This window comes from Corylus avellana, chromosome 6 (genome assembly GCF_965113065.1).
Source record: "Corylus avellana chromosome 6, dhCorAvel1.hap1.2, whole genome shotgun sequence".
Classification (NCBI taxonomy): domain Eukaryota; kingdom Viridiplantae; phylum Streptophyta; class Magnoliopsida; order Fagales; family Betulaceae; genus Corylus; species Corylus avellana.
Window position 1 is genome coordinate 6,137,205 of NC_142495.1, and position 70,313 is coordinate 6,207,517.

Below are 70,313 nucleotides of genomic sequence, written 5' to 3' on the forward strand. Positions count from 1 at the left end.
CCATTATTTCTTATTCAAACACTAATAAAATACCCCAAACAACCCCCCTTCTTCACCTATTTTCCAAATAATTCTGTATAGTTAATAGTAGGGGACTCTCCCTACCCAAAATCCATCATCTTTATTACCCATGCAAACTTGTATATCGACTCCATTTACAATAAAGTATAATACAATTGTGCCGGTCAGAGGTTAGAAATTATATTTTTATAAAATAAAATAAAAATATAATTTCTAACATTACTGCGAGCGGGAGCTAATTAGTTGAATCGATAACCCAATGTTGGCCATCCAGTTTGATTTTGAGGCCGTGAATTCGAGCAAACAAATTGACTGCCCTCCGAACTCCCCTGTAATCTGCTGAGGAAAAATAATCGTGACCAAAAATTACCCCACCGGGTCTTAAAACCCGGTACGCCCGGTTTATATCAGACCACGCCGACAAAAAGTCATGACCCGCATCGACTTCGATCAAATCACCGTACACGCCCCACTCGCAAAACTTGTCGAGAGCCGACCCGCTCGAAAACGGAACGGGTAAAATCGACTCGCTCGCGTTTTTGGAAACCAAGTTCTGCATGAACTGGTACATCAACAAGACCTCGCCGTTTATCATCTGAATGTCCTTGAACCGGTCCCTGAACCCGGGCCAGCCGCGGAAATCGTCGATGCAAAGGATCTGGGTGTCGAGGCCGAGTTCGCGAGTCAACCCGGCCATGTGAATCGCCGACGCGCCTAGAAACGTGCCCACCTCAATGATGGTGCGGGGATTGACTTTTTGGATTAGGTGGTCGAAAACGGCGCCGGTTGAGCCCCACCCATTGATCCTCTGGCGGCGTAGGAGGGAGCTAACGTGCGCTGGGGGGAACCCCTCGAAGGGAGAGGTCCCGTTGTAGACTCGGTGGAGAATAGTTTGGCGGACGAGTTCGGATGGGAGCGGGTCGGCGCAGTGAGACGTGACTCGAAAGTTATCGAGTTGGGAGGGCAGGTTGGTGAGTTCGTCAATGGTGGGGGTTGTGGTGGAGGGGAGAGAGGTGGCGGAAGGTGAGGATAGGTAACCCGAGGTGTAGGTTAGCAAGAGGAGGGTAAAGTACGCAGTGGGTTTTGCTAGTTTCACGGCCACGGAAACGAGTCTTTTTTGGTGGTTGTGTTGCTCTTGTTTCATGTTTGGGTGTTTGGGCTTCTACACAATTCTTGGGTTTTCAAAAAGAGAACAAGTACGTTTACTTTATATATACGGAGACGATGATGTCTGGGTTCTTGGTTTCTGTGTAAAAATCTTCAGAGAGGGTAGAGACTAGAGAGGAATCAACTATGGCTTTGACATGTATCGATGGACGCAGTGAATAAAAGGCATCAGTAGAGGTTCGAAAAGAGGAGGAAGAAGATGAAGAAGATACGGTTGAATCCGGTTGCGTATATAGGACATAAATTTACTCCAAATCAGTATGGATGAAATATTCTTCAACCTATTTAAAATAGTGCTAAGTGTTGATAAACATTTAAAACATTAGTCTATTTAAAACATTAGTTTAAGTTAGTAAACTACTATTAATGACCTTAAGAATTTAGTATGCGTTTTAAATGTTTATAGACATTTGGCAATATTTTAAATGGGTTGGAGAATATTTTCTCCAATCTGCTTTGAAGAAAATTTCTGTCCGCGTATTTATTAGTCTGATGGGAAAGTGAAAATGACTGAAAGAACAAATTTGTCATGGGATTTAGGGCCTGTTTGGAATGCGTTTGAGTGGCCTAAAAATATTTTTAACACTAAAAAAATTAATTTGAAGAAAAAAGTATTCATTTGGTAAAAAAATTAAAAGCGCTTTTAATTATCTAAAAGCATAAAAATTGTCAAAATGCACTTTTGGTAAAAGCTTAAAAATAAAGCTTTTACCCAAAAGTTCTTTTGGTAAAAACTCTATTTCTCAAACGCAATCTCAAACATGCTCTTAAGCTTATTGAAGTAGACATACCGATAAGCATGCTCACGACCAAGGCCAAGGCCAAGGCCTGGCCCAGGGTCACCTACGGCCCACGGCTGGCCTCGGGGCTAGTGTTTCAAAAAAAAATTTAAAAGATACAAGGGTATATGTATATAAACCTTTTCACATCATCCTAACATTCTGAGATGCTAAATTGAAAATTTTCTAACTTGAAAAATAATTACAAAAGTAATGAAAATTTCTAAAATATTTAAAAAAAGACTTGATATTCCTCAACTCTTTTTTAAATTCACAATAGGATATGTCTTAGGCGCGCTTGTGTAGTCATGTCCTTTCGTTGTATATAAAATATCAATTATTGAATTATTTACAACTTAAAATCAAATTTTCATTAGAAGCACATTAATTATCTTGATATTCAAAAGAAAACCTTAGTCATATGCCTTAATCATTTAGGTTTACTTGTTCTCCTTCGATTTTATTTATTTATTTACTATTATTGATTCACTACTCAACCGTCAATCACTAGCCTCATTGACTTTTTATTATTAAATATTTATTTACTATTTTTGATCTGCTACTCGACCTCTTTTTTTTGGTTAAGTTGGTACTCAAAAGCTTCACTGCTTTATATTTCTTTGGAAAATGATTCTCATTCTTTTGATTTGGAAAATGACTTCTAAAGGTTCGTCATCTTTAGTGCTTTTGGCGTTCCTCTTCTTGTTAGACTCTTCATAATTACCTTGGGAGAATTCTTTAATATTTCTTTTCTTTTTTCTCCCTCAAGCTTTGTTAATGAGCCTTGGAAAGGTTGTTTCAATGCGACAAAAGCGAAAACTGGTTCTGTACTTATACAAGTACTTTATATTTTGAATGCTTATTAATATTTTTTTGTTTATGAAAAAGAAAATCCGAGCCCTTGTAAATTCTGCAACCCTTTTCCATAATCATTAGTTATTTTTTATTTTTTATTTTTAGAGTAAAACATACATCACATAAACACAAAATAGAAAGGTAAATTCAATCTAACTACCACTGAACCACATTCTACCAATTATGTTCTGTGCACATGTGCAAATGTTTGAAAAACCAAAGGCCCAAGGAATATGATTTGGTATGAAAAAAAGTATATATATATATAAAAGGCAAGCGAGAAAGACCGATTGTAATTATTCTACTTAGATATTACCATAGTAACACATGACTGCTAAGAACCACACAAAAGGCCTAAACAATAGAAACCTCATGCACTCCTTCAAATATGACTGAATTATAATCTAACCTAACTCCGTCAAGGCATTACTAAGATCCAAGACAAATAATATTAATAGAATGATTATATTTTCAGAAGTCGAACTCTCACCCTAATAGTATGGGGATGTTCTTAATGTCACTCAAACACTACCACCGATGGCAAACCTCGTGCAAGTTTAGTTTCACCGATTTGGTGACTAAGCAAAACCAACTGCAAATGCAACTTTCCCCCATCTGCCTTCAATGCCAATTGCCGGACACAATTCATCCCTAACCACCAACTTAAAATCTGGGTCCACGCCACCTCAGGAGATTTGAAGACAGATACTCTACACGCCCCACTAACAAATAAAACAAAAGAAGTGGCATATATAGGATCGCAAACTGAAACGCTCTGCAAATAATTGTTAAAGTCAAAACTTAATTATTTTGCACAGATAATGATAATATAATGGTCAAAACCAAACAAAACTTGGATGAAATCTCAAGTCTGGAAGACCCTGCAGGAACTTGTATGTTATTTAAAATTGACAGATGCGGAAGTAGAGACCACATGCTTCCACCTCTCTTCCCCTTCCGACTAAGATTGTCTTGTCTGACCACATGTTTCATCTGCTGCTGCTGATGCCAGAATTCGTTGCATGCAATTTGCAAAGACTCTTACAATGCAACTTCACCTACCTAACCTATTAAAAACTACAAGGGGAAGCTTTTGCTACTTCCTTCACTCAATCTACTAAAGATCATCAGAGCGTACCACCCTACTCTAACAGACACCTACTATCAACAGCCACATGTATACATGCGGAATGGCAAATAAAAACCATGTTACTTTGCTTCCTCTGACCCCTTCAAGTAAGAAGATTCTCCATCACCACTGCCATGCCCAGCAGCTGAGCTTCCCTGGCCATCAGCACCTGCTGCCCCAACTTCAGAGCCGTCTTGCTTGCTTCCTCCACGTACATCATTAACAGAAGGTGGACCACCACTGCTGCCACCTCCAAGACCAGTCTCAGTATGCATGGGATGCAAGCCATTGTTGGCCCCTCCAGCTCTCAGTGCCATTTGCCCTTGAATGGCCTGTTGGTGCTGTTGGTGCTGCTGGTGCAGCTGTTGCTGTTGCTGTTGATCCTGTATCTGATGTGGGTTATTAAATTGTAATGGCAGCTTTGGGGGGAAAATACCTGGTTGCTGAGCCATTGCTGCTGCCTGTGGGTGTTGCATGTAATATCCTCCTTGTTGCAGTGCAGGGTGCGGGGCCATCTGCAAGTGTTTGATACACATATGAGCAAGATGTGTGCAATATGATGAATTAGGAAAAGAAGAATCATGCCTACAGTCACCTGGGGAGGCATTGTTGGTGCTTGTGGTTGAGCATCAGCAATTGCAGCTAGATACATCAAATTCTTTTGAAGCTGAGCTTGGTACCTAAACCATCAAATGATATGGAATATCACATGTATGCTGCACTCCAACACACACAGCACAGAAAAAAGTTGCCATATACCGACAATAGTTTTTCAAATATATGAATACAAAGTCATGACCAATCAAGCTATAATCCAGAATTGGGAAAATGACCTGGACCCCCGTGAGTTTAGACCCATTGACAAATCTATCCAAGTTTATAATTTTGACAAACAGTTGTCAAATTAAAAAACTCAGGGATCGATTTGGTGATGGGTCTAAAGTCAGAGGGGTGTGGGTCAATTTCCCTCCAAAATTTAACCAAGATTGACAGGTAAAAAATATTTGTTATCTCAGGGGTTTTTTATATTTTTTTTGGGGGTTTGGCTCTTAATCTTCAGATCCTTAGTCTCAATCCAAAAAGACATCCATTTCATTCGACAATAAGCTAAAAAGTATACCATGATTACCAATCATATCAAATCATACTAGACATCAAAGTAGGGAGCATTAGAGCCACAAGTTGTACCGACCCAAAGAAAGTACTAGTCACATCTATTCTATCACTCTAAAAGGACTAATCAAGTTACAATTAACGCTCCTTAAAATCACTTATAAAACCCAGTCTAACGTAGTGAGGAACCGACAAGGGACTTAGTACATAAGAGCACCTTTATAATCTACCCAATAAATATGGGCAATCCATCTTTCAAATGTGATACGAACTTTATGGGGTGTCACAATCTTCCTCTACTCAAATCCTTAGATGTTCCTATTAGGATTCATGTCATGCAATGACTCAGTGCCACATGGTATTAGATTGCCCTGATATCATTTGTAACGACTTGACGAAAGTGGTAGCCACATTTGCGCTATCACTCTAAAAGAACTAGTCAAATTGCAATTAGAGCTCTCTAGAACTATTTATAAAACTCAGTCTCACATAATAAGGAATTGATGTGGAACTTAGCACTCACGAACACCCTTATAATCCACCCACTCAATGTGGGCAATCCATCTTCTTAATGTGAGACTAATTTTCTGGAATGTCACACAAGCACTAAAAAAAAAAAAAAAAAAACTTCACCTGTAAAAGGTTTTGGTAGAATAGCACATACAAATAAATCAACTTAAGACTGAAAAAAAGATCAGATTCAATGATTGCAGCTTCCATTTGCCCTTTTATGAATAGACCTCTACTTCGCTACCAAATCAACCCAAACCTATTTGTATTTCATAAATAAAATCACAATTTCAAGTGAAAAACAAATAACTTTCAATAAATTTTATGATGTGAAAAGAAAAATAATAATGTCCAAAAACATAAAACTTTTCAAGGACTGCCTAGACCAATTTTGGAGGGTGCTGGAAGTACTTTTGAAGTGAACTCTTGAATTGAGCTTTAAACTGAATAAGATCGGCAGGTTAATTTAATTTGATTTAGTGGTGAGGTGGAGGTTGTGCAGATGGCACGGGATCAGCACATGGTAGCTAAGGTGAAACCAGTTTTTATAACTGAACTGAATGGAGAACAATGATGACCACTAAGGGCTCAAGTTCCAAAACACCTTTATGTTTTGTGTTGGGACATCATTAATGTTATCGACATCCTTTACTTTCTGTACTTTTCAATAAAATACCTATTAAGAACATTTTTTTTAATAAGTAATAAACCAATCTTATTAAAATACCTATTAAGAACATAAGATGCCAAAAACTGAAATAATTCAGTTACTGTTGCGTGCTTAGTCCACCATCAGTATAACGAGTACAGCAGTCCCTTTCATATCAATGGGAGAAGAGATTTTCTAAAAAGCATAATCTTGCTATGTGAACGAGATTCTATCTCTAGTCCCATTTACTGCAGAAGAATGACCAATCCAACAACTATATAAAAGAGAAACAACCTTTCATCCCTCGGATAAGTATCTCAGCTAATGTTTTCAACAAAACAATGCAAGGTTACTCAAAACGAAAGGATAAGTGAAGCAGTAAAAAGGATAGGTTAACCATTTTGGAAGACCCAGAATCAATTATTTGTACTATTAATAAATATTTCTAACAATCCAAAACTGCCATTTAATCTCAAAAGCACAAACAATTAAAACCCTGGTGATGTAGAACACACACATACATGCAGAGAGAGAGAGAGAGAGAGAGAGAGAGGTTACTTACTGGGCACATTCAGCAAGTTTTCCAAGGTTTTGATTGTCCAATATCGCCAGAATCAATTTTTTGTTCTCATCAAGGTACTGCACAAATCATAAAAAGATAACATTGGACAATTAAAATCTTCATGCCACTGCCAGCACGTACATCAGTACATAATATGATTTCCCACAGTAGGAAGTGAAAATCAAAGGTAATGTACAAAATAGAATTGCTGAATGATCAACCCATGCAAGTTAAAAGAGTTCTAATAGAAAAACAAATACTCGTTTTAAATGAAGCCATTCTAAAGTCAACATAATACATAAAATGACATTTTGGGGCGCACGGCACACATAAATGAGCACCATTGCACACCTTTTTTCACAAATCATGAAATATTCCATGACTATTGACTGAAAATCTCGTCAAGCAACTTGTATTTCCATTAACTAGGTTCCTATAGAAGCATCTGCTGACCTTTAGAAGAAATTATCACAATTCTGATAAAAAAAAATGCAGGCTGAAATGCAATTTTCAATTATGATGGAACGGTGTATGTGATCAGCTAAATTGACGGGTATTCAATCATACAATTAAACAGAATTAGAACCCAGGGCCCATGAGAATTTCATCAATTTGTTTGGGTAAATGATCACACATACTACCCCGATACCATCCTAGTAATACACTGAAGAGCCTTCAAGATATCTATCAATGTTGGCATTACAGTTATCTAGATTATTTAACTACAGCTGTCCCATATCCTACCTTTAGTACTGACTTTGAAACTGGTACTATGTTAAACCTCGCTAGTAAATAATTATCAACATCATCAAAGTCTCTTCTAATGACTTTAGATGAAAGTCCTCTTTCAACAAAATGGACACATTTGTCAGGTGATAATACAGAGATTTTACTCTCCCTTTATCTCCTTTTAATTCAACGGGTGGGGTGAGCCCTCTGCACAGGATCATAAATAATGTGCTATGCAAGGGTCCCATGTGCCCTTGGTGACTAAATTAAGTAGGATCGCACAGGACCCAGCTTGTTAGAATATAAATTAATCTAGTAGACAGTAGTTGAAGAAAAATGGGCCATAATCATACCAACATCCACAAGCCATGGGACACATACTCAAAATCTGGTACAAGCATCTCTAAATTTCTGTCAAGAATCATCTCATTTTTCACATAAACTAAGGGTAAAAGACAATTAACAAGACTTCAAATTGTAAGCACTCAACTCAAGTATTTTTTTGTGCATTGTTGTTAAAAGCTCAAGGTTCACTTGTGCACAAAGGCATTATGGAGTCAAAGTGAAAAGTGCAAACGTGCCTAATCAGAATAAAGCATATTTTCTAAATGCAATGGAAGAAAAAGATTCATAATTTAAAATTAAAAATATATATCAAAATAGTGATTTAGTTGTCTTATAGCAGTTAAGAGCATTGTCCAATTGCTTGAATGTTGTAGGTCCCAAACAGTAAATCCTAAGCAGGCCGTTTAATTTTAATAATCTATACAAATAAATTTGAATAAAATTATCAATGGGAGCAGCAAAATAATCAAAAAACCAAATGAAATTTGACCATAACACTAGATATTATTATCTTGTAATTTACAAAAATATTTTCCCTTACTAGAGTAAATGATCAAATCCAAGCACATGATTATACAAAATTATAACCAAAAAATGCTTAAAAATTGGGTATCACTAGTGCATAGTCATTCTTAATTGGTTGCTGACTAATGCCTACAACTATATATGTTTTGATGGAAAAAACACACTATTTTATGATTCAGACCTTTAAAAATCTGTACTCTTTTTCCGCTTTCCCTGTGCCTCATTGGATGTCCTTCGCTTTAAGATGAAAAGTGTTTTTCTCTTTGTGCTTTATAAATTCTGTTCCAGTGTCAATTTCGGTTTGTCTATTGGAATGGAAAATACCGATACCAAATCATTTTCCTTATGTTTCAGATATACCACTATAAATGTATATAAGTTGGTACATTTATAAATACAAAACAAATTCATCTAACAACATACTTTGCATATATGTTTTTTTTATATGTAAAACGAATATGGATAAACATACTTTGCAATAACATAGCCTAAAGAACCATATAATTAATCGCAGGAAAGATAGGAAGGGGTAGACCTAGCCATCAATCAGCAAATGTATAGATAAACATTAAACACCAGAGGTCAGATGAAATAGATTCAAGAAAGTATGACATTTCATTTCAAATATTTATCTCGAATTGGCCATTCTATTATCTAATTAGGCTTCTAACTTTCTAGTCAATAGTTCACTGCCAAACACTAATATTTCTTGTTAGATATAGCAAATATCAAACCACTAGTAGTTTCTATTTTCCAACTTCTCTGGCATAAAAATTATGACATCTGGCACCCCTTTAGATGTTAAAACATGTAGAAGAAATCAAATTCAAGTTGGAAATTCATAGAGAACAATCAACCAGAGCTTCAAGAATGTAGAAGAAGCACTAAATCTCACAAACATAAAGATAAAGGAAACAAGAAGTAGAAATACCCTAATTTGATTTTAAAAACGCATATTAAACCTTTCCAAACTTATTCTACAGAAAAATCTATTATATATATATATATATATTCACCATTTTTAGTTGACAACTTAATTGACAAATATGATTGGGCCTGATTTTGCCTAGGGCTGGGTATTGGTTGGTTAGGACCGGTTAATGGGCTTATCGGTCGGTTAACCGATAAGCTATCGATTAACCAAATCCTAACCGATTACCGACCGATAAGAAGTGTTAACCGAAAATTATCGGTCATATCGGTAATCGGTTAACCAGTCGGTTAATCGGTCAGTTAAATCGGTTTGGGCTTTTGTGGGCTTTTTATTGGGCTTTTACTGGTTGCTAATTGGGTAAAAAATTAATTGTTTTGGAGGTTTAAATACGTTTTGTTGGGCTAAAGCCTAAAATAGCTTATTAAAAATTAGTTATTTTAGAATATATTTTTGGCTAAAATACCTTATTGAAGTTTTTTTTTATATTGATCCACTACAATAATAAATATAAAATTCTAAAAAATTAAAAATTAAAATAGTTTATCGGTTTTTTGATAAAAAAATTTTAACCGACCGATAAGCTTATCGGTATAAAATTTTTGCCATGAATTATTTTGTACTGGTCAAGAAGGCACATGATTTTTTTTTTTTTCATTTTTCTCCTTCTAGTTAGCTAAGTGTTTTTTCTTGTATATTTCTTATGTACCTAAGAGCACCTTACGCTTTTAGTGATGTTTCGATTACTTATAAAAAAAAAAGGGCACATATTCATACTATATAGAATGTACTGCATGTTTCATACGAGACACGGCCCATAGCTATGATCACAAGAAAAGTATATAAAAGAAGCGATCAATCTATTGGAGTCAAAAAAGAGGCTTTTAATTGCAGCACATTAAGACTCGCGATCCTCGAAAAGACGTCTATTTCTCTCTCCAAATGCTCCACATAAGTAAAGGACTACTTTCCAGATGGCCTCTGGGGATTGTCTCCGGCCTTGCGTCTTCCAACATTGAAGTAGCTCTAGAATATTGTCCGACATGACCCATGGGACTCCAAATAAAATGAGAACCAAGTGCCATAACTCGTTAGTAAACTCGCAATTGAGAAGGTGGTTTGCGATCTCCTCACTCTTCTTAAAAAGGCAACAACAATTGACAAGGGTAAGACCCCGACTCTTAAGGTTGTCAATTGTAAGGATGTTACCCAAAGTTGATGTCCAAGTGAAGAAAGCAATACGAGGTGGAACCTTCACCTTCCAACGCTCTTCAAAGGAAAAGGGGAAAACTCTCTAGATTGTGAGGTATTACTCTTCACTTCAAACCCGTGACTACATGCTGGAGACCATAGCATTTTATCTCTCTCTCTCTCTCTCAGAGAGGTTTTCGAAGAGTATAATCGATAGAGGAATGCAAAAAAAAAAAAAAAAAAAAAAACTTGGGTTCCAATGGACAAAAGAGCTGGAAGAGTCCGAGTAATCTGGCATAAAGCCTCTTTGTCATGAGCTATAGAGAAAAGTTCTTGGGAATAGGGGCTTGAGAGTTGCTTCTCTGGACCACACGTCCTGCTCAAAACGAAGGCGAGATCCATCCCCTACTCTATAGAAGACCATGTTCAAGAAACACCCTCAACCATTTCTAATATTTCTCCAAAGACCCACACCAGATGGCGCTCAAGTTTCCTCAGAACACCAACCTCCACTCTGGATCCCGTACTTCTCAATAATCACCTATCTCCATAATGAATTTTCTTCATGAGCAAATCTCCAAAGCTATTTACCCAGTAAGCTTGGTTAAACAACCTGAGATTTTTCACAACCAAACCTGAGCAAACAGTATCCAGTTTACTAGATATATGTTTCATGTATCATAACTTTTTGACAGTAACAGCCTAATTAGCATTTGTTAACTTTTGGTAACCAACCACACTAATACAACATTACCCAGATACATTTCTTTGGGAAGCACTGGCTTTTGTGCCCCTCACATTATGAAACCTCAAAACTAGTAACTTGCCACAGTCTTATCCCATGTACCGTTCTCTTTAGATTGTCGATCAATTTGGATAAGATAAGATGTAGTTGAGGAAAGTGTAGGCATCCGAGAGCAAGTTCTCTGACGATATAATCAGGCACTCTATCTTGGAACATTTTACGCATAGGTCTTAACTATTAAAAGGAGTAAAATAGGCGTGCCACAATCAATTATATCACACTTACATCAAAAACCATATTTTTTACATTTTTTTGCTAACTTATTTCTTGCTAAATTAAGCATAGCAACAAATGCAAAAAGAACCCCATCTCCCCAACGCATATACCCTTCCAAACCTCAAAAAACACAGACCCATTAATCCAAATAAACCATCAAACCCATAAACCAAAACTATCAAACAAAAAACCCCCACAAACATAAATTAGTCTCTAACCGTTGTGGGGTGCAAGTGACAGAGCAAAGCAGGTAGAAGAGGGGGGTACCTTCTGAATCTGCTCGGTCGTGATATTTGTGGGTGGAAACGAGGGCATCATAGGGATCATTTGCGGTGGCTGCTGCATCTTTTTGCTCCTTTTTTTCTTTCTTGAAACTGACACAAAACCCTAGTCCTAGCTCCCACCCAAAAAAACAACCAAACCCCCAAATCAATAAAGCCCCGGATTTACCAATTTCGATATTAGAGCTAGAGAGAGAAGAGTACCTGATGAGTAGGTGGTGACTGGTGAGTGTTTGATAAAAGGTTTCTGAATCTAGAAAGAGGATTTAGGAGAGGAAATCTTTTGGATATGGACGAGGTTTATGGAATTTTTCCTCTTTTTTATTTATTTGTTTGTTTGTTTTACCAAACTCACACGTTTCCCTGAACATAGCAGACCAGATTTGGTATTCGACCTTTTAAAGAGTAAAGACAAACTAATGCTACTCTGAGGTGGGTTGCCTCCGATGCGCACACTTCTCTCCAATTAACTAATAGATTTGCGCCACGTTATGCTTAACTGATCATCTACATCGTTTGAGCTTAACAGCATAACTTACGTTTCAGTGGTACTTTCAGAGAAAAGTAATTGGATTCGTTTAGTAGTTTTTGGTTTTTTATGAGAGAACCAAAAAAAAATATATTAATAAATAATTCAAAACATAAAGTACACCAAATTAGTCTTATTATACGACACATTATCACCAAAATGCAAAACATACTATCTTAAAAGTTTTGTCAAGCCAACTATACATAATACTTAAATTTGAGTTTGTTTAATGATAAATGTTATATACTACATTTTTATTTTATAATTATTTTACAATATTGATATAGACTAATCTTTAGTTTCTTAAAAAAAATAAAAGATAATAATTATAACTTATTTAACAGTTAGTTGAAACTTTCACACTAATATTGTAAAATAATCGTGAGGTCGTCTTTGTTAATTGCTATAGACGCTAGATGGCAACAAAGAGTCCTAATGTGGCTAATACTAATCAAGCATATGTGGAGATTCTTTATTGCAGAGATTCAAACCCACATCCTAGTACATGCCCTAACCACTTGGGAACTTCATTGGGCAATTAAACATTTCCCATGTCTCTTTTTGTGTCCCTAAGAACTTGATATGACTTTAAAATCACATTTAAAAATTGATCTAATTATAATTTAAAAAGTCACATCAGTTTTGGAGGAACAAAAAAAAAAACATAGAAATGACTTATAGCATTATTTGGCAACAAAATTCCCATATTTTTTTATTATCTCACATGTCCTTTTTTTATTCCTTCAAAACTGATGTGATTTTTAAAATTATCATTGGATCAAAATTCAATAATGATTTATCATAAATTTAATGGCAATTTTAAAGCAAATTAACTTTAAAATGACAAAAAAATAATAATAATAATAAATAAAGAGGGCTTCTTTCATTACTCTTTCTTCAATCTTCGTACAAATCATAAATGCATTCGAATATTTAGGGCATGTTTAAGTGTGCGTTTGAAGGATTTAAAAGTGCGTTTAATACTCAAAAAGTTCATTTGAGAAAAAAATATATATATGTTTGGTAACAAAAATTAAAAGCGCTTTTAAGAGTTCAAAAAGCTCAAAAATTGCCAAAACGTGCTTTTGCAAAAAAAACCTTTTTTTTAAAAAAAAATTTAAAATATCTATTTCTCAAACGCAATCCCAAATATGCTATTATTATCTTTTTCAATATTAAGATTGATTGCTACATGTGCTGCAATATAACATATAGCATTTCAAAACTTAAATTTAATGCCAATGAACTAAACTCAAAGAAGCAACCGAAGTGAGGGAGAGATGATATTAAATCACATTACCAACTACTAAGGATCAAATAAATCATATGGTACTTGAGGAGGGATCTGATTAAGAGTAATGTCATAAGGTTTCTTAGAGTGCTCTTAAAGTATTTTTGAATATGACGTGTGTTTTAAAATTATAAATATATTAAATTTCAGTAATGATCATCTCAAATTTAATAATGATTTTAAAAAATACATCACATTTAAAAGGACTTTCAAAAGACTGTAGGATGACTTATAACATTTTATTTTCAAAGACTTATATCATTACCCTCTATTTTAATTATTTTCTTTATCCAACAATTATAGTTTTAAAAGTGAGACGGAAGAAAATTAATTTTTTTAATTTATTAATATACTGTTGTACAACAAATTTGTTAACCACGGTAACAATTGGCTAGAATCTAGCGAGTAACAGTAGAAATTCCTCTGGTGTTACTCTTGTGTTATTCTAAGGAGAGTAATCATAAAAGTTACTCTAATGTTTTTTTTGTGTCACTCAAAAAATAAGATGACTTTTAAAATTAGTATTTGATCAAAATTTAATCACAAATCCAATTCTAATTTTAGAAGTCACATAATTATTGGAGTGACACAAGATGTGCTTCTAGCATTACTTTTATAAGGATAGTGTGACTTTTAAAATTATCATTAGACTTGTAATTGATTACTACTAAATTTTAATAAGATGATAATTTTAAAAGCCACCTTATATATATATATATATATATATATATATATAATTTTTGTTAAGGCACAATTGGCACAATTAAAAACTTATAGAGTTACTAGAATCAACTTAAAAAAAAAAAAAAAAAAAAAAAAGAATTACTAGAATCTAGCGGGCTGTAAACTCGAGCGAATTTCTTTTGCGTGGGAGTACGGCGTCTAAACTGGTGTACTTCTAGTCTTCTACCCAGACTCCTGTGCATCATCGCCTGGGCTGTATTTTCCTTCGAAATTACGACCACAAATTCGCCGTGCCCTAATTTCTCGCATGTCGGAGCCCTCTTCCCGCTGATCGACTGCCAAACAGAGAAATTCCTGACCAAATCCAATCAAAGAACAAATAAAAACCTGGCTGCGGATATTTGGAAACGCATATTCCCACCCCTTCGAGCCAGACGAGCCGTCCCAGTCATCTCCCAAATCGGGATAGGCCGGCGTTCCACTCCCGGAATGGACATAAACCTGTTCAAGTTCTGCTCGGGCCTCAAAGTCCTGGGCTACTTCATGATCCTCCTAGTCGTCTCAATTGTTGCCGTCTCGTACTACGCCGTTGTGGTGCTCACCTGGGGCCCACAGTTGCTTCGTGGCGGGATCCACTCGTTCCTGGCCTTCTCTATACTCTTTCTCTTCCACGTTCTGGTAATTCATCCGTAACTTAGTTTTGTTTTTTTGATTGAATTGCACGGAAAAATCTGGTTCAAGAAATTATCTTGGAATGCTTAGCTGGGATTTAGAATTGGTCCAATTGGGTCCAGTGGCTTTGTATATTTTGGATTCTGAGAAAATCATATCATATAGTGTAATTAAGCTGAATCCTTTATTTATTTGCAGCTTATCCTGTTAACATGGAGTTACTTCATGGTAGTGTTTAAGAACCCTGGTTCTGTGCCTGAAAATTGGAGAGCTGTAACAGAGGAGGATAATATGGAGGCTGGTAGCTCTATGGCATCGTCTCATCATGTTGCACCCGAGGCTTTAGCTTCTTCAGATGGACTGGAAAGAAAACCGGTGGGCTATTGTAGTCAATGCCAAAATGGCAAGCCACCACGTTGCCATCATTGCTCAATTTGTAAGCCAACCTGCTTTTTAATGTGGTTCATGTGTTTCTATTATGCTGGTATTTTCAGCATCTATTGTTTCTTTTCCCCTTCACTTTCTCGAATTGCTGCATTCCTCTACATCTTCTGGCTTCACCACTCCGGAATTTTGCTATAGCCCTTTGTTCAAATGCAGTTTACAGCAAGATGTCTGAATCACATCTAGATTTTGTAACTCTTTCTTTTTGTAGGCCAAAGATGTGTTCTGAAGATGGATCACCATTGTGTTTGGGTAGTGAATTGTGTTGGAGCGTGCAACTATAAGTTTTTTCTTCTTTTCTTGGTAAAGCCATATTCTTTTTCCATATGTATTAGTAGCTAAATATGCCAGCATTTGTTGTATTCATCTTTGATAATAAGAGCCAGTGAATTGGTTGTAACACCCAGTCCATGATTTCAATAAGCAGGATAGTACCCAAATAGGTCTCCTCAGCAATGTGTCTAGAAGTAGGAGTACTTTGGGTAGCATTTCAAAGGAAATGATTGCAGTGGCTCACAAAAGAAAAAAGAGAAGAAAAAAAGGAAATGATGAATGGACTCTAGTTTTGTAGCTTATCTTAAATGTCCTCTTAAGATGTAAGAATATAAGTATGGGACAGGGGTCTTATGCCCCAAAGAAGAATGACTGCCCATGGTCATTGGAATATACTTGGAACTTTGAAGATTTTTGCAAACCTATTTGAGATGTCTTATTTGAGGACTTGAAAGTGAATTCATTCCCAGATTTTTTGAATTTCAACCTAATTATACACTTAAACCTTTTTAATTTTGATATCAAGACATCAATACGGGATAAAATATTGTAACTCATTTTAAGTTTATCAGAAGAAAATACGTTAGTTCATTCTTAAAGTTGTTTTCAAACAGGCCTTAAAATCAAAAGTAAATAGTGTATTAAACAAATAGTGAGTACAAGAAGATTAATGAACTTAAAATGTATAATGTAAGATCTTTTAAGATTTTGTACCATTGAAGATCTTTGGCTTGTCATTTTTAATATTAAATTTTCATAATTTAATTGTTTTAAATTATTTCTGTTGCTGCTGCTTATAGCATTTTTCTTTAAATAACTAAAAATGCTTAAATGGAGCCTCTTCTCAATTTAGTAACTATTACTTGAGGGGTTCACTAGGTCTCGTTACTATGACATCAATAAACTTGACTGAATTATGGTGGTTCTGAAATTCTGAAAGAAGAGTTCAATTGTAAAACTTATACCTTCAAAGTAAGCATAGAAGGTTTACCAAAAAACAAGTAAAGAGAGAGGGGCTGTGGGGTGGGGAGGATGACTAGCTTTTTTTTTCTTTTTCCTGGCTTACTTTTTCCTTTTCTTATGTTTCCCTTGATAGCTTTATACATTCCTTGAGACAACAATGGATACCCTAGTTTTGCTGCCTAGTTTTATCCAATTCTTTAGTGAAGCCAAGAATCATTCTACCTCTCCTGGCAATCTGGCAATCTTGTTTTTGGCATTTGGTAAGTGTTCAGCCTGAAATCTTCTTTTGTTACTCTTTCCATCTCCATGCTTTAGTTCTGCTTTCTCATTGTTTCCATGTTCCTTACAGATTGTGTACCTTAAATCTTGATGCAGTTCTAAATTTAGCCTTTGCGCTGAGTCTTCTTTGTTTCGTAGTTATGCATGCATCTCTTGTTTCAAGCAATACCACGTCAGTAGAGGTAATAAACACAATGTTTACTTTCTGTTTTCCAGATTTTGGTTATGTAAATTCGCTCTTGCACTCTGATACCTATGTTAGTCTCTGACATTTCACTGTGACCTGCCATATATTTGTTCTTGGAATGTGCTACAAACTCTGGCAGTTATTTTAAGCTATAACAGCTAATAAATGACTTATTATTCTTCAATCCCCCCCCCCCCCAAAAAAAAAAAAACCGGCTACATGTTGGAGGAGTATAGCTGACCACTGGCTATCACTCAGTAACTTCCAAAATAAACTCATTTTTATAATTTCAAAAGTTTTCTCTCACCTAATGGAAACAACCGCTGCCTGCTCTTGATGGTTAAGACCTCAGTTAAATATCATATTTAATCATCTCAAAACAATGTTTCAGGTTTATGAGAAGAAAAAATCAGTCCGGTGGAGGTATGATGTGGGCAGGAAGAATAATTTTGAGCAGGTGAGACCTAGTTGGATGTGCCCTCTAGAATCTCTTCTTTCTTTATTTTGTATGGACACAAAAAAATTGGGAAAAATTACTTGTGATAGATGATTTTATAGGCTTCCCAGGGAGATAATACCCTGATACTAAAGTTTCTGCTTTTTTTTAAGAAAAAGGTGGGGTAGGGGGGAATAACATACTGGGCCACTTTTGGAAGAAAATATATTGTGAATTTGAAAGAGTAGGTTTTTCCAAAATAAGAATGGCTGAGATGGAGAGACAAGGCAAGTGACATTATATCCTATTTAGAGGGTCTTCATATAAAGAATCTTTAATCACAGTGGGAATGTAACTCTTAAGAAATATCATGCAAAGAAAAAAGAGTAAAAAATTGTAGCCAATGTGATTTCTTGAAAACATGTTGACTTGCTACTTCTGAGGACTGAGATGGTTGTTTATTGTTCTTCTACAAGAAATCACTTTAAAGCCTGTGTCCAAGCAAATTACGAGTTGATGGTAAATAGTCTTAACTATCAATAATAAAATCGAGTTGCCTGTGGAATTTTTCGGACCGTTATTCTTCTGATTTCATTATGGTGTGGTCTTTTCTATCTTAAAGGTTTTTGGCACAAAAAAGGCACTATGGTTGTTACCAGTGTTTTCGAAAGAGGATCTGGACAAGATACCTGCACTTCAGGGCCTTGAATTCCCGACACGTTCAGAAGTTGAGGCTTGAGGCTTCGTGAGCTCACAATTTTTTTTTTTTTTTAATCTCATTCTGGGCTGTGTAACATCGGCCCTGGAAAATTGTGTTATGATGTGTTATATTTAATCTGTTTTTATAATCTTGATCAGCATGTGTAATATATTTGGCCCAGTGGATATTAATTTTACAGGGGTCATCTAACAGGAGACTTTTTTTTTTTTAAAAAAAAAATAATAAATAAATAAATATTCTCATTTCAAATTTTATTTTATTTATTAAAAAAATCGTGTTACTTTTTGATTGGGTATGATGTGGTAGCACTGTTAAAATTTTAATGGAATGATCAATTTGATAACAATTGGAACGTTAGAGAGTATAAATCAATAAAATTTTAATTTTAGGGAGTGAGTTGATAAAAAGTCATATCTTTAGAGCATTTTTCCCTTATTTAAATGAAAAACACTTAAATAAAAAATGAAATCCAAAAATCATTATTTTGCTGCATAATAAGCAACTCTTCTTTCCCTAAGAATTATGTTCGTATTCAAAGCCCTTAGAGCATTCGCATTGGACTAAATTGTGCGGTATGCTTGACAACTCTAGGTTGACAAAACCATAATCTTAGGTTCCGTTTGTTTCGTTATAAAATATTTTTCGTATTTTTCGGTATTTGATGCCACCGAAAATAACAATCAAACCAAAAATATTTGTTGTTTGACCAAAAAAACTTATATATTTTTGAAAAATAATTTCAATTTTTAAATTTCATAAACCATTTTTTGAGTTCGAGAGTCTCATTCTCAAAATTGTTGGGCCTTTGCCATGTAGCTGCTGGAAGTTGATGGCCGTTTTTCGCCATTGCTCATAATTTCCATATGAGCCCCCAGCACTAAAAAATATTTTACAAAAAATCATTTTTCTGGTTAAAATTTTTTACAGACAGAAAATACTTTACATTAAAACAAACATAGCCTTAAAAAAAAAACACAGTCTAGTGTAAGATTCTTTCGGTACTACTGACGTGGCAATTTGAACGGGAAGGAAGCTAGCATCTGTTTTATCCACTTGTATTATCTCTCTCTCTCTCTCTCTAATCTCTATCACTTTATCTCGTGCAAATGTGCAATTACGTGAAGGGTTTTGTTTGTTATTTTTTAGGAAAGCCACGTCACCTCTTGAGAATAAAAAAATGCATAAGAAGGTTGGTAGAGGTTTAGTATTATTTGGAACCATAAAATCTGGGGAAGGCAGCATTCTTGCGTTGACTAACCTCCGTAATATCATGGCATTCACTTAATCTGATAACTTTTTTCTGTTATAATATTAATTAAATAATCATATTAAAGTTTCACAAATTCATCCCCATCATCTCATCGCAATATTTTAATCTTGTAAAAACTAAAGAAACTCAAAAAGAATATTGATTTAAAGTTAGATAAACCATAAAGGCTACAGCCCACCAACCAACTAATAATCAATCTGCACCTTCGTAAATCAGATGACCTGACCTTATAAATGCAATATATCTTTTTCAATTTCTTCTAAATTATATAGAGCTCATGATGCAGCACGTACAAGATTCTATCTATAAATTCTCATTCAAATGGCATCTTTTTCATCCAGAAGAATAAATTATTATTATTATTAGTATTTTGAGATATAAACACCTCTCATATAAACAACGTCTATAAATTTTTCATGTATCCTCAATTAGCATATGAAAGAAGTACATAATTTTTTAACTTTTTTAAAATAAAACTATTAAAAAACATGTATTTCCCACCTTCTTGTATTAGAGAAGATTTTATGGTCAATCATCATCTCTCAGGGTCGTCACAGACTGAGTCACGTGGTGGAGGAACGGGTTGACTCGCCATGGGAAGGGCGGCGACCACCTCGGAGCTACATATGTCGGAAACAAAGATGGAGGACCAAACAACAAGCGGCGTAAGAAGCAGAATGAGACCGAAGGGCACCATCCACAGTTGACTGTTTGTTGAGTGGTACTCATACTCCCACCATCCCAATGCTAAACCCCCTATCATGCTTACCATCAACGACCATGAATTAACCATGCATGTCTTCAATCTCATCTCTTGGTTTTCCTTGTGATCATCTCCCTCTTCCTTAAGCAATCCCATCAAAATTTTGCCCTGAATTTAAATTTTCAAATAAGAGAATTAGGCAAAAAAACAAAAAAGAAAAAAGAAGAAGCTGTAATTAATATATGTAGAAAGAAAAGAAGACAAGTGAGGAGATCGAAGAGGTGTGGAAATACAGGTGGGTGGTGGAAGAGGTTTATAAGGGAGAAAGAGGCAGAGAATAAGAGTAGTGTAGTGGGGAGCTACGAGGAAAGAGACCCATGACTGATGCTTTGGATTTTGCAAGCCATACAATAAAGTAAGTGTAATTGAGGAAGCAAGAGACGTGCCTTTTGATCAAAGTAGTTATTTGTTAAAGCCTATGTATATATAGAGAGAAGAAAAATATTACGTCTCAGATTTTGAGACTTGTGATTGATGGAGGCATCTGGGGTAGATTTTGTTTCTTTTGGCATTTTGCTAGCTACGTATACGTATGATCTTGTGGTTCATTCCGCTAGCTATTAACTGCAGTCTTTGTTTGATTTTAGAAAAATAAATGGGTTTCATCTAAGAACAATTTTTTACTCGCTTAGGAACCTCATAAGTGGGTCCGTTCCTTTAAATTAAGCTGGTATAAATTCGACTTGACCTTATTTAAAGCTTGATTATAGGTTTCATCTCGAACAATTTCTTATCAACTTTGGAAGCTTAGAAGTGGGCAGGTTCTTTTAAATAAGCTCGTATAAATTCGACTTTGACTTGTTTGAGCTCATTTAAAGCTTTATATATATATATGTTATGTAGGTTACTTGAGAATCTTTAGTGTGTGTATATATATTATAATACATATGTTAGTATGCTAATATATGTTATAATATCTCATATTGTGCAGCAGTAAATAACGCAAAACAATCACATATGAAAATACATGAATTTACGTGGTTTTTCGATGTGAGGTACAATCACAATGAAATTTACTAATAAAAAATAGAGTACAAAATTGTAATAATAATAAAAGGCCACTCTAACCTAAATGTTACTCTCACACAAGACAAAAATAATTCTTCTTTTACACAATTCTTTAGTACTAACACGTAAATTAAGAAGTTGGCTACATCACTTTGTTCTAGTTGGAGAAGGAAAAAAACCAAGAGCATCTCTCCAAGGTTGGCTAGGATTCTTCTTTTAGGTGTCAATTAATGCATTCACCCCACAAGAGAAGAAATCACGTACGTACATGTGATCAAATCATTTTTTTTCTACCAAACTAGAGTGAGTCATGATAATTAGTAGGTGTGGTTAACCTCACTTAAATTCAAGCCACCAAATTCTGACCTTGGCTTAAATTTCAATAAACTTAAGAATGTAAATCTTCTCAAGATGCCTTCGTTAAAGTCCCTAAAGGCAATTACACACTACTAAGCATTTGCTTGAGGTAGAGTCTTTAGTCATAATACCATTGTAACACCTTGCTTGAAAAATACGGAAGATAGTAACAATAAATTAACAGAAAAAAAAAAAAGAAAAAAAAGGGGCGTGGTTTATGAAAGAATTTTTTTTTTTAGAGTATTGATGATTTTGTTAGTTTAGTTATAATGTTAGTCATATAGTTTTGTTAACGATAAATGATTGGTTAGTTAAGTTAATGGTTAATGGGGAGTTAGCTAGTTTAGTTTTTTTTTTTCTTTTTTTTTTTTTTTTAAATTAATTAGCCAGTTTAGTTAGTATTAAATGGTTAGTTAGTTTAGTTAGTACTAATTGCCTAGTTTGTTTAATTGGAAGGTTAGATAATTAGATGTTAAAGTGGTTAGTTAGTTAATTAGTTAGTAGGTGTACGTTGGATACAAATTAGCCAAGACATTTCTTTAGACAAAGACTAAATATTTCTTAGAACATGTAGTGTGAATCAAACTCATGTTTGAATTGAAATTGAGATACTGTTGCAAGTTCTTCCCCTCTGAATCAGATAGATTCATATTTGAAAGAGGTTTACATTAAGTTTTTGGGTTAATAACTATTTTGGTACTTGAGTTTTAACGTTTTAATTTTTTTCTTCTAGGTTTTAAAACATGACAAATCTAGTACCTCAGGTCCTCACATATGGAAAAAGACGGAATCATTATCTTCGTTAGTTTTCATCAGTCCCAATTAACAAAATTACACGCCATCTCCATTAATATCGCGACATTATCCTAAAATATTAAAAAAAAAAAAAAAAAAACTAAACCTAAAAAAAATAATAATAATTAGCGAGCCACCCCCAAGGCCAAAGGTCCACCCCCTTTGCCCTTGGGGGTGGCCGAACAATCCCAAAGGGCCTTGGGGTGGTTCGGCCACCCCCAGACCAGTCTTGGGGGAGCCACCACCAAGGCCAAAATGGGGGTGGCCGCAACCCCCATTGGCCAAAATGGGGTGTGGTGGCCGGCCACTCCATAAAATTTTCATAATTATTTTAATTTTTAATTTTTAGGATACATGTCGCGATATTAATGGTGATGACATGAAATTTCGTTAATTGGGACTGACGAAAATTAACGAAGGTAGTGATTCCATCTTTTTCCATATGTGAGGTACTAGATTTGTTATGTTTTAAAAGGGAAAAAGTAAAAACGTTCAAACCCAAATACCAAAAAAGTTACTAACCCTAAATTCTTTCAAACTTTACTATTTGTCCCTATGTTAGAGGTGTCCTCTTGAATTGCACGATTGCTATCAGGATTTTGAGTCCTCAAAGTCTTCCTATCAATTATGATTTAAATAACTAAATAATTAAAAGCGAGAGTGTAAAGGTTATACCCAACAACTCGGCTTACTTTTGAACACTTCGAACATCTAGATTGTACTACCACTTTCCTATCACTCCAATGCTTTAGAACCCTCCCAAATACATGTAGACACACATAATTGAAATTTTGGTGTGACATTTTGGTCCATAGAGGTATGAAGCTTGGCCGACTGAGCTATTAATGAGGTGGCTCAATCCAAGCCTCACATGTGTCCTCCAACTTGGGCTACAAGTTTGTCATGTCAACAAAATGTTGGTGCTACATCATCTAGACTTTAGTTCGAAGTTTTGCCTTGTTAGCATGCCACGCCATCCACAATAATCAACGTGGCAATTGCTGCCTATACTTCACAATCGCAAGATTGCTAGTATTATCCTCCCTCCTTTAATTTCATAACTCAACTTCAATCGAGACTTCAAGTGACCCTTTATGTTATATATGGTATTTTATACAACCCTTTGAATGACAAAGTAAGGATGATTTTTAGGGCGCAGTTGAACTTGTCATAATAGTTTACAACTTGCTTTAGGATCTTCAGGATCACAATTAATGGTTGATTTACTGCAATGATCCGATGCCTTAGATTTATGCTCATAACCATGTGCTAGCAGGCATACCACCAACTGATTGTTCTCCATGAAAGGGGATTTGGCTGTTAGTATTTGAGTGAAATTCTTCGTCTATATCTTATTAATTGGTGTATGAGTGTAGTGTTTTCATAAGGAGACCATTCTGGATTATTTTTCTCTAACATCCGAATTATTTTTCATGTAGATGTGATTGAATGAGACATATGATGGGATTTATTCCCTACACAACCCATATCGGAAACTATACCTTAACCCATTTTTTATCCTCAGCAACTAGCCAACAAATGATTAAATCAACAAATCAATCAATAACATATGAGAACAGATTTTAAAATATTATTTTTTATTAATACACCATCAACCAATTGGGTGAATTGTAAAGTCAGAGTCATGATCTTTATGTTAAATCACTGTCATTAAAAAAAAAAATCAATAAAAATGAATGAATTTAAAAAATAAAAATATTTATTTTATAGCTATAATAGCATGTGCAGGCCCCACTTCTACTTGAGTAGTATACTGGGGTGAGTAATAGCTGGATGAGAATATAGGAATAGGATGACCCTGTCCGGTTGGCTCCTGCATCTTGTACAATTCATATAGAACACCCATTTTTCTTGTTAATTGGAAAGATAATTAATTAATTGCACCTCGTCAGGTCTTAGGTATACCTAGGGATCCCTAGGTATATTGATAAAATCCAAACCACCATTTAATATTGATTAGCTTATTGTTGAAGATAACATATATAATAATGGAGAGTCCCAAATATCAGGTTTTGCTGTAGACTAGCTATTTTACAGCATTTAATCACTATTTGACACATCATCAATTTAAACAAAAAAACAAAAAATGAAACTGAGAACAAACGCACCAAATCAAAGAACAAAAAATCCCTGATCGGCCAGACCCAGCCGTGGGTCTAGCGACTAGCAAAACCCACGCTAGACCCACGACGCCGTGGGTTTGGTCAGTCGTGACCCACCTCAAAACTCGTTTTTAATGCATTTTTCGGCTGTAACCCGCCTCAAAACCAATTTCTAATACCTTAAAATCCGTTTCTAATGTCTCAAAACTCGTTTTTGGATTCAAATATAAAACATAGAGGTGGAAGGTTAACCTTTTAAGGATTTTATTATCCTAAAGACCGAAAAATGTGACTGACGGCACTGGAGGAGGTGACTGACGGCGCCGGAGGAGGTGACTCACTGCTGGGTCACGGCCAGTCCCAACTGTGGGTCACGCCAGTCCCAGCTGTGGGTCACGCCAGACCCACTAGTAGAGAAGAAGAGAAAGTGGGAGAAAAAGAGAATAAGAGGAAATAAGATTTTCGGTGAAGATGAACAAGAGAAGAAGAGAAAGTGGGAGAGAAAGAAAAATCCAATGATTTTGTTCCTATTTTATCAAGTGTAACTAGCTGATGTGTACACCTTTTATTAGATGCTGCAAAACATTACTTTTGCAAATAGATTTGATAGAAGGTTTTCCCATAGTAATATGGCGGCAACTATTTTCCATAGGGATAGGGTGTTATCTACTAGTAGATATTATGTGATCTCTTGAGCAATGATATAAGGGAGAGAAGAAGAAAGAAAGACCAAAAGTAATGGGCTTGTTCAATAACCCTAAAGAAAGTTTAGCCAATGCATGTCCTTTTTTTTTTTTTTTTTTTTTAACCTACACTTCCCACTAGTATAGGAGGTTAAAATGAACAAAATGCTACATGTGACCCACTTATGTCTTGTTTTTACTTGAACTACTCAAATTAGACTTAGAATTAATTAATTATTATTATTTTTTTAAAAGAAAAAAGGTCTAAAAGGATGGTTGAACCACCTCTCAAAGTGTGGTTTGGTTTCCTTCCAAACTAGTAAAATGGTAGTTGAACATCCCGGCAAGACTACGAGCATATTTTGATTATCCTTGAAACTGATTAAAGGGTAGTTAAACTTAAATTTACCTTGAAACTGGTTAGGGGGTGATTCGGTGGCCGGTGAGAGGTGGCCTGACTACTTCTTGTTGACTACGGGGATGGTTCGGCAACTCCAACATCTATAAGGGGATAATTTGACAGTTGTAACATCAATAAGGGGGTGGCCAACCTTCATTTTATTTTTTATTGTTTAATAACTTTTAAAGATAATTTTGGTAGTTTAAGTAAACAATTAGCACATATATATGCGTCCTTCGTAGTATATTCAATTCCATCTATTTTAATGCCAAATATTCATGAAGTAGTAGTTGAAAATGGTCAATTTTTTACTTTTTAAAATTTGATTGTCTAAATGCATTCAACGGTGGGATCCGTCTGGACGTTTCATAACTTGAAGTCTTTCATTTAAGCTTTTTTAGCTTAAGTTCGGAGGGTTAAAAATAATACTAACATGATAAATAAAAAAGATGGGCATTTTCACTTTCAAAAAACATAGAAAATATTTTTGAGATGTACTGAAAAATATTTATTTTGGAACCGATGTAATAAATTTTCTCTCTCCTGTATTTATGAAATGCTTGGGGCCACCGGTGGCCCAATAGAGGGCAAATTGGGCATGATTATCTAGCAGTAAAGAAGACAGCAAATTGGGTTGTGGAGCTACAATCTGGGCTACTAGCACAAAGCCTGAGACTCAACGAAGCCTAAGCTTCTTAATGGGCTATTCGAATTGATCCAAGCCCAAAGAATTTCTTCAACATAGCTTGACGTGTGTTATGTTTTAAATAATTTCTTTTAATACAAAACATATATCATAAATAATAGGAAAATGCCAGATATTTTTTTTAAAATGATAATTTTAAAAGTTACATTACAGCTAAAAGGAGATAAAAAAAATAGTAAAAAAATACTTAACATTTTCTTAAATAATATATTACTGAGATAATAATAAATAACATTATTTTAGGAACATGTGGATCTGTTGGAAACTAGACGATAGGTCACAATCTAATTACACGCTACTGTCAGTGACAACATGGGAAAAAAAATCTCTCCCACTGGCCACTCAGTACTGTGTGGACAAAGTTCCACTCTTCCACGTCAACGTAACAGGATAAGCCTTTCGGGCATTCAAAGAAATACCAATAATGCTTCTTAATTTGGACGTTCTCAATTATTGAGCCACACCATGAGTAATTAGTATGGACCATATATATAAACAAACAAAAACATGTCTTTGCAAAATGCCCTATGACCTTTCGGCAATCTTAATAATTGTTTTTTTTGTTTTTTTTTTTTCTCAATTTACCCACTAGACCATGCTCACAAGTACACCATTGTCCATTACTTGCCCGGATAACTACATATTTTTTAGCGAGTAATGTTATATGTGGATAAGTATCTATTTTTTTATTCTTAAAACTAATGTAAAAGAAAACGAGTTTTGACGAAAGAGAATGAGGCCCTTTTTTTTTTTTTTTTTTTTGAGATGATCACGCCACATCAGTCTTAATACCCTTAAACCTATCAATTGCAATAATTTATTCCCCAAACTATTAAAATAATAACAATGTATCTCAAACTTTTTAAAAATGACAAAATTATCATTACTAAAATAAAAATAAAAATACTAAAAATTAATTTTGTTAAAAAAAAAAATTTAAGGGTGTTTTTATTTTATTGAAAATTTTATAGGAGTAATTTCGTCATTTTGAGGGGTACGTTGTCATTGTTTTGATAGTTTTGATAATTTATGAGGTAAATTATCATAATTAATAGTTTTAGGGTAGATTGTAATTGAGGTGGTAGTTTGAGGAGGTTGAATAGACTTTACCCAATAATATATATATATAACATTATTTTTCTTGGCTGTCTATATTCCTGATATCTCCCTGTTAAAGCCGATAATGAGTTGGATTTTCAAAGTAAATATAGCTTATCCATGTTGAATAATATTATAAATTATATTTTTATCTATTTTACAACCCTAAATAAATCAGTTTGATCCAATTTTTTATTTTCAAGAACCGATTAAGTGGTTTGATTTGATTTGATTCCATAGATCGAGTAGGGGTTGTTTTAGGAAAAAGGTTAGGTAATTAATGCGTAATTGGCCCAAAAATATCCGCAGCCACGGAACATGCGGAATTTTTTATTGGGTGAGACCACACGTCCAAATCTGGTTCAACTGGACCCACATCATTATCCTGTGGGCCCCACGCGTTCTCTCCTAACGAAAACGCGCACAAACTTCTTCTACTTCTCCTCCTCCTCCTCCAATATCCATTAACTCTTTCAAACAGAAACACGCAAATCTCGTGCGAACATTTCGGTTGCACAAGCAGTGGCATATCATATCTCTTAGAGCCAACGGGGGACTCAGGTTTGCTGATGTTTGATCGGAAAGCGGGGGAGAAGATGAGCGCCAAGAAGACGCCGGCGACGAGGACACGCGTCGGGAGGTACGAGCTGGGTAGAACCCTGGGTGAGGGTAGCTTTGCCAAGGTCAAGTTCGCCAAGAATGTCGAGACCGGTGACAACGTTGCCATCAAAATCCTCGACCGCGACCAAGTCTTCCGCCACAAGATGGTGGAACATGTAACGGCTTGTTTTCTTCTTCTTCTCCTTTTAAGAGTTATGATTATTTGTTTTCTAGTTGAGTGCCACGAGCCACACATGGTGGTCTTTGTTCAAGCATTTAATAATTGATTATGTATAAAATGGTACTCTGTAGACTCTTCGTTAACTAATATAATAGTTTACTATGTGCTTCGTAATGTTAAAATAGTATTGTATTGATTATAATTAACTACTTTGACACCTTGTTGATTCTTATTTTGGCAGCTAAAAAGAGAAATTTCGACAATGAAGCTGATCAAACACCCAAATGTTATTAAAATTTTTGAGGTAACAGAAGTCTCTTGAATTCCTCCCCCCCCCCCCCCCCCCCTTTTTTTTTCCTTTAATTTTTGCAAAAGAGGATTATTCTGGTATGTTTTGTTTCCACAATTTGTAGGATTTACAGCTTGTGAAATTGAGTGACTAAATTTCTGCCTTATTGGTTGTTTATCTTGTACATAATCTGGTCACGTTATGATACAAAATATTGTTGCAAGTTAAGTGTAATTCTATGAGGTGGCAAGAATTCCATGATGAACTGAGTGGGTTCTGGAACCTTAGACCTTGGTTTTGACTCTTTCTCCCCCTCTCTGATGCTAACTGATAATTACTTTTGTTGTGAGTTTCATGATCATGAACTTGAAATTTTGTCAAATGCTCTGAGAAAGCATTTAAGCACGTGTTCCATTAATGGGTTAAGCATTGTCATCTATAACATAAACCATTTCTGTTTGGGGAAGGCCATGGATAGAGCAGAATTCATACCATATACATAAAAAGTACATGCACACAAATGTTGGTAGACACGTGTGTCTATTCTGTACCAGCATCATAGACTACATCCTAAGCTAAAAGCTGTCAATATGTAGTGCGCTCTGAGTTGCATATCAGTAAGATGCTATTAATGTTTATGGTTTAATTTATATGTCCACTGTGCTTATGCATAGGTTATGGCAAGCAAATCAAAGATCTACATCGTTCTCGAATTTGTTGGTGGTGGCGAGCTCTTTGACCAAATAGTAAGAAACTGAACTCTATACTTGGACTATACTATACATAAATTCATTCTAATTGTCGTTTGTGGTCATATTCCCATGTTTCTTTGTTGTGTTCATGTATGTCTAATAACCAGTCAGTGGGTATTATTCTTCTATTTGTACAAAACAGTTTCCCTTATTGCTTTTTGATTCTCAGGCCAAATATGGAAGACTTAAAGAGAATGATGCCGGGAGATATTTCCAGCAGCTCATTAATGCTGTGGATTATTGCCACAGTAGAGGCGTGTACCACAGAGATTTGAAGGTTTAACATGCTTCCTTACCTTTCCGCTTAGAGTTCTTACTTAGAATGTTCCCAGGAATAATCTTTTTCAGCTAGGTTATGTTTGATTATTGGTGTACTATTTTTCATCTTTTGCAGCCTGAGAATCTTCTTTTGGATTCATGTGGTGTTCTTAAAGTTTCAGATTTTGGATTGAGTGCATTCTCACAGCAAGTACGGGTGAGTGGTGATCTACTATTGTCAATATCCTAAGGCATACTTCATGTAGTAGTAGCTTTTTCTGGATAGGTTGGTTTTGAATTCCAGTATCAAAGATGCTGATATATTTGAAGTCACCTAATCAATGACATCATTTAATAAAAGTGGTTGCCAACATCAGCAAACTCAGGGGTTTAATTTCTAGTGAAGAGGGGTGTCTTGTGGTTGGAGTGATTTTTAATCCTTCTTTCCGTCTTGCACTTTTTATTTTCCCCATTTCTTTATAGAAGAACAACCTTTTGGTGGTGTACTTTATGAAACCTTTGTCATATATCATTCTTTTTCCTTATACGTTAGAAAACATAATGCAGTATAAATTAAGTTAGCATCTTTCTGGGTTTCTGCATTAACTGCAATTGCCTACTTTCTCATGTGAATCATGTCAAAGGCCGGTTCTCTCTGAAATCTAACCATAGAATAATCCACGAATACCGAAATTTGTCATCAAGAACCAACTCCTGTAAGAATATAGTACATGCGCCATTCACATGATTGCAGAAAGGAATTATCTCAGGAGTGCGAGTTAGGTTTGGTTGAGGAGGGAGTTTGATAGAGGTCATAAACATTTGTGAATGAGAAAACCAATAAATTACATTTCTCGATTCTTGTTTAGCTGATTTTAGTGAAGCTAGCAAGATCTAGGGCATAGATAAAGCTCAACTTTTGATTGCGCCTATGTAGGCCACACTTTTACTTTGTTTTGAAATCATATGCCTCCTTTATTGTCTTCTCGACTACAAAGAGGGAAAGAGGCTATTTTTTTTTTTTCTGTTTAAACTCCATTTAAACATCTAGTAGCACTGCCTCAATCATGTTCGGGGAGCCCACATAAGACTTGGTTTTGATATTTATTAATTTTTTAGTCTCAGAATGGGATTGCTTTAACTAAACTGTTATTAGCTCAATTAAACTCAGATACTTTCTACTTTCACTGAGTCAATTGACTACCTATTAAGTTGATTTGCCCACAGCTGTGAGCAAGTTGAGTATTTGCCAGTTTTAGCTTTTGAGTTGCTTTAAGATTTTGTGACCACTCTCATAGTTAGTTATTTTGTGATAAAAATATGGAAAACTCTCATGTCTTTAGTGTTTTCCAATTTTTATTTACATTAACGTGTATTAATGTGCCTTTATTATAAATGTTTCAGTATGGATGGGCATGCCTCATCTGAATAGAGGGCTTAACCTTTTGTTTTTGTTAGTGGAAATTGTATTACTTATTCTGAATAAGAATGGAAAATGTTTTGGGGGCATTATATGAAATGAAGGCAGACACATTCTTCTTATTGCAGGAGGATGGGCTGCTTCACACCACCTGTGGAACCCCAAACTATGTTGCTCCCGAGGTACCTACCTACAAGTTTATGAACATAACAGAATGACTTGGTGCATTTCCATTTTTGATTTCTTTCATGTGACATTTTGTATCAGGTGCTAAATGATAAAGGCTATGATGGTACAGCATCTGATATTTGGTCTTGTGGGGTCATTCTCTTTGTGCTTATGGCTGGGTACTTGCCATTTGATGAACCAAATCTCGTGGCTTTGTATAGAAAAGTAAGTCTTTATATTTTGCATGGTCTTTTCATATGAGGAGAATCTCATTAAACTCATAATTTTGATATATATTTCAGATTTGCAAGGCTGATTTCACATTTCCATCGTACTTTTCACCCGGTGCAAAAAAACTGATAAAGCGTGTTCTTGATCCTAACCCTCTTACAGTGAGCTCCAAACCCTTTTATAATTCGAAATTTGTGAAGTAGATTCTATTTCTGTACTTTCTTTTCCTGAGTTGTATGGAACAGCATGATCTGATTAGCAAGGGTATATTAATATGGTGTGTTTGTAGCATTCATGCTTTTTGTTGTAAAAAATGGTGGTGCTTTATTTCAGCGGATAACGATCCCTGAAATCTTAGAAGATGAATGGTTCAAGAAATGGTACACGCCAGCATACTCTGAAGAGGAGCAAAATGTAAATCTTGATGATGTAGATGCTGTATTCAATGACTCAGAGGTAAGACTATTTAAATACAATTTCTCTTAGTCAAGATTTCTGGTTACTGTGCCAGTTATGTGACTTTTCATACAGATTATTTTACTGTCGTCATATAGTGGGACTGATAGAATGTCCATGTCCCACCGCTCAATATTTACTCTGGAAACTATTTTGCTTTCTTCCCATGGCATTTTAAACTAACAATCTAATCAATCTGACATGTAAATATGAGGCCAAGTTCCACCTGAAATATTTTACATGTATGTTCATTATGCAGGAACATCTTGTTACAGAAAGGAAGGAGAGACCTGTTTCCATGAATGCTTTTGAACTTATATCTAGGTCCCCGAGTTTTAATCTTGAAAATTTGTTTGAGAAGCAGAAGGTATGTATATAAGATTTCTCTGTCTTCTGTTGATGAATATTTCATTATTAGCATTTAGGGAAGTGTCGTTTACATCTTTTACATCTTATTACTTGTGAATCTTTTTCTTTTCTTGGGGTAAGTGTCTGAAGAAGCATATGAGCTCTCTCTCTCTCTCTCTCTCTCTCGTTTGCGCATGTAGGTGCATCCCGTCATTACCTTTTGTGTTTGTTAGTTTTCCTGCTCTGGTTTTCCGATTCTTCTTCAGTTTTCTGACTGTTTGGTTCTGGGTTGATGGAGATGGTTATTTCAAGATGGATTTAAGTTGAATCCAATTCCTTTGAGTTCTTTTGTGAGGAGGGAGTCTCGGTGTTGCAGGTGTATGAAAGAAGTAGAGGTTTGGTTCATTCAGTTTCATGGGCATTGCCAATGTATCGTGGTTGTTGGACACCATGAAAGTTTTGCTTCAACCAGAACATTCTAAGGAATTTGTGAAGTCCTGGAGGGTGGGGATAAAAGCCTCTATTGCCCAATGTGGTTCGAATCATTTTTGTCATTTCCTGGCAGTAGCGAAATATGGAGGCGGCGCTAGGAGAGGCTTTGTGATTATCCCCGAAAGTAGAAGAGGTAGTGGCTGGTCTGGCTTTCACTCTTGATGCGCATAGGTTCCTTGATGCTTTCTAGTTGTCATAAGGTAGTGGTAAGGAACGACGACCAGGGGTTGCTTTAGATGGGATGGCAACGCATAGCCTGGCAGAGCATTCTTCGGCGCATGTATCGTGTGAATCAATTTCGGTGGTTGACAAGCAGAGGTCTTGGCCGGGCTGAGGCAGAGTAGAGGTAGCTCGGCTTGTCTCGACGTTATAGTACCTTTGAGCGCCAACGGTTCGGATACGTACGTGGTAAGGAACACTGAGGTTGCCTGTTTTCTGCCGGTCTTGTTTGTACTTCAGAGGGTGTGCATGGCGGGGTAAAGGACGATAGTATGGGGTAAACACCTGATCACCTCCTTTGCAAGAGACTTGTGGAATCTGGTGTTTTAGATGTTTGGAGTAGAGTGGGTTATACCCAAACACGGGTGGTGGAGCTCTTAGTATGCTGGAAAGGAACATTTTGTCGGAATGATTTAAATATTATTTGGAATGTATTCTTTTCTTGTTTGATGTGGTGCATTTGGAGAGAGGGAAATGCTAGATGTTTCAAAGATTGGGAGAAGACGAGTTCAGAGCTACAACTTTGTTTTCTTAAATCACTCTTTGAGTGGGATCTCTGTTAATGACCTCAATATCTCTACCTTTCTAGATTTTTGTGCTCTCTTTCTTCATTCTTGATCTTGTTGGGTGTTCTTCTCTTATATATCTCCTCTGTACTTGGGTTGCGGCGGCGCTTATACGTTTAATGAATTTGCTTTACTTATAAAAAAAAAAAAAAAATTATTAGCATTTTGCGAAATTGATATATCACCCTTCCAAAGTTTTGGAAGATTGAAATTTCAATGGTGCACCATATTGGTGCCTTGGGATTACCAGATTGACTTTTCCAATCACGAGCTTGTGTAGTCTTAAAACCCATAGTTTTGATCTAATTTTTTTCTAGCCACAAGCCAAATAATTTGAATTTCAGGTAACCTTGGTAGTACGTGATTTTTTTCAAGGTTTATGGCGCTCTGTGCTGAGTTATATTATATTTGTTATTGATAGCTGTTATTGCTGACTAATGATCCTCGTGTTAATTTATAAATTTAACTATTTAGGGTCTTGTGAAGCGAGAAACCCGTTTTACTTCCCAGTGCCCTGCAAATGAAATTATGTCTAAAATTGAGGAAGCTGCAAAGCCTCTTGGCTTCAATGTTAACAAGCGTAACTACAAGGTAATGATTCTCACGTTAGACATATTTATTGCATTTGCTTTGTTTTATTTGCTATTTTTCTCCCACGTATCTCATTGAAAGCTATGAGTTCGATGTTCAAAAATTCGTATTTATATGTTTTTCTTAATTTCCAACCATTCCAGATGAAGTTGAAAGGTGACAAAACTGGAAGGAAGGGTCACCTCTCTGTAGCAACTGAGGTATTGAGTTTATAGCTCTGTCAATGTAATTAGAAACATTAGAGGCTGCTGCTAATAATTTTAAATTCTTGTAGGTCACTGTTAATTTTCAATTTTATGGCACCATATCAAATACTTTTGCAATTGATTCCTTAATTTTCAACTTCAGGTGTTTGAGGTGGCTCCGTCCCTGCACATGGTAGAGCTCCGAAAAACTGGTGGTGACACATTGGAGTTTCACAAGGCATGCCAACTTTTTTTATCTTTCCTTGCCTTTAATTGGTTGCTCCGAGAGTGTAGGAAAAGAATGGAAGCAAAATAATTTTTGAATCTTTATTTTCATCTTTTAAAATCCCTGATAGCTGCTGCATACAACTGAACCTAATACCACTAGCTACAGGCGTAATTTTCCTCTGTTTTCTCTAAATTAAGTAGAATGTTGATGCAAAAAATATTCCAAGGGCTAAGTTTTGGTATTTGTTGTTTTGGTTGTCAATGCTCTGATCACACGGCAGTTCTACAAAAGTTTCTCGTCTGGATTGAAAGATATAATGTGGAACACTGAAGAAAATACTGAAAAGGATTAAAGTAATCTCTCTCTCTCTCTCTCTCCTCCTCTGTCATGAATAACATTTTTCATTGAATATACGTCTGTCCTCCTCTGTCATGAATAACATTTTTCATTGAATATACGTCTGTCCTCCTCTGTCATGAATAACATTTTTCATTGAATATGTCTGTGCAGGTCATGTTATGAATAGCGTTTTGACATGGAAGACATTGATGTTTGGAGAAAGTAGAAGCATGCATGTGTCCACTACTGTCGTTTGAAAGGTCCTTGGTGGGCAATGTGAAACCACGCCCGAATTAAATGTTTGTTCTTTTTTTCTTTTTCTTTTTTAATTATTTCAATGAATTCAAACCATTCATTGATAGTTCATAAGATTGCACAAGTGAGAAAGCCTCAACTTATTGCAATGGAAAAATAGTCATTGTAACTGCTGAAATTTTGGTAGCCAATTCCCAAATTATAATGTAGCCATACTTATTAATCTTAAGTTGGAAAAAGGATAACTTTGCTTCTTGAATGAACAATTATTGTCACCAAAAAGAATTTGATGAAATGGAAAATTATTCTTATCAGCACTACTTAGTAGAGCCAATGCCTAATGCAATGGTTAGTTTGAGATTGTCACATCAGCATTGTTGAATAAAAATATGGTTTCTAGCATTACTCAAAATTATATATGATTTTTTACAAATATTAGGTTGGTGATGTTAATTTTTATAAATTTATAAATCAAAATAATTTATCTAATTATTATAAAATATGAATAATAATTAAGTAACTATTTTTTTTTTTTTTGAACACAATTATGTTTTATTGATAAAATCATTTGTCAACCAGGGCAATTTGCTCCTTGACTACATTATGATAGATACAGTTTAGGATTTTTTTTCAAGCCAAACACTATATATGACACATTTAATGGCCCCAAAATATGAGCTGCCGAATTTTCCTTTTTTTTTTATTTTTTATTACATGTTCAATCTTATAACTTTGCAAAAGTCGTGTTCTCTCTTTAATACCTTTTACTATATGTCCAAATTTGCTCTAGTTTTTGTTTCCCACTTTGACCGCATTTACAATTTGCAAGGCATCTCCCTCCACGATTATATTCATAGAAAAGAATATAATTAAGTTACTAATGAATAGTATATATTTACGAAAAGAATATAAACAATAACAATATTCATTTTATATAAACAATGAGTTGGTTAATTGAACGGTCATGAACGAAGTTCGAAAAATAAATGACTTCTCCATTTCATTTGAATTGGAGAATATTTAGATATTTTTATCGAGTAATTCTAGGCGGCCTACTTGTGTTCTACTAAGAATAATGTGGCTATTAAAATCACCATTGAACTTTTGATTGATCATTATTGAATTTTGATCAAATGATGATTTTAATAGCCACATCATTTTTAGTAGGCCACCTAGATTTACTCATTTCTGTCCCCTCAAAAAATGAAAAAGACAAAATTACCCACCAACTATAATTAATTAGATATTATTTGAACCGAAGAGGATCTTGTTCCTAAATTTAAACATATAATTTAATTCAACAATAAATTTGAGCTCAAACCAACTAAATTTAAACATTCAATAATACTCGAAGAAGTATGGTGAGGAAGTAATGGGAATTCGAGGATATGTTTGGTGGCGGATAATAGGTGTTATATGAGGATCTGTTATTAGTTGTCAAATCGAATTTGTTAATGGTGACAATATTGGACCACCAAACAGCATTGTGCGTACATATGAAGTTGATGATATTAATACATATTATATATGCTTAATTTTCCAGGGACCAACCTGTGGAAACTAGAAAGTGGATCATTGATTGAATCAGTTTCTGGTTACTGGTTAGCTTTTTATGGAAGGAATTGGTCTACATATGATTAAACATATATCAAACAAATTCATTTACTATATTAATTAATTCGCCTCCCTCCCAACTTTTGGAGAATTTTTTCCACCGAATACCAACAACACCCAATATTACAAGCAATCCAAAATCTAACCCATCATTATACACACATCATAAGCATAATCTCCCACTTTTTTTTTTTTTTTTTTTTTTTAAAAAAAATGTTTTGTGTTTATTCCCTTCTGTAAATTGCTTAGAAAAAAACAAAAACAAAAAAAAAGCAAAAATTACAACACATGTTATAGCAAATGATGTGGAATACCCGAGTAATTCTACGTAGCCTACTTGTGTCCTACTAAGAATGATATGGCTATTAAAATCACAATTGGGTTTGTGATTGATCATTATTGAATTTCGATCAAAGGGTGATTTTAATAGCCACATCATTCTTAGTATAACACAAGTAGGTCACCTAAAATTACTCGGAATACCCAGTTGTTGCAAACAGCTACATTCTCTTCACTCACTTCAAACAATTTTCTGCAAAACATTTTAATTTGATTTAATTTGATCTCTCAACCTCCAAATATTGTATACTGCAGCACCCCAAGCCAGCTTACATGTTGTAACTCTTAAATTTCTCATTCCTTAATTTCCTCATAATCATCTCCTCCCAATAATTGGGGATATGATCAGTTGGTAAACATTTCTGCATCACCTTAATTTGTATCCCCATTTCAGCAATCTATTCCCTGTTGATGGAGACAGTTCCATATACAGTATGAACGCACCCTCTCCCACCTCAATTATAATTAATTTTATGTAAGAATTAGTTATATTTTTACTTCACCTTAATTTTACTGCTTCTTTATCTTATAATATATTTTTACAGTAATATATATATATATATATAATCATGGTAGTAGAAGTCACTTAATTTCTTGTGGCCTCTTTTTCTTCTGCCCTATGCGTCAATTTTCTAAAGTACTGCAGAAAAAAAAAAAAAAGAGGGGCCACCTTAAGATGATCTAGTGACCTACAATTGTTTTGGTCAACAACCAAGTGCCTGGGTGGCCTGAGAGGCCACCGGCCTACTAAATCTCGAGATTCAGCACTGTCACCCACCAAAAAACACACATTACGGCCTCCATACACCCACCTCTCTTTTCGTTGACGTGCTCACTTGCATGTTATTCCACCAGCCCATGCATTTCCAGAGACTCACGCGCTTGCTTCCACAGACATGCTTGCCTGGGTGGCCCTTTTTTGAACTCGATCGATCGACCCATGTCTTTAAATTTGGCTCGAACCGATCTAGTTTGATCATGCCCTCCCCCACCTTGATTTGCCCTGATTTGACAGCCTACACCCGAATCTTACACTCCACATCACTCAATTATTCTTGTCTGTCACTGTAAAGCTAATATGGCGTGGTCCCTTTAGCATTTGGTGCATGAGAATTAATTTTTGGTTTGAGGACCACACGCAATGACAAAAGGAGGGGGGCCGGTATATGTCATAACATTTCTTGTGCATTCAGTTGTACATCTTGGTTACCTTTCTCACCCTAAACAATCACAAACTCATAATCAAACATATTGGAGTTCACCGGTCAACATGTTTGCTCCCTGGCCTCTTATGTCTTATTGACTTTAATTTCAGGCCCAGTTGCAACTCACATCTTTATTCTCTTTTTTTTTTTTTCCCCCTAAGTTTATGCCTTGACTCCTGCCCATAAAACGTTTTGGTTTGGTCCCTAACCACGCCTCATAAGTTTTGGAGTGACGGAGAAGGATAATGGAATTATGTATGTATATATAGCACTACTCGACTTGGATCCACGTGGCCCAAACCATTTTCGCATTTGCACATATATACCTGAATCTGAGCTCTTGCAAACCCAAATCAATCCGATCCGACCATTAAAAGGTACAAGTAAATAAATAAATTAAAGATTAATATTACTTAATTATTTAATCCATCCTATTCAATCTTGTTAATTAGTTTGTTCCAAATTTTTAGAACAATTTTATTTGTATTATGGGCATGACTAGTTCAAGTCAGAGACGTACGATTCGGCAAGAAAAATAAATGGAAAAGAATCCTCTCCATTTATTTAATGCACTACCATCATTAAAACTTTTGGACAACACTACTCTTCAAAATTTACTAAATGAAAGAAATTGAGAAATTTTGAAATGGAGAGAATCCTTTTTCAAAATATATAGCCCTAGCCCGTTTGGAAAAGGATTTCCTCCATTTCAAAATCCTTCAATTTCTTGTATTTAGTGCGCATTTTGAAGGGTAGTATTGTCTAAAAGTTTTAATAATAATAGTGCATTAAATGTAATATTCTTCAAAATGTACTAAATAGAGAAAATTAAAAGATTTTGAAACGAGGAAGATATTTTTCTAACCGTTACCCTTTCTGTACATTTAAGAGGAACCTGTTTCTGTCCACTAGAAGAAGGTTAATTTATGAGTTGTTCGGAAGCAAACAGCTGCATGCATTTAACACGTGCGGAGTGCCCCCATGATAATTTAGTAATTCCACCCATCCTTTTCGTGTTATCTATGATATGTCTATATATATTAATTAATATACTAGTGTTGGGAACCGTAGTGCAATATACATATATATATATATATATATATATATATATATGTGTGGATCAATTAATAGGTGGGCATTTAGCAGTTAGCAGCTAAAGCAGCTGCCCTTTTTTTGACCCCGCCTCCGTCCCCATTTATTGTTCCTTGATGGCAAGTCACCTACAACACCAACCAGCTCCCTTCTCTTTCTTCCACACATTAACCTCCTACTTCAAACGTAATCTTCCACTGTCCTTTTACCTAATTCTAATGCACATGCACATGGATAGATCCCCATAATTCCCATTTTATCTTCTTATTTTTTATTTTTTTTACTTTAATTTGCATGTGAGATATGTCATGACTAATGCAAATGAAAAAGGAAGAAACCCACTTACCCCCAAAAACAAACAACAAGTGAGGGGAAAAACCTCCCAACAAATTCTCATCCCATCATCAATCACACTGTTTAGGAACATTTAAACAAAACTAGATTTTGAATAGATCGACTTGAGAGGTTTTTTTATTTTTTTATTTTTTAATATTAATTCCTGTGGTGGTTGAGCTATCTACCTTTTCTTGGAACTACTTCGCATTTATTCAAGTCTAAAATTCCAACTTTTTTTTTTTTTTTTTTTTTTGCAGTTAATATTGATGTCCTGCTTCTCAACATCTGGTTTAAATCTCTCAACCAACTAATTATAACTGTTCAAGACGTGTAGGGATTGCTTTCAATTCAGCATTTGTTTTCTTCGATCAGCTTCTCGTAGACTTTTTGTTTATAAATAAACAAGACCCATCTTATTCAAGAACCCAAAAAAAAGAACATAAAGAGAGATCTTTCCAGCTAGAGATATTTCCAATTAGGAAGAAAAATGGACAGCATAGAGATGGATAAGGAGAGAATAACAGCGGAAATGGCTTTTAAAGACTCGTCCTCCGCAGTCATCAAGATCCGGCGACGCTTGCCGAATTTCTTACAGTCTGTGAAGCTCAAGTACGTCAAATTAGGGTATGGCTACTCATGTAACCCTGCAACTATACTCATGTTTCTTGTACTTTTGCCTCTCGCATTATCGGTAGTGCTTCAGCTCGCCGGTCTAAAACTGGATCGGGTTTCCGAGTTATGGACAAACCGGACAGTTTGGTTTGATAGCCTCAACGCGGCCACACGAACCGCTGCTTCCGCTTTGCTGCTCGTTCTTTTCGGCCTCTACTGGGCCAAGCGCAAAAGGCCGGTTTATCTAGTAGACTTTTCCTGTTACAAACCGGAGGACGAACGGAAAGTGACCGGGGAATTTTTCTTGAAGATGACGGAAGATAGCGGCGCATTCGAGGAGGACAGCATCGGGTTTCAGAGACGAATTACGTCCCGGTCCGGCCTTGGCGACGAGACGTATTTACCGAAAGGAATTACGTCCAGACCGCCGAGCCTGAGCATGGACGAGGCCCGGTCCGAGGCGGAGGCCGTCATGTTCGGTGCATTGGATTCGCTTTTTGAGAAAACTGGCGTTCAACCAAAAGACATCGGAGTCCTTATTGTGAACTGTAGCTTATTCAATCCAACCCCCTCCCTCTCCTCCATGATTGTCAACCACTACAAGCTTCGAACCGACATTAAGAACTACAACCTCGGCGGAATGGGTTGCAGCGCCGGCCTTATATCCGTCGACCTGGCAAAGGATCTCCTTAACGCAAACCCCAACACCTACGCCATCGTCGTCAGCACCGAAAACACCACTCTCAATTGGTACTTCGGAAATGACCGCTCAATGTTATTATGCAACTGCATATTCCGGATGGGGGCTGCGGCGGTGCTCTTATCGAACCGGGCACAGGATCGGACCCGGTCCAAGTACGAGCTCGTTCACACCGTTCGAACCCACAAAGGCGCCGACGACAAAAATTACAACTGTGTCTATCAGAGAGAGGATGATAAAGGAACCATTGGGGTTTCGCTCGCTCGGGAACTAATGGCGGTGGCCGGAGACGCTTTGAAGACGAATATTACGACTCTGGGTCCTTTGGTTCTCCCGTTTTCTGAGCAATTCATGTTCTTCGTGACGTTGGTGAGGAAGAAGATCCTGAAAGCTAAGGTGAAGCCGTATATACCCAACTTCAAGCTGGCTTTCGAGCACTTCTGCATACACGCAGGCGGGAGGGCGGTGCTGGACGAGCTGCAGAAGAATTTGCAGCTCAGCAGCTGGCACATGGAGCCGTCGAGGATGACGCTGCACCGTTTCGGGAACACCTCGAGTAGCTCGCTGTGGTACGAGCTGGCGTATACGGAGGCGAAGGGTCGGGTCTGCGAGGGCGACCGGGTCTGGCAGATTGCGTTCGGGTCGGGTTTCAAGTGTAACAGCGCGGTTTGGAGGGCTCTCAAGCGGATTCCTGTTGGTGACTTCCGAGGCAACCCCTGGGTCGACTCAATCGATAGGTACCCGGTTGAGGTTCCTGGCGAGAAGAATGTCCACGTATCGTAGTCTGAGTGGAGGATAGAGTACACGTGGTGTTATATATCTGGCTGCTGTATTATTATTATTTTTTTAACCCTCTCTCTCTTTCTTTCATGTTTCGTGGGTAAGGAGTGATCATAATGAGTAATGATATATGAAAAATGTTTCGTATTCTCAATTTTTTTTTAAAAAAAAGTGGTTTTTAAATGACGTGTCATTATCTTATGAGTTGGTAATACATTTTTTAAAATAATAAATCTCATTAGATGGTGATACATCATTTGAGAATTAATTCTTTTAAATTTTTTTTTAAATGTATAGCATTTCTCTTGATATATAATGCCATATGATTGACACTAATTTTAGTTGTGTATACCAGTCAATTGGTAATCTACTAAATAATACTTTTTTTTATTATTATTCACTAAATAAAAAGAGGGATTATGAAGTGATTAGAGCTAAGAACACAGGTCAAAGTTAACCGGTAATAATGATTATCTAATTCAACGACATGTGGGAAAAAAAAAAAAATTAACGGGTTTTTTCTTTGTTTTGATAATCTACGTATAAAATTATAATTTTTCGTTATTTAATTTTCCGAAATACTTATTCGTCTGTATAGTAATGTTTGATTCGTATGAAATTGTAAATTTTAATTTTCATCAAGGTTTTAAGGAAGTTTGGAACCATTTCCTCCAATTTTGATATGGATGTAGGACACGTGTAAGAGAGCGGACCAAAGGCTAATATCATGCCAAGTCAATAACCATTTTCTCAAGTCAACTCCAACCAGCAAGGTAACATAAAATATTGTGACATGATGTAAAATAGTTGTTTTGAATTAAATTAATGTATTATTTACTCTCCTAATTCTCATATGTTACATATTTATTATATAACTCTTATAATTCTTATATGTTACATATTTATTACGTAACTCTCATGATTCTCACAAGTTACATATTGATTATGTAACTCTCCTAATTTTCATTTGTTACTTATTGTTTATATAACTCTTCTAATTCTCATAGGTTAGATATTGATTATGTACTTATTGTATTCTTGGCCTCATTTAACTATAAATAAGTTATTTTATTGTACAATTTTTATCAAGTGAAAGAAAGATGTAGCAAAGAGAAAACGTTGACGTGTGAATATAAGTCATAGGCTGAACCACCTTAATCTGTATCTTTCTTCCTTGGTTTTTTCTCTTTATATTTTTTATATACTTTAACATAAAACAAGTCCTCTAAAAAGTAGCTCTAGTTGACCTTGGAGTTCTTTTCCCATCGATTGAGCACTTGAGTCTCCTCACATGGCATCCAAGCATTCTCTTTCTCATCCAAAACAATCAAAAAAATAAATAAAAAAAATAAAAAAAGAAGTTACCAACTTTCGCTCTTACACTTTCAAGTGCATATTTTATGACGTGATGTGAAAAAATATCATTAGATCTAAAATTTAATAGTGATCACTACAAAGTCAAAGGATAATCTATTTGATATATATATATATATATATATATATATATGACACAAGGGTGAGAGCGGCTGGAAGGGAATTTGATTTAGTGGCATTTGCTATATATATATATATGACACAAGGGTGAGAGCGGCAGGAAGGGAATTTGATTTAGTGGCATTTGCTTATGCGTGATTTCCAATCAATTGAGTTGTTTCTTGACTCTTGAGATTGCACCCAGTAATGATTTGTGAAGAGCAATTCGGTTAAATTCTTAAATTATTTTTGCTGTAACGCCCTCAAATATTTATATGATTATAAATACTTTTGGAGTGCTACAACACCAAGACAATAATTACGTAGTGAAAGAGTGAATTAAGGTTTCGTTTGTTTCAACGTAAAATGTTTTCATCGAACAATATTTTCAACGAAATGTTTTAGAAAAATGATTTTTCAAAAAATATTTTTTAGCGGTTGGGTCATACATAATACGGAAAATGAGTGATAGCGGAAAATGATTAGTGGATTTTGATAGCCTCCGATGGAGGTCCCGTAGTTTGTGGAGAAATTTAAACTCAGAAAAATGGTTTACAAAATTTAAAAACAAAAGTCATTTTTCAAAACTAAAGTCAAACTGAAAATATTTTCAATTTGACTATAATTTTTGGATCGCACCAAACACTAAAAAATATTTTTACGCTAAAACAAACAGAACCTAAATCGTCAACTGCAGAATTGGATGTTAAAGTGGTAATCTCACTATTCAATTATCTAATGGTGAATTGAACCTTGTATCCCAACTCTTATGAGTGTTGATCTTTTTGTGGAGACTTTCGTAACCGATTTTGTGTTGGCTCCTCTCTTTACTATAGTCCCTATAACAGACTACTACAATGCTCCTTCGGCTTCAATCCCTTTCCAGTGGTTGTTGCTGGTTCCAAGTGAGGGTTCAGACTTAGTCTGGGTCCTTTTTGCTTCTATAACTGCCTTAAGCGGCCCATTGAAAGGATCGGGTCACTTGTTTGACCAATTACTGTTGCACTTTATTAGTTTGTTTTGGGTTTGTTGTTGGAGAGTCCACCCCATTTTCAGTTTTAGGATCACCCACTTCTTTTTCCTTTCGGATTAGAAGTGAAAATGATCATCTCCTATAACCCTTTCCTTATTCAATTAAAAAAAAAAAAACTGCAAGAATAGATGCTATGATCTCTAATATCGACAGTACAACCTTCAATTTGGGAAAAATTGTCGCTAATATTAGGTGTAGATTTAGATGCTGACTTTCTGTACTAAGTTTGGTCAGGTATTTATTTGTTGTTGTCTTAAATATAGGCATAGGAGTTGGTCTTTCATTTTATGGTGTGTCAGGCTGCTCATTACGTTTTCTATTTGTCAGTCTTTTTTCTTTATCAATCTTTTTGTCTTTCTATTGGGTTTAGAGAAATCTTACGGCTTAAAACTTATCAGCGTTTAGCAATTGGTTTGTCGATCTTCCATGTTTGCTTGTAGCATTTAAATTTCTTGGTGTTTCCTAGATAATGACAAGTTTTGCCTTGTATATTATTTTGAAAAATTTATATGAACCATGGATAGAATACTTTCCATGCTATGAATTCAATTACTTTCATTTTTGGACAATTTTTTTTTTTGGGGGGGAAATTAAGATATTTGTTGAGGTTCATAATCGACTTGAAAAATATTTCTCTTGGGTGTCAGGTCAAACTACTTTGTTTTTAGTATTATATTTTCTCCTTATTGAGAATCTTCCCGAGTAATGTGAGACCTACAATCACTTCACAATTCCTTTAAAATATTCCAACATGGTTGACATGTGATTGGAGCCATATTATAAAAGCTTACAAAGCGGAATTTGTGGGATATGATCATGGATTCTCTTTTGCAATTAGGTTTCTTGTGATTACAAAAGCAGCATTTCACGCAAGCAAGTTATGTCCATGAGTTTGTCAATGTTCCAACAATTGTGCACATGCTGTAATAACAATCATTGGGAAAAAGTCCAACTTTTGATCAACATTTCCCTTTGAAAATTAGTACCTCAGCAAGCTTCCTGCACAAGATTATATTTGTCAACAAGTTTTTGTTTCACCTCAACACCCATTTACAATCTAAATTTTTCACTTTGAAGATTAGAACCTGCAGGCAAGCTTCCAGCTCAAGATTGTATTTGGAAACAAGTTATTGTGAAAGTTCAACACTCATTTACAGTTTAAATAAAAGCCTTTCTATCATCATCTTTTTTTTTTTTTCTTTTTTTCTTTTTTTTTTTTTTTTCTGAAGAAAAATTGTCCCTTGGCTATTAAGGATCAAAATCTACCTGCTCACTGGAGAGCTTTTTCAGAGTTTTAAACAAATACCAACCATCTTGCTTTGTCTGCAGAGATCTGGAGAGCTAGAATCTTGCAAATTTCAGTTTTCTTAACTAGTGGCCTCAAAACTATTGCCATAGCTAAAGTGACCCCTAGAAGACTAAAACAATGGAAAAAGAGGCAGTCTTCAATCATAAGGTAGAGATGCCATGGACCAATTGATTCACCTAAAAACACAAAACATTAGTAATAGTGGTCCTCCAGAAGCTGCAACACTGAAACTCTGGATGCAGAATTTCTGACTCGTACAGCAGCCTGAAACTATTGAAACATCTATTAGTTTCATGTCCATGTTTGCAGGATTATCAAAAAGACTGGTCAGTTTTCCCCCCCCTAAGCAGACTGATCAGTTTTTATTACAGAGTCACTGATCCTCTTTACTTATTTATTTCATTCAAACTTCTGTTTCGCAGCTGAGAAGACGCGGGATATAATTAGCAGTACCTATACCTCTATCTTCTCCACAACCAAATTGTATAGAACTAAACATGATGTTCACAATGTGAAAACAGCAACACTAATCACGTGCTACCTCCTAGTAACCACTTTTGAAATTGTAATAGGAGATCTGTATGCATCGACCCATGCATCTGAGTTTCCACCCTCATTTAGAAAAAATGCACCAATGGCATAATCATATTTGACATTTAGAATATCCAATTGTGGCAGCTATTAAATAGGGAAACCAAAATGAAGAAACTATGGTGGACATGTACACGCAATGGGTAGCATGTATTCTATAGCTCTAGCAACAAAGGCAACATTTTTCAGCAATGTGTCAGCAAAAAATTCAAATAAATATATAAGAAATAAACACTCAACTGTTAATCATCACCTACCAACACTTGAGTTTTAGGATACCTCACTTCCTAATTCCAACATCTTTTTGTTTTGCATGAGATACCTCAATACCATTAAAAAAAAAAAAAAAACATCTTATACAACTACTAAAAAGAATATTTCTAGATCTCGCCTCTAACTAAATTGTAGTGGAATATAATATTTCTCTTGAATTATTCAAAAACAACCATCAGATTCACATTTTATCTCATTTCAGTTTCTAATTCAAAGCCATTAATGGAGAGAACACTTATAATACTACTACAGGAATTTGAAATTTTTTCTGTTGAATGGCATATAACATGCAATGACAACCAACAGTAAAAGAAAAGAGAAATTATCTTCTTTTTTGGGGCGGGGGGTGTGTATTTCGTTTGATGTGACCAAAAAAGTCTCACCTGTCCTCTACCACTAATAGGGTCGGTACCTCCTGCCACGATTGCCTTCATCACTACTGCTACCTCCTGCTCGACCTGGTGGGCCACTTGGAGCATTGCTCCGATCAATTCTACGAGGCTGATGAGGTGGCATCTGTACACCTGGCTGCTGACTGCACAAAAGCCAAAGTCAAAAACGAAATTGTTTAAAATATTGGAATAATTACAAAGTTTTTTTAAAAAAATAAAAAATAAACCCCACTTTTCAAATTAAAACAACTTACAGAACATAGCCAATTCGGCCATCCGGTAAAACCATTGGAACCATGTGCATTCCTGCCGGCATTGGACCCCTACCATATATCACTGGCTGTTCATGCGTGTAAATCATGAGATAATATTCAATCAGTTCAGAAACTATGTGAAAATACATACAAACCCATGCAAGTACCTGCTGAAAACCAGTAGCAACACCATATCCAGCCCCTAGAGAGCCATATGGATTACCAGCAAAACCACCATACCCAGAATGTGGAAGATGGTTTGGATGAGGCACAGCATTACCGGGATAAGAACCTTCAAATTTTTTATCAGCCTGTGGCTTAGCAAGTACAACCTCCAAAACTTGGCCTGCAGTTCAAATTCCTTTGAACAAATTACTGGTGGAATCATAACAAATACAAATACCAAAAGAAAAAAAAAAAGTTTCAAAGCACAACTCATTAAATATCTCAGAATTTCTTAGTCTTCGCAATTACATCTAATAAGACAAACAAATAAATATGGAGTAGATGAAACTTTGAGATTGAAACCAACATCAGTATGCAAAGGTTGCAATTGTTGTTATTTCTCATTACAGTATTCACTATTCAGACCATGGTAACAATAGCATGAATGCATGATAATGGCAGTCACTAAATTTTCTGCCTTTCCCCTGCTGTAAGAAAGTACAAATTTATTATTTTCCTAATTTATTCTTTATGAAAAGAATAATCAAGTAACAGCAAACGCTAAAGATATTTTATACAGTGGTGAGATAGTCCATATATCTAATCATTACATTTACGAGCCAATATCATGATAGCATCGCATTCTTCATCTTATGATGTAATGCACCCTTCATTTATGTTGATTTTTATGTCCTAGCATACCCTTAAGATATTTTACCTATGATTTCAAAGTCTAAATTTGTCATTTCTTTATTTTTCAAAATTGAAGGTCAGTTTGGAAGGTCTTAAACTCAGTCCAGACAATATTGACCCTTATCATTATGGAGTCAAGTAAGCATCAGCTGCATGTATGTATGTTATAAGACAGAAATCCCATCGTGGGTTAAACAAACAATTAGTAGGTTTAACATGTGTTAGAGAAGGTTGTCTGATGCATCTTTGAGTTTCCCAAACCCGCACCCAAAGATGTGTTGGAAAAGTACCATCAATTTCGTATTTCTCTGTATCTTTAACAGCCTTCAATGCACTTGACCTTTCAGCATAATGGATGAACCCAAAATCTCGTTTGCCACCAGCTTTTCCAGGTGGCATAACCACTTTTGTCACTTCCCCATGGCGCTGAAACAGTTCCTTTAGTTTTTCGGTACTAGTGTTCTCTGGAATGTTTTTGACATAAAGAGCCTTAACCTGAGAATGCCAAAACAAATAATACAGTTTTGTAAGCCCAGAACATCATATTTGTCATGTAGCGATAGCAACAAAAGGCAGAACATGGTCTCTGCAACTTTTGCACAAAAGAGGATGTAGCAATTATAACTCTTAACTACACAGAGATAGAAGCAACTATAAACCATAGATTTCTCCCCTAAAGTATGCAAGCAGTTTCAAGAGGTACAAGTTATGTCTTACACGGGCTAATACACCAAAAAAATTTCAAAGTTTAGGCATCAATATTTCATCAAGTAAACATTTTGGCAAATATCACTAAAGCATAATCCTTTGAAGAAGCCCTTACGAGGTGGGTTTGTTGGGGTTCTTGTCTGAGTTAAATTTGGTGTTCGGTCCCTTTTTTCTAGTGAGGTGTTTCCGCCTGTATACTTCAAGTGTACGTAGGGCGCCTTACGCTTTTAATAAAATTGATTATTACTTATCAAAAAGAAGCCCTTACGATCAAGTTATCTAGGTATTGTCTGAAACTTAAGGACCAGGTTAACTAGATCAAGTAATCCTTACGAGTGAGTTAAAGTGTATTAGCATGGTGACAGATACAGCCAAGCCATTCTTAACACTCTCCTAAAGATCCCTTAAGTCATTTGCATACTGTCAAGCATGTATTATACTGTAACCACATAGAAGTCCATGAGTTAAACACAAAATACCATCAAGAACATTCTCGTTAGCCCCAGCAAACTTACTAGCCAAAATAACTAAAAAAAATCACATTTCTCTATTTTAGCTATCCACTTTCACTATTCTATTTAAATATTTTTTTTCAAAGATTTAATTTATTCTTTCTCCAACAATCATATCTTTGGATTTGAAAATTATGCAACATAGAAACTAAACTCAATTCTTTCCTAACACCCATTCGGCCGAAGCTCCAATCAAACCAGAAAAATCAAAGCCAAAATTGTTTCTCCACACCCATCCGGTTTGAAGCTCACAACAACCAGAAAATCGGGAAGAAAAAAAAAAAACCTTCATCCCAACACCCATTCGGTTGCTTGCCAACCGAGAAATCAAAATCTCTCCAATCACCCATTTTCGGTCAAAACAAGAAATTGCAGTAAGAACACAACCTTCAAATAACAACTAAAGAACAGCAAACACCTACGAAACTAAGCCACCAAAATTCTAAACAAATTTTCATTTCCAATCGGTTGGATACTTTTAGGTGGGCTTAGGTGGGAGCTTCTCATATGAAAAACCAACACCCAATCGGCTGCAGAGAAAACCCAAAGATTGAAACACCCACCTAAAATTTATCCTTCAACGCCAAAAATCAATTCCCATAACTCATCTGGCCTTTTGGCCATATCAAACCTACCCACACACTTTCATTCTCAATTAAACCTCAAACAGTATTGGAATGGACTTATCCAAGGAGCAAAAGTCTTTACACCATAAACCACCAGCTAAAGGAGTCAAAGAAAAAGTTGAATAGTAAACAATTGCCTCATAACTCGCCCAGCTCTCCCTTATTTGATGAAAAACCGACACCCAGCTCTCCCTTAATTCACAAACAACCAGCGCCCAACTTTTAGCATTTTGGCTAGTCATTTTGACTAGGCTGCTGTGAATACTCTAAGTGAAGGAAAAGGATGGGAATAAAAAAATTGAGATGATGATATGAATCATCAGATGCTTTATTGTATATTTAGATCATCCAATAAATTTATTCAGGCTTTGGCATACCTCTTTGTGTGTGTGTGTGTGTACTAAATTGGTCACATTCGCTTGTTCCTCCTACCAACATAACATGAACATTAATCAAGTAAAGAGTCGTAACAGCAGTTGTCAACTAACACATTCAACAAGCTTGCTATAAACAAAAATCCATATTAGTGATTCACCATTAGGGCTACTAGTTCTCACAACCAAAATATCCTAGTCTCATGCAATCTTCAACACTACTTTTTTTCATTGGAAAGTTACACACGCATTCGGTGAGACTTGAACCCACGACCTCACCCTCCACCTTGCTACAAAGGGAGGAAATACCATTTGAGCTAAAGCTACATTGGTCAAACAATGAACCTATTTTATTTCGAGCATCATGCCATGGACCTTTTTTTTTTTTTTTTTGATAAGTAAAAAAAAAAAAAAAAATAGAAAAAAAAAAAGATCAATTATATCTAACGGGAACTTAGATGCAAGAAAGATCAATTAGTTTCTATAGGCTTACATCAATGGACATAGAGGTGAATATAATGGAGTAGGACCAATTGCACTATCTTTTTATGATCATTTTAGGATTAAAAATTTTGATTTCAAAACATACAAATTTTTAATCTGAAGCACCCAATAAATAACTTGTATAGAGGATCTTATTGACCTACATCAGAAATGGTTTCCTTCTATCATATTTTCCCATTGCATCTGCTCAGATCTTTAACAGAATTATAAACGATGAAGCACAGAAGTAAAACAGGATCTCCCCCCCCCCCCCCCAAATAGAAAAAAAAAAAAAAAAAAAACAAAACAAAACAAAAAGTGTGTTTCGTTGAGCATTTTGATGCCTGTTTGAAGTTAAAGCATTTTAAGAATGCTTTTAAGGAATTTGGATTGTTCAACATTAACCGATTTACCTGAGCAGCAGCAGAATGATCTGGTGCACTCTTTGGATCAGCCCAGGTGACAGTTGGGGTATTGCCATCCAACTTGAACTTTGCATTTGCCATTTTCTGCCTTGAATAATCGGCACAAGCATTATTGTAATACAAAACAAAAGCAAAACCACGATTTCTGGTTGGATTTTGAGGATCCTGAAAATAAATGAAGCAATGTTGTCTAAAAGGTAAGCATTTACGACTATCCAGTCTTATAGCGAGTCCAAAGCAATATTCAATTTGAAGTCCAACCTTTATGAGCTCAATGTTTTCAACTCCAGGACCAACCTCCTCAATGACTTTTCTAAACTCATCCTCTGTCCAGCTCTTTGGAACATTACCAATGAATAATCTGTGCTTAGTTTCAGACAGCGAACACCTTAAGTTTTTACCCTGTAGTGATAAAGGATATCAAAAAAAAAGTCTTAACAAAATGACAATAGATTTTTAAAAAGCATCATGATTACCTTGAATTCTTTGTTATGTAAGTCTTCAATGGCCTTCTGTGCAACCTCTTTTGTTTTAAATGCTATGAAAGCGTAACCCTTGGCATCACCAGTGTCCTTATCTTTCATCAATCTTACCTAAAAAGCAAAAACCCTTATTAAAAACTACCCAAAAAAGATGCACAGGCATAAGAGGATACAGTCCAACCTCAAGAACTTCGCCTATTGGCTCACAAAAATCCCTCAAATCTTCTTCCAGGGTATCTCGAGGAAGTCCACCAATGAAGACTTCAGACCCATGGGGAGGAAGGGCAAGAAGTTCAGCATGCTTCTCCTTCTCATCTTCATCAACTGAAGCAGCAGGCTTTTCTTCATCTTCCACGGATTCAGAGGCAATGTGGTTTCTATTCTCTTCTGGCGATTGATCTTTCCCACTAGCCCCAGTAATAGAGTCCTCATGTACTTCTTCAACATTCTCTTCAACATTTTCATACCCACCTCCATCTACTCCATCATCGTCTATTTGTTCTTCAACATCATCATCTTCTATTTGTTCTTCAACATCATCATCCATCTCTTCCATATAATTGTCTTCATCAAGATCCACCCGCTCTTCAACTTCTGTGCCTTCAGCCATAGCTCCGTCACGTCCTAGACTTTGTCATCCACATAAGAATTTGCAAAAACCACATAAGAATTTGCAGGCTTTCATGGTATTCGCGAAGGGTACAAAAACAAGATACGAATTTGCACAATGTTCATAATAATGATCATCGCAGGAAGCAAATAGGAATCTAAGGCCATGAAGATTGTCACAATCGAAAAAGGATTTCATGGTAGTTTTGGGGCTGGAGGCCAGCAGAAATGCAATCCCAGTAAAACTTAAAAGGATGATGTAAGAAATGCTACAAGAGTGAAATCAACATTTGGTTGCTACAACTGCAACTCCAGCTTCACTTTATTAAATCCAAGCATGGCAACCAATTAATGAGCAAACTAAGTCTAAAATAGGAGGACGACATATAAAGGGATCTCTTTTTTTTTTTTTTTTTTTTTTCTTTTTTTTAAAATGGGCATCAGATAACCAACAAGCAAAGTTCAGTCAAAAGATTGTTAATACGCCCACATCCAAACAACTAGTGTAATTGGATGAAACAAAACGAAAGTGACATAAAATCAGCCTAAATGTATGCATTCGCACTAAAGAGACTAACCCATCTAAAAATAAGTTGGAAGGAGTAAAGAGCTCAGTCAAGGAACCCAGAAATGTAAATCTTCGAATAAATAGCGCAACACAGTTTACAATCATTGCAATAAAAATAAAATGCAATCAGAATGCAAAAATCAAGAAGCTAAATCTTAAGCCCTATTGAGGAAGAATACTCACATATAGTATAAGAGATATCAAATCCAAAACCAGAAATAGAAATGAAGGGCTTGTGGAGGAAGACCCAGTGAACAAAACCCACAAAATGATAATATTTTCTGAAACCACAGACGAAGAGATAGTAGAGGGGAGATTTGTAGGGTTTGAGCAGTGAAAAAGAGCAGAAGCGAAACAAGAATACATGGGGGGCAATTTTGGCAAACAAAAATCAAAGCCGAAAATGAAAGGAATAGAAAGTGAGAGTTATGCATACCAGTGGGGTTGAGATTTGGTTTTTGCTTTTGTTATGTTTGCTTTGGTTTCTCTTTGCGTGGAGAGAGAGAGGGAGGCTGGAGAAGGGTGTAGCCGTGCGGTGTGTGTGGGTTTTATCCGACGAGCACCAGACTCCCAAATGGGTATTTTATTTATTTTCCTTCTTTATTTCCAGAAGCCCCCGAGAAAGGAAAGGATCCAGAGCGACAGGGTTTACTCCTCGGCTGAACTTGTACCCACTCATATTTTGCCACGTCATTCCGTGAGATTTTCCCATTGGACTTCTATTGGAATTTTTCTTGCAACCTTGGTTGCATTTATATTTTATGTAAGAGGGAGGGAAGAAAAACATCTTAGTTTCGTTCGTGTTTGGTACGCATGTGAAATGCATGAGCAATCCTTTAACATTGAAATACCTCCCAAATGTCGTAAGGCCCAAGGCCCAACTAAAGGCCCATCAGCCATATGGGTTCCCTTTTCCTTGACCTTTGCCACCTTGAGCCCGCTTGCAAACTAAAGACATAAAACCTTTATAAAAGGTATAACGGTCCACATTAGTAGTGCAAAATTTTTTTTTTCACATTTCTTGCTTTCATTTTGTTCATACACCCTATCAAGTTCACTCTCACTAACTTAACCATCGAAAGTGGTTCTACCGTTACCTCTGTCATTGAACGTTCACGTCTATGATCACTAAATCAACCACTGGCATCGTTTGTGGGGACAACATTTCTAACAAAGTTGTTGTTTTCTGTTTGCTTTGGAAGAAAATGTGGGAAAATAATAGACAAAATGTTGTTAACAAAAATGCAAGGTCCTCAACTTCACCATTGATTTTTCACCTCTTTTTTCTTCTTTGTGCTCAGTTTGGTTTATGAGAACATTTAGGAAAAGGGGAAAAAAAATGTTTAGCTCCAAACCAATTTGTGGGCGTGGAAATAAGGCCACCAAAAAGAAGAAAACTTTGAATCTTTGGGGGTTCAACGCCCATACTATGTATCTCAAATTCAACTTTCAACATTCTTACTTTTAATATCACATCAATCATCTTTTACTAGTATCTAAATAAGAAAAAATCACTATAAAACAAAATTTTTTAACTTTTTCATATCAAACATTTTTATTTATTTATATGTTTTTTCCTTTCTACATCAAAATTCTAGGCCAATAAATGGTGTTTGCTTGGGGAAGAGAAAAAGAGGCAAAGGGGCTAGCAAATAGGGCTGGGCAAAAACCTGCCCAACCCACCCAACCCACCCCGAACCGCCCCGTCCGACTGGGTTTTATGTGTATTTTTGCGGGTTCGGGTAAAATTCCTCCAACTCATGTGGGGCAGGGCAAGTAGCAGGTTTAGACATTTTTTTCCTGTGGGTACCCGCCCAGCCCTGATTCTACCCGCTCATTAGTAACCTAACCCTAAAAACCCAAAATATCCCCCACCCACACCCTATTTTCTCTCATCTCACGCCTTCAGATTCAGCAAGAGAATTTTCTTCTTCTTTTCCTATGATTTTCTTCAAAAGACAAGGAGATTAAGAAGGAGTCGAGAGAGAATTGGGCTAAGAGTAAAATTGAGGGAGAATCAGTGAGAAAGAGAGATAAAGAAGAGAAAGATAGAAATGAATTTACGGTGAGAGAGAGAAAGATGGAATTATGAACCATGATTTTTCCCTCTGATTATTAGATTCTCATGAATCATGAGGTAAGTTGTGACTTGTGATTGATTAGTTAAATTTTTTCTCCTTTCCATCTGATTTTCTTCTCTTCTTCTCCTTCTTTCCCTCGATCTGTTTGTTTGCTGAGAAAATCCTTGGGAGCGTGGAAGAGAAAATTTTGATGCTTTGGATTCTTACCCTACCCGCCCCGCAAAACCGAAACCCGTGCGGGTATTGAAATTTTTTGCGGTTGACGGGTTGGAATTTCCCACAGGACCCAAACCCACAGGGTGTGGGGCGGGTAAAAAAAGCTAATACCCGCCTCGCCCCGACCTGTGCCCACCCCTACTAGCAAAGAAAGGACGACTATCAAGTGGGATTTCCAACCAAATAAAAAAGAAGGAATGTGTGAGCGAGAGAGCTCTTTCTAGGTTTAGGCGGGATTTAAAAAATAATAATAAAAAATAAAGGATTTTCATTGCTTAATAAGCAAAATACGAGAATATTTCATTTAAAAAAAAAAAATTGTTAGTGTCCTTTACATTAAATGAGGCTAAAATCACAGTATATGTCGTCATTTCTACGGTAAACAACGTAACAAATAAAACAATATAATATATTCTTGTGGTTTAGAAACAAACGACGATAATTTAGTAAGGTTGACGTTGTTACTAACAAAACGACATCATCATTATAACAAAAACACGATATTTATATATATATATATACCGAAAAACGCCAAGCGCCGGTTCTCTTGTAGTAACATGTTGTGAAGAGACACCATTACATCTATAAAAGAATGCAATGGTCGTGGAATTAGACACCTTTCGCTCCCTCAACAGACTATCTTCCATGAAATCATCACCTTCACGGGAGAAAATCACCATTTACAAGACCCTTAAGATATCATGTTACATCACCCATCAAATATCACCTTATGTTGAAATTATGATGATGCAGAAATATGAGCGAAAGTAATATGAAAAAGGAATACAAAGAATTTTACAAGGGGTGATTCGGTGTTAGACACCTACATCCATCACTTGGAATACACGTTGTATTCATTAACTTAATTTGCCTACAATACAAATGTCTCTATTTATAGGGTAGTGACTAAATATAAGTATAGTAATCAAATTCTTTTGATTTGATTACAATCCCAATATATTAATACAATTAACCCATAAATAAAGAATATTTCAATACCAACCTAATTATGGAATATAAAAAAAATATTATATATTTTTCATAACACCTTACATCACAAATGCCTTATGTCTATTTATATACTATAGTTAAAAAAAAAAAAAAAAAAAGAAAAAAAAAAAAGGATGAGGGCTGTGGAGAAGTCATTCTCTATTCTTCTAAAAAGTCAAACTAGCTAGTACAAACTCTAGCATCTCTATATACTTTGCCTGGTCTACAATAATAGCCCTTGCTTGGAGCACAATGAAAGTCTTGTGAGCATATGCACAACCCTTCTAATGCACAACCCTCCATGTCTATAGTAACCCAATTTCTTAATCCAAAAACTTGGTTTGTCCACTCGCTAGAGAAGAGCCCAAACGGATCGTAAACCTCCCTAACCTTTAAAAACTCTCTCGCCTTCTTGTACTTGTTGATTGCTCCATAGAACGCTACATTCCGATTCTTCCCCCAATGAGGTAATGCTGCATACTTGAAAAGCGCGAGTTGCTCAATTTCTTCGAGTACATCTTCATAAAGCCTAGGAGTCGTGGGGTCTTTGCTTCGATAATAAGTGATATCAAAATCCACCGCATCTTCTTGCTTCCCTAAGTAAGCACTCGTAGCCTTAACATAGCGAATGAGGATTCCATTATAAAGCTCTACGCCACACAATGCTTTAGGCTCCAATTCTATTAGCTTTTGAACGTCTTGGATGAAGCTCTTAGCCTTGGATAAGCCAACACTAAACGCGGTTTGGTGAAAGAACTCACCCTTGATTCTGGGGTCCCATGCACACGCAGTCATCAATGCATCTTCAAGACTATCTAGGCAGGTTCCAGATGATTGAAGGCGATTGTTATATCCAATAACAGGATAACCCGTAAAGAGAATACCTATTATTAATTCATTACTTTTGTCAAAATGAAATTAATTTACTTCAAAAGTTGGTTAAAAATATAAATAATAAAAAAGAAGAAAATTGCAATATATATATATATATACCGTCGTTGGTTAAACCATAAGCTGTAGTCAGGAATGTAGATATAATTGTTTCTGCGGCGATGCACTTCCCATCAGCATCATTACTGAATTCTTGAAACTCCTCTATTTAAACATTTAGAAAAGGCATTGGTATCAAAATTATCATTATATTTTGAGAAAAGACAAATTAATTTGTAGGAAATTTCCCTTAACTTACTTTATTAAATGACCAGTGTGATTCAACATGTTTGAAATTAGTGAAATGACAATAAATGACTGTTAAAATATTAAAGAAACCATGTGAGAGATGACATTTGTTTCCTTTAAGAAATGCTAGCAGTTAATATTTTCTCTATATTTGACCCATCATCTTATCTTACAAATCAATCATTAGATTTGTTAACTTATGTAAACTTCACATAAGTTAATAGTGAACCTCACAAATCCAATTGTTGATCTATTGAATTTAGATGAGAATATGAAAAACTTATTGACTCTTACCATTTATCTTGACAATAATAATCATAGAGAAATTATTAGTGTCAATATTTTCCCATATCATCTTAAGGTCTGTTTGAATGTGCGTTTAACACTCAAAAAGTCCATTCGAAGAAAAAAGTACCAATTTAGAGTTTGGTAAAAAAAAAATTGAAAGCGCTTTTAATAGTTTAAAAAGTTAAAAAAAAAAAAAAAAAAAAAAAGTCAAATCGCATTTTTGGCAAAAGTTTTTGCCAAAAAACACTTTTTGACTTAAAACTTTATTTTTCAAATGCAATTTCAAACAAACCTTTACAAATCAACTATTAAATTTATAGACTTATATAAATCTCATAAATACATAAATTATTGACACAAATTATTTATCTTAATTTTATGGTTGTCCTCCGGTTGGTAAAGTGCTAATTAATTACCTGTGCTTCTGACGACGGCTAGTTCTAATGAAGGAGTAGGGCGTAACGGCGTAAAATCATATAAACCATTGCCTGGGGTGTTTGTGGAGACACGGTCGTCGATTCGATAGACAGCCTTGCGTTGACTAGGGTACCAAGTTACATCTGCAAACTCATGTGCATTGCCAAAACTTGCCAATTGATCTCCCAAGTCTGAATCATCCTCCGTCAAGTATGTGATGGATCGCTTGAAAAGGGGTTGTAGTTTTAGAATGACCTGAAAATAAATGATAAGAGCAAATATACTTGACGAATTTTATTATCTTATGTATGTTGCCCTTTGGTTTTTCGTTTTCATGATAAGATATATCTTTAAATATATAATGTAAGAGTTTCTATTATTTATTGTTGGGGAGAAAATCAATTAGCCCAATATCCTTGACTCGACTCATCAGGGACTCACGAACCTCGAACTAGAAGCAAGTTCGTTCGATATTGGTGTAGGTTGTCAACAGTGATGCAGTTTCGGAACGAACCATGAACAACGTAAGAGTCCGTGCCGAAATCAGTGAAGGTTCGTCATTACCAAACCATGAGCAAGCCAAGCCCTGCAAGGCGAACCATTTCACTGCACCCAACGAACATTACGAAAGAGCCATGCGAGAAACCATACTTCATTTACCCAATCCGTAAAAGTTTTTCGTATGGACTCAAGTGAAGGTACTTCATTTACCCAATCCGTAACTTTCCGTATGGAGTCAAGTGAAGGTACTTCATTTACCCAATCCGTAAAAGTTTTTCGAATGGACTCAAGTGAAGGTAAATGTCCAACCAAAGACAGTATTTGTCTATTCACGGCTGCCTAATGTCCAATCAAGCCATGGCAGAGAGCATGAAAACTGTCCTCCCATAGTATGACTGGTGGGCCTGCTCCTGTGAAGACCATGTTGGGTCGATCCCAATGGTCGACGTGTCTGTGTGCCAAAGATGAAGGATGGCTCAAATCTTAAGCATGATGAGCGGTGGATAATGGACCATAGGTGGACGTGATTTAGGCAATTTCTTGGGTATTTCGGAGACATGTGTATAAATGGGGCTAATTCAGCCAGGAGAGGGACTTCATGTAAAAAAAAAAAACAAAGTCATATTGAATAACATAGAAACTCTATCTCGTGGTAAAGTTATTTATTTGCCTTGTCAAGTAATCAATATTTTATGGAGCTCCATTTCAAAAATAAAAAATAAAAAATAGTTTATGGAGCTATTCTGAAATGAAGCAAGTGAATGGCTTGCATGGGGTTATATATAAATATATTAGGCCGCTTGTTGTTGTAATTGTTTGTTCAATAAATGTAGTTATTTCATATTGCATCCAAGGAGATTGTTGTTGTGATTGATAAAACCAATATATATATGGGTCATATTGGGTTAGCTTCTTTTTTTACTAGTTATTTTATTTGTGAAACAATTGTTGTTTAAAATTTCTAATGCTCAATTAATATTATGTTGATATAAAATACAACAAGTCCATCAGTGGGTCCACTAAGGCCCACTAACCTTTGGCCTCTCGGATGCCCATCCACCTCCAGGACAGATGAAATGCCCGGTCAATGTGGATCTCATGATTGAAGACCGTTGATGGTTGGAGAATTAATCTTAAATTTTGTTATTAAGAAGAATGTTTCAACCAATTACTTTCTATACACAACTTTGACGAAATACCTCTCATTGACAAAAACACCGAGCTACCGTTTTGGTTGGTTTTGGAGTCGACTCTAGTATAGGGAGCTCGAAGAAGGGTTAGGAGTTCGGTGATGGGTGGCATGAAATGTGATACTTGAGTTTGGCTGCAAGTAGAGAAAACCATACCTGTGAAATAACTCCAAGAACTCCAAGTGAAACTTTGGCTGCATTAAAAGCTTGGTTACCATCGTTGAGCCTCCGAGTCTTAACATACCCATCTTCAGGCCCTCCTGGGCTAACAATCCGAAGCTCCACAACATAATCATGGACCGAGCTCCCCTTGCCCCACAATGTGCTACCGTGCGCACCCGTGCTCAAGAGGCCACCAATTGTCACGCCCCACCAGTACGGCGCGTAAGGCAAGGCCAGCCCGACCTCGGCAGCCTCATTGATCAGCTGCTTCAATGTCACGCCGCTCTCCACAGTCATCGTCATGGCTACAACATCAATTTGCAAGATATGGTCGAGATACTTGGTGCTTATTAGCAACCCATCTTGGCCGTCGGGGCAAACTAGCTTGGGAATGCTGTGTGAATAACGCGTAGTCACCTTCATTTTCCTTCTCTCCCTGGTTGCCGTTGCGACTGCTGAAATGATTTCTTCCTCTGTGGACGGGTACACCACCTCAGTTGCTCCACACACGCTTCGATCGAGGAAAACACCGTAGGCGTTTGTGATTGTGCAATTTGTATTCTGTGATGAACACTTGATGGGGTCCTCTGGGGGGCTACAACTCACTATAAAGATTAACAGAAAGACACACCCAAATCGGAGTATCGGCCCGAGTAGAATTTCTTTTGAGCTTATGAGTGCCATGGATGGGAGTTTTGCTGGTGCTTTTTTGTGGCTTAACAGACACAGGAGGCCGGTATATCTAGCAAGGAACCTAGTTTTAGGATGCTTTGAAGTGAGTACTGATTTTTTTTTTTTTTTTAATATAGCACGCCGACGCGTGCTCTCAATCAATACTCTTTGAAGTATATCTGCCTTTTTATATATATATATATAGAGCATGCACGCCTGTGCAAAAAATTTATTTATTTATTTATTTTTTTTAAAAAAATTTTACACACGGCATGCATGTTGTTTATCTTTACTCATATATATATATATATTGTCTGGGCACGCATAGTTCCCCACAGGAATTTAAAGTTGACCGATCGATAGTTGGTTGAGTCGATACTTATTATTTATGGAGTTGCCAGCTGTGAGTCCCAAAAACAGAATAGAAAAAGACAAAATGTTCATTCAGCGTTAAAGCGTTTTGCAGACAAGTTTACGGAAGGAGCTATGCTAGATTAAATCACCATCCTTTCATTTTTTAACAGCAAAGTCTGATTTGGTTTATTTAATTTAATCTATAAAAAATGTTTATTTTTTTAATAATATGTGAGATGTTTATGTATTTTTAATATAATTTTTTTTTAAAAAAATTTGTCTATATTATTAAAAATATATATGCATCTCACATATTTAAGAGACATATGTGATCACTTTTTTAAATTAAGTTAAAGAAAATAGTTTGAAGGAAAGCTTTATCCCATTTTATTTATCTCATCTTTATGGAAAGAGTCTCAATGAGTAGCTCAATTAGTTAGGAATTACATTTTATAAAATGGAAGTTACTAGTTTGAATTTTTTCTCACTCTCTTATGTAGACGTATAAAATAAATAAATAAAAATAAAAATGAAAAGAAAGAAAAACGACCATTCGAAACCAGATTGTTGCAGGTCCTCGTCGAAAGTGGTCATGGTTTGTTCAACCTGCTTCTGTACCATGTGCCGAAAATCTCTCATGTTTTCTTGGTGTTTTTTTTTTTTTTTGGTCTTTTAAATTATATTTTCAAAACTAAAACTTTAATAACTTACCCTGTGAAAAAATATTTAAAATTATTTTCGTTTTTTTTTATATCATATTAAAATATGTTTTTTTTTTTTTTTTTTTAAAAAAAAAAAAAACACTCATTACTACACACATTAACACCTTTTTTTGAACTTTTTAATCATCATAACTTGAGTCATGATGCATCTTATATTGCATTTGTTGAATTCAAACAAATCATTCATGCATAAAATCAAAAAAAAAAAAAAAAATTCATTATTGTTAAATCACTATTCATCCCAAAAGCTTAAGATGACAGAAAGAGGTAAATTTAATCACTTAAGTAATACTTTAACACTCCCCCTCACATGTGAGCTTTAATAAGTGAGGCTCAACATGTAGAATATTTAATGTAAATAGGGGGTGATTTGACAGAGTTAAGGTTTGATCTCATGATCTTTGGCTTTGATACCATGTTAAATCACCATTCATCCCAAAAACTTAAGCTGACAGAAAGAGGTAAATTTAATCACTTAATCAATACTTTAACACTTTTCCTCACATGTAAATTTAAACTCTCTTTTTAATAGGTGAAGCCTAATGATTGAAACCCTTAAGCTAATGCGTGAGCTGTTAGATTCCTTTCTCTTTTGTTACGAGAAATCAATGGGTTCTTTGATTTAATCTAGTTTGTAATCTGCAATAAGACAGACCCATGTCGTGTTCGCAGTAGACTGTAGAGGATGGATCGTGTACATCCTTTTTACTCCAGAGTTTCCTGTCACAATCTCACCTGCACAACTGTACCCCTTAAAAAGAATGATAAATCCTTTTGATGTGAAATAATATGTTGATTTTTGTAAGAGAAAAATGAAAATATATATATATATATATATGTGTTTGTGTTTTTATTTATTTTTATTTCTTTAAGAAGTGAAAATAATAGGAGAAAAAAGAGAGGAAGAGATTTGTCAAAGGTGCCATCATTACAGTCTTACAGTTCATTTTCACCCATCTGTAAACTAGTATGCAATTAAATGACAATGTCGGGAGGTTGGGAAGTTGTGATTATCTCCTGCACAATTCAATGTCGGTTGGCTATGCAATATAAATATATAATGCCACCATTCTTTTTGGGTTATCTTTTTAGAGACTTTTCTTTGGAATTTGGAGAACAAGCTCCGCATGGCAAATCGGGCCTCAGGGGCGTTTCAGAGAAAATGTTTGGCATATATATATATATCACAAAAAGTATAGTCACTACACTTTATAATATATAACATAATTGATATACTAGTAACCTAACATGTAGCACTAATATAATAATAGACAAAAATATAAAGTGTCTAAAATTGTATCATATATTCTTTAAAATTGTATCATGCTATCAATAAGATGGCATGTATTTTATTTTCCAATCTTTATCAATCATCGACAAAATTTTGCAATGGAAAGCAATTATTTTTTTTAAATTTTAAATGATTAAGCACGTCAAGTTTAAAATGATTCAACTGAAATCTCAAATTAATTTTTTTATACTCATAAAAATCAAGAGGATCGTACTTTTATGCAAGACTACAAGATTTATATGCATCTTTTAGATTCAAGCTAAATTAAGTGTTAAAAGGTTCATTACCCATTTACCAAACCTACTATTGAAGTACTACAATTGAAAACTATTGTAGCATTAAATATGTAAAAATAATGATGATGTTCTATTGTGATTTTATTCCGTTGATGACGACCTCGACCTTTATAATAACGAGCACTCAAATCTAAAATGTTAATTAATTTCAAATTACTTGAATAAAGAGACTAATTTTTCAAGCAAATTATCCCAGATTTTCATCTCCTAAACGGAAAGATGAGGAATCATTTACACTTCAAAAATAGAAATCTTATCTTGAACAAGAGTATCCTACTCACAAGTAATTAATAGTGTAGGTGACCACCCAATTAATCATGTAACCCTCTTTTAGAAAGAAAAAAAATTGATTTTGGTCGTCGGGTACATAGCATTATATAGGCTACCTACTTATTCTAGTACGTAATAAAAGACGATCACCGACTAAAAGATAACATAAAGGATAAGATATAACAATAACAGTCTAAAACAACTAATGCTACTACGAAATTAAAACACCATTGTCTTGATGAAAACAAATCTTCTTGCAGATGGAATTGAAGTACAAATTGAAACAACCCCTCTTGTAAATAGACTATTTCTAGAATTCAACATGAGTTACTCCACAAAACTAAATGGCAGGACAACTGCCAACCAATGGGAAATATCGCCTCCATTTATTTCTACAATTCAATATGCTTCTCAGAAGTCAAACGAGTACAAACCCTTGCATCCTTGTATACTTTTGAGCAGACACACAACCCTTCTAGTGCACAACTCTTCTTATCTATTGACACCCCTTTATTTAATCCAAGAATTTGGTTTGTCCACTCACTAGAGAAGAGCCCTAACGGATCATATACTTCCTTAACCTTCAAGAACTTTTTGGCATTTCCGTACTTGTTGATTGCTCCATTGAATGCAACATTTCGATTCTTCCCCCAATGAGGCAATGCCGCGTACTTGAAAAGCGCAATTTGCTCAATTTCTTCGAGTACGTCTTCATAAAGCCTAGGAGTCGTGGGGTCTTTGCTTCGATAATAAGTGATATCAAAATCCACCGCATCTTCTTGCTTCCCCAAGTAAGCACTTGAAGCCTTAACATAGCGCATCAGGATTCCATTATAAAGCTCTATGCCACACAATGCTTTGGGCTCCAATTCTATTAGCTTTTGGACGTCTTGGATGAAGCTCTTCGCCTTGGACAAGCCAATGCTAAATGCTGTTTGGTGAAAAAACGCACCCTTCACTCTGGGGTCCCACGCACAAGTCGTAATCAATCCATTATCATCACTTTCTATGCAGCTTCCAGACGATTGAAGGCGGTTGTGATATCCAATAACAGGATAACCCGTAAAGAAATTACCTGAAATAATTGGCATCAATAATTTAGTCATATTTTTTTTTTCATATTCTCTTATAAATTCAATAAATTAATAAATAGATTTGTATGTTAAAAATACCGTCATTAGTTAAACCATAGGCGATAGTTGTGAGTGTAAATATAATTGCTTTAGCCCCAATGCACTTCCCTTCAGCTTGTCTCCTAGATTCTTGAAACTCCTCTGTTTAAACATTTAGAAAACACCATGTGATCGATCAAGACCATTACATTTTGGCTATAGCCTATATATATATAGAAGTAGGTGAAGTGGCTATAAATATAATTACCTGTGGTTCTAATGGCGTCCAGTGCTAGTGAAAGTGTAGAGCGAAATGGCGTAAAATCATATAGACCATTGCCTGACGTGTTTGTGGAGACGCGATCATCGAGTCGATAGATTGCCTTGCGTTGACTAGGGTACCAAGTTATATCTGCAAACTCATGTAAATTACCAAAACTTGCCACTTCATCTCCCAGGTCTGAATCATGCTTCGTCAAGTAGGTGATGGATCGCTTGAAGAGGGGTTGTAGTTTTAGAGTGACCTGCAGAATCAGAGGCTTTTATTTTCAAGAAAGGACCGAAATTCAATCAAGAAGTCATGTATCCATTACCTTATGTCAAATTCTATAAAGAAAATGGAGACTTTAAGAAACACAGATATGTTATCTCTAAGTTTTTGGAATGGTTCAAATTAATCTAATTGAGCACCAAATTAATCTAGGTTAAAAGAAAAGGCTCAAGGTGGCAGAATGGGGCTTGGGGGCATCTATTCAATGTAAGAACTTGACGTTTACTCATTCACTTTTTATCATGTTACATTGTTACGTACTCAACAAAATAAAAAAAATAAAAAATATGGCGCATATTCCAATCGACACAAAACCATCCCTCAAAGGCCAGCAACCGCGTAGACGGCTACCCAAACAAGCCCCGAGGGTGATGGCCTCGCAAGTTGAAACACGTCACAAAATGTAGGATGCTTGAGTCTCGCAAGTTGGAGTACTAGAGAGTAGCGTTAGAATATATGATCATGATATAGAAGTATAAACCATACCTGTGAAATAACTCCAAGAACTCCAAGTGAAACTTTAGCTGCATTAAAATCTTTGTCGCTATCGTTGAGACTCCGAGTCTTAGCATACCCATCTTCAGGCTTTCCTGGACTAACAATCCGAAGTTCCACAACATAATCATGGACCGAGCTCCCCCTGCCCCACAATGTGCTACCGTGCGCACCCGTGCCCAAGAGGCCACCAATTGTCAAGCCCCACCAATATGGCGCATAAGGCAATGCTAGCCCAGACTTGGCAGCCTCATTGATCAGCTGCTTCAATGTCACGCCGCTCTCCACAGTCATCGTCATAGCTTCAACATCAACTTTCAAGATATGGTCGAGGTTCTTGGTGCTTATTAAAAGCCCATCTTGGCCGTCAGGGCAAACCAGCTTGGGAATGCTGTGCGAATAACGTGTAGCGACCTTCATTTTCCTTCTCTCCTTTGTTGCTTTTGCTACCACTGAAATGAGTTCTTCCTCTGTGGACGGGTATGCCACCTTGGCTGCTCCACACACGCTTCGATCAGGAAATACGCCGTAGGCGTTTGTGATTGTGCAACTTGTATTCCCTGATGAACATTTGATGGGGTCCTCTGGGGGGCTACAACTCACAATAAAGATTAACATAAAGACACACCCATATCGGAGAATCGGCCGTAATACAATTTCTTTTGAGCTTATGAATGCCATGGATGGGAGTTTTGTTGGTGCTTTTTCGTGCTAGCTAGTTTGTCATGCAAATAGTTGCACATATAAATAGATGGTATATATAGCTATGGGTGCTCAAATGGGGTGGTTATAACCGCCACGTCAATTGCTAATTGCTTTGGTAGGCGGTTATGAAAAACCGCTAACTGTCTAGGGCGGTTAGAGGTTTTAGGACTATTTTATATAGGGGTGCTCAAATGCTAACCGCTAACAGCTTTGGTAGGCGGTTACCGTTAATTGCCTAAGGCGGTTGCGATTAGCGGTTTTAGGACTATTATATATATATATATATATATATATATATATATATATATATATATATATATAATGGATTTGGGCTATTTATGACTATGTATGTGAAATATATAATGTGGTATGTGAAATATATAATGTGGTATGTGATGTTTTGGGCTAAACCTTATTTAAAAACATTGGCTGGCCCAAAAAAAGCATGTTTTTTTTTTTTTTTTTTTTCATATTTTTTGAAACATTTTGGCCTTAAATCCTTAAAATAAGCCAAAAAAATAAGCAAATTAAAGGCCCAAAACACTTAAAAAACCTAAAAGACCATTTAAAAAAAAGATTATAAAACCGCAGGTTATTGGATTGAATAACCGCTAATCGCAGGTTATAAAATAACTGCTAACCGCCTAGGCGATTGCGGTTATTAAAAATTGATAATCGCTCAAGGCGGTTGCTGTTGCAGTTATAGCCAATAACCAGTTTGAGCACCCCTATATATAGCTGGAACCTATTGAAGTGTAGCCGGGGTAGAGCCAGAATTTCAGTTTAGAGGTGTTAAGATTAAAAATTAAAGTTGTTTACAAATTGAATAAAAATATTAAAGAATATAATTAATGAAATTAATAAATAATTCAATAAAATGTAATTATTGTTTAATTACATGTCACACGTCAACATGTAACTTCTAAAATGCTGTGCGCCAACCCAACCATGTTGGAATAAAATGACACAATATTTTTTTAAATTTGTGAAAAATGGTTAAGATTTTTTTTTTTAATTTTTTTTTTATTTTTTAAAGTAAGGACAACGGACATATTCGTTAAATCTACCTCGACATTAGTTCGTTTAGAATTTAATTAAAGCTTAGTAAAATTATTGTTGTTCTTCATAATTTTAGGTAACTATAATTAATTTTATATATTATACAATTAAAACATGGAACAAAATTTATAAATGTCTATAAACAATTAATTTATAATAGCAATATAAATATAAAAAAGCTTAATCAATACAAAAGTGCCATTATGTATCTAAAACTTAAAAAAAAAAAAAAAAAAAAGAAAAAAAAAAGAAAAAAAAAAAAGAGTATGAATAAATTGATTTGAATGGTTGAAGGCTTAAAGTAAGAAGAAATCTCAAGTTAAATAGTTTAATGGCTTTTGATTCTCTGATTTGTCAAATACCACTCAGTGTTACTATTTTGAAAATTAGAGTTCTAAATATAATCTAGTTGGCATAGATTTCAAAAAGAAAAAACAAAAAAAGCTTTTTGCTTACTATAACATGCTTTCATATGATTTTTTAAAAGTAAAGCTTTTTTTTTTAGGAAGGAGTACTAGCAGTTAGGCTATATATATATACAAGAGACCTACAAAATCAAAGCAGAAGAGGAAGGGGGATCTTTTCCACTGACAATAGGAACAGAGGGAGGAGGAGGAAGAGTAGAGGGAATGCTGCTAGAAATTTTTTGGGTTGTGGCTCAACGTGTCACATAATGGGCACATAAGTTTGTATTTCTATTCACTTTCACTTTCCTAGTTTCCCAAGTGGAAGAAGTTGGAATAATGTCGAGAATGTCGGAGATGATATGAGAGATTCTCCAATCTTGAGCAATACATGGTGATGAAGAGCTAGGATCACAACCTAAGAATTCCCTTCCAAATAAAATGATCGACACGTAAATATGAAGCTAATGACATTGCAAGGGCAGCCAAACCCTCATCAGTGTTATGAGACATGGTGGACGAATTTGAGAAGTCATGTGAATATATGGCCATTATGATCACGACAGACTGCCAGTTGCGCTGAGAATGTATCCCGAATAGCAGTATGAAAATTGATTTTGAAACAATTGGGAGCAGGGGGGATCCAAGTTTCCACCCGGGGTTGGTCTTCACTTGCCAAGCGTGAAAATGCTCAAGAGCAACTTTATTGATATGCCTCGATACAGAAAGAACATTGAAGATAAGACCACATCATGAAAAGCTTTATTACGGTAGAACCATAATTTATCACAGGCAACTAATGCGAAAATCTGAAATTTATGATTATCTGCCTGGGGAATACCAAGAGAGGTACCTGGAGAGAGTATAATATTGATCAATTCCATCATATTGGAAAAATTGAGGGTAGTGGCCGGAGTCGAGCGGCCAAAAGGAATTGTGCCAGACAACTCGAGCATAAATACAACAGAAGAAAAGACGTTGAAGAGAGTCAAACTAGTTTATCCATGTTAGTTAAACGGTGTGTTTTGCATTTATTTAAACCATCGTTTGGAAAACAGTGGAGGAACGTGTGTTTTTGAGAAAAAGAAAAGACCCATCTTCAGCCTTCGTCTTCTTCAAGTTTCCTTTAACTCTGACCTAATTGCAAAAACAGTGACCAAAAAAAAAAAAACTACGTTGGCGTGAGTCATAGATCTCAGTCTTCTTGGAAAATATTTGCTCCCAGATGAGTGGCTAAGAGTGGGCAAACAAGTATTCGAAAAAAAAATTACAATGCTTAAAGGATAATTTTTGAGAGTTGAGGGGGGCATTTTTGAGAGGTGAGGGATGATATATATGCAAAATAAGACATGTAGGATAAAAGCTTGCCGGGGTGTGCCAGCGGAATATAGCTCCGATGCCTAAGTCAATCAATGGTTTGAGAGAGAGAGCAAGTGAGCAAGAATAACTTGACAGTGATTAACCAAATACCTGATTAGAACTTCCCTTTTATAGGCATCAAGTAATTGTTAGTGTTCCTCAATTCTTAGCCCCACATTCTTGAGGATCTACCGTGCGCAATGCTGAAAAGGTAGATCATGGGATCGTGGAGCTGATTGATGGCTCAGCAACGTTTCTCCCGCTTTATTCTCGGGCACGTCTACATGTGGCTCGGTTCCGCGCTGCAGGCTTGACCATGTTCTCTAACGAACGTGGCTTTCCTTGCTGTATCCTTGCTTTCTAGTTTTTACCCGTGGTGGGCTGGCTCAATCTTGGCCTAGGCCTTTTACTGGTGGGCTTTGTGTGATGTAAATAACCTTTGAAGGTCCATTGGGTATTTTTGGCTGATCCATTTCCCAACAAAAATAATAGAAAGACAAATTTGAGAGACAATACATCCATAAACTCGACAAGAAACTATTAAGTAAGTGTAACGCCCAAATCATATGACCTAATAAAAGCTATTTTGGAGGGTTTCTACTATATATACCTTGATATTATACATGCAACGAAAATCATTATAATTTTTTTTTGTAAAAAAACACTATTACATCACACAAACAAAACCACTAGAGTTCCATGCATAAACTGATAAACATCATTGCGTTCATCTATAGTACTATACACATTAGCTATTCAATAATTACATCTTAAATATGAAAGTCTATTATCATTGGATGTACTAGTCAATATATTAGATGGCATCTATCAAGTCTAAAAAACACTCCATAATCAAAACAACTAATGGAGAGCATATCTTTCAAATGAATTGCCCAAGTCTAAAATTTGCATCATATTACTCTTTTAAAAAAAACAAAATCATTAAGTATCAAATCTTAATTGAAACTCTCACAAATTTCTCTTTCAATATAGACAACTAAATTAGTTGCAAGAAACTCATCATCTATTTTTTACGAAATCTTATTTTAACAATTTTCATAGCTGAAATTGCTTATTCTGTAGTCGTTGTAGACATTTGAAAAGTCAAAACAAAACGAATTAATCTATCAATAAGATGATATGTCTTTTATTTTCCAATATTTATCAACCCTCGACATAATTTCGCAATGGAAGGCGATTTTTTTTTTTTTTTTTTTTTTTTTTTTTTTTTCTAGTTCCCAATGATTAAGCACATCAAGCTCAAAAGGCTTCAAGCCTTCAAC

General features: G+C 35.6%; 8 protein-coding genes across 12 annotated transcripts; 3 read left to right on the forward strand and 5 right to left on the reverse strand.

The window, feature by feature from the left end:
• Positions 1-256: 256 nt before the first annotated feature.
• On the reverse strand, positions 257-1,165 carry LOC132186620 (uncharacterized). Its single transcript, XM_059600605.2, has one exon. It carries the CDS (start codon positions 1,163-1,165, stop codon positions 257-259), a length of 909 nt encoding a protein of 302 aa, XP_059456588.1.
• Positions 1,166-3,552: 2,387 nt separating this feature from the next.
• Positions 3,553-12,165, reverse strand: LOC132187532 (GRF1-interacting factor 3). The gene is made up of 5 exons (XM_059601872.2): positions 12,013-12,165; positions 11,795-11,920; positions 6,786-6,862; positions 4,547-4,631; positions 3,553-4,466 (listed from the first exon to the last, which is right to left on the reverse strand). The coding sequence occupies exons 2-5, from the start codon at positions 11,870-11,872 to the stop codon at positions 4,032-4,034; spliced, it is 675 nt and encodes a 224-aa protein (XP_059457855.2). The 5' UTR covers positions 11,873-11,920; positions 12,013-12,165; the 3' UTR covers positions 3,553-4,031.
• Positions 12,166-14,503: 2,338 nt separating this feature from the next.
• LOC132188738 (DHHC-type zinc finger family protein) lies at positions 14,504-18,382 on the forward strand. Its single transcript, XM_059603269.2, has 7 exons — positions 14,504-14,990; positions 15,183-15,420; positions 15,640-15,731; positions 16,798-16,924; positions 17,040-17,125; positions 17,522-17,587; positions 18,189-18,382. The coding sequence occupies exons 1-7, from the start codon at positions 14,802-14,804 to the stop codon at positions 18,303-18,305; spliced, it is 915 nt and encodes a 304-aa protein (XP_059459252.1). The 5' UTR covers positions 14,504-14,801; the 3' UTR covers positions 18,306-18,382.
• Positions 18,383-27,924: 9,542 nt separating this feature from the next.
• CIPK9 (CBL-interacting protein kinase 9) lies at positions 27,925-35,328 on the forward strand. The gene is made up of 15 exons (XM_059600778.2): positions 27,925-28,266; positions 28,513-28,575; positions 29,235-29,306; positions 29,482-29,589; positions 29,707-29,787; positions 31,119-31,172; positions 31,258-31,383; positions 31,461-31,550; positions 31,723-31,845; positions 32,105-32,212; positions 33,945-34,061; positions 34,205-34,261; positions 34,410-34,484; positions 34,756-34,828; positions 34,986-35,328. The coding sequence occupies exons 1-14, from the start codon at positions 28,060-28,062 to the stop codon at positions 34,825-34,827; spliced, it is 1,353 nt and encodes a 450-aa protein (XP_059456761.1). The 5' UTR covers positions 27,925-28,059; the 3' UTR covers position 34,828; positions 34,986-35,328.
• Positions 35,329-39,982: 4,654 nt separating this feature from the next.
• KCS1 (3-ketoacyl-CoA synthase 1) lies at positions 39,983-41,837 on the forward strand. Its single transcript, XM_059600776.2, has one exon. It carries the CDS (start codon positions 40,143-40,145, stop codon positions 41,748-41,750), a length of 1,608 nt encoding a protein of 535 aa, XP_059456759.2. The 5' UTR covers positions 39,983-40,142; the 3' UTR covers positions 41,751-41,837.
• Positions 41,838-44,837: 3,000 nt separating this feature from the next.
• On the reverse strand, positions 44,838-53,295 carry LIF2 (RNA-binding (RRM/RBD/RNP motifs) family protein). 5 transcript variants are annotated; one of them, XM_059600168.2, is made up of 10 exons: positions 53,154-53,295; positions 51,722-52,169; positions 51,535-51,651; positions 51,320-51,460; positions 51,047-51,223; positions 48,221-48,425; positions 47,240-47,418; positions 47,073-47,158; positions 46,810-46,961; positions 44,838-45,826 (listed from the first exon to the last, which is right to left on the reverse strand). In XM_059600168.2, exons 2-9 carry the CDS (start codon positions 52,148-52,150, stop codon positions 46,823-46,825), a joined length of 1,473 nt encoding a protein of 490 aa, XP_059456151.2. In that variant the 5' UTR covers positions 52,151-52,169; positions 53,154-53,295; the 3' UTR covers positions 44,838-45,826; positions 46,810-46,822. The 5 variants fall into 5 exon arrangements, with proteins under 5 accessions (XP_059456151.2, XP_059456150.2, XP_059456147.2 ...); XM_059600167.2 differs by having other exon boundaries at positions 44,838-45,832; positions 53,154-53,264; XM_059600164.2 differs by having other exon boundaries at positions 51,722-52,164; positions 53,154-53,261.
• Positions 53,296-56,154: 2,859 nt separating this feature from the next.
• Positions 56,155-60,432, reverse strand: LOC132186273 (putative L-gulonolactone oxidase 6). Its single transcript, XM_059600163.2, has 4 exons — positions 59,736-60,432; positions 57,888-58,143; positions 56,998-57,099; positions 56,155-56,888 (listed from the first exon to the last, which is right to left on the reverse strand). The coding sequence occupies exons 1-4, from the start codon at positions 60,423-60,425 to the stop codon at positions 56,185-56,187; spliced, it is 1,752 nt and encodes a 583-aa protein (XP_059456146.2). The 5' UTR covers positions 60,426-60,432; the 3' UTR covers positions 56,155-56,184.
• Positions 60,433-63,738: 3,306 nt separating this feature from the next.
• On the reverse strand, positions 63,739-66,184 carry LOC132186621 (putative L-gulonolactone oxidase 6). Its single transcript, XM_059600606.2, has 4 exons — positions 65,495-66,184; positions 64,727-64,982; positions 64,519-64,620; positions 63,739-64,421 (listed from the first exon to the last, which is right to left on the reverse strand). The coding sequence occupies exons 1-4, from the start codon at positions 66,182-66,184 to the stop codon at positions 63,739-63,741; spliced, it is 1,731 nt and encodes a 576-aa protein (XP_059456589.2).
• Positions 66,185-70,313: the final 4,129 nt, after the last annotated feature.

Bases quoted from the DNA above. Each gene is read 5' to 3' on its own strand.
- LOC132186620 (XM_059600605.2), bottom strand. From the start codon at position 1,165: ATGAAACAAGAGCAACACAACCACCAAAAAAGACTCGTTTCCGTGGCC.
- LOC132187532 (XM_059601872.2), bottom strand. From the start codon at position 11,872: ATGCAGCAGCCACCGCAAATGATCCCTATGATGCCCTCGTTTCCACCC. The intron at 6,863-11,794 runs GTACCCCCCTCT...TGATTTGTGCAG, and splicing joins CGACCGAGCAGATTCAGAAG to TACCTTGATGAGAACAAAAA. The intron at 4,632-6,785 runs GTAAGTAACCTC...TTGATGGTTTAG, and splicing joins AAACTTGCTGAATGTGCCCA to GTACCAAGCTCAGCTTCAAA.
- LOC132188738 (XM_059603269.2), top strand. From the start codon at position 14,802: ATGGACATAAACCTGTTCAAGTTCTGCTCGGGCCTCAAAGTCCTGGGC. The intron at 14,991-15,182 runs GTAATTCATCCG...ATTTATTTGCAG, and splicing joins TCTTTCTCTTCCACGTTCTG to CTTATCCTGTTAACATGGAG. The intron at 17,126-17,521 runs GTAATAAACACA...ACAATGTTTCAG, and splicing joins GCAATACCACGTCAGTAGAG to GTTTATGAGAAGAAAAAATC.
- CIPK9 (XM_059600778.2), top strand. From the start codon at position 28,060: ATGTTTGATCGGAAAGCGGGGGAGAAGATGAGCGCCAAGAAGACGCCG. The intron at 28,576-29,234 runs GTAACAGAAGTC...GCTTATGCATAG, and splicing joins ATGTTATTAAAATTTTTGAG to GTTATGGCAAGCAAATCAAA. The intron at 31,173-31,257 runs GTACCTACCTAC...ATTTTGTATCAG, and splicing joins CAAACTATGTTGCTCCCGAG to GTGCTAAATGATAAAGGCTA.
- KCS1 (XM_059600776.2), top strand. From the start codon at position 40,143: ATGGACAGCATAGAGATGGATAAGGAGAGAATAACAGCGGAAATGGCT.
- LIF2 (XM_059600168.2), bottom strand. From the start codon at position 52,150: ATGGCTGAAGGCACAGAAGTTGAAGAGCGGGTGGATCTTGATGAAGAC. The intron at 48,426-51,046 runs GTAAATCGGTTA...TGGCATTCTCAG, and splicing joins ATCATTCTGCTGCTGCTCAG to GTTAAGGCTCTTTATGTCAA. The intron at 46,962-47,072 runs GTAAGTTGTTTT...GCTTTTGTGCAG, and splicing joins GGCCGAATTGGCTATGTTCT to TCAGCAGCCAGGTGTACAGA.
- LOC132186273 (XM_059600163.2), bottom strand. From the start codon at position 60,425: ATGGCACTCATAAGCTCAAAAGAAATTCTACTCGGGCCGATACTCCGA. The intron at 57,100-57,887 runs GTAATTAATTAG...ATGTTTAAATAG, and splicing joins AGCCGTCGTCAGAAGCACAG to AGGAGTTTCAAGAATTCAGT. The intron at 56,889-56,997 runs GTATATATATAT...AATTAATAATAG, and splicing joins TTATGGTTTAACCAACGACG to GTATTCTCTTTACGGGTTAT.
- LOC132186621 (XM_059600606.2), bottom strand. From the start codon at position 66,184: ATGGCATTCATAAGCTCAAAAGAAATTGTATTACGGCCGATTCTCCGA. The intron at 64,621-64,726 runs GTAATTATATTT...ATGTTTAAACAG, and splicing joins GGACGCCATTAGAACCACAG to AGGAGTTTCAAGAATCTAGG. The intron at 64,422-64,518 runs GTATTTTTAACA...CAATTATTTCAG, and splicing joins CTATGGTTTAACTAATGACG to GTAATTTCTTTACGGGTTAT.